The sequence below is a fragment of the Malania oleifera genome, chromosome 1 (assembly GCF_029873635.1).
Source record: "Malania oleifera isolate guangnan ecotype guangnan chromosome 1, ASM2987363v1, whole genome shotgun sequence".
Classification (NCBI taxonomy): domain Eukaryota; kingdom Viridiplantae; phylum Streptophyta; class Magnoliopsida; order Santalales; family Ximeniaceae; genus Malania; species Malania oleifera.
This window is the reverse complement of record NC_080417.1, coordinates 101475624-101547712: the sequence shown is the minus strand read 5'-3', so window position 1 is coordinate 101547712 and position 72089 is coordinate 101475624. Positions and strand designations below refer to the sequence as shown.

Below are 72089 nucleotides of genomic sequence, written 5' to 3'. Positions count from 1 at the left end.
TATTTGATTCTCATCCCTGTTAGATTTTCCACTTCAACCTTCCAAATCTTAAGCTTGGCAAACGTACTAGATTTGTGATGCATGAAGTAAACTCAAACCTTCCATTAGTAATCATCATTGAAACTCACATAGTACACATGTCCATCCTTTGATGCAACTCTAACTGGGCTCCAAACATTTGAATGTATATAGTCAAGAATTCCTTTCGTCTTGTGAGTAGCTGAACTGAATTTTGCCCTGTTCTATTTTCTAAGAACACAAAATCTACAGAGTTCCAACCGACATGATTTTAAACCTTTCAACAATTTTCCCTTGTGTAGTTCTTTTATGCTATGTTCTCCCATATGTCCAAGGCGCATATGCCACAAGACGGTCTCATCTAATTCAACTTCCGTGGTTGCAACTCCACCTATAACTGTAATTCCCAACAACGTGTAAATATTCCCATCCAATTTTTGCCATTTCATCATAGTCAAATTACCTTTCCATACTGTCAATGTAACGACCCAAAAATTACACCATTTTTTTTAAATAGATAAATTACTCTGATACCCCTGCTATAGCATCTCAGGCCCCAGAAGAGCACTGAGGTATTCTTGTACATAATAAACACACCTATGCAATGGAAAACATAAAGTCATACACCAATATATATATATATATATATATATATATATATATACAATACCAGAATCCAGTGTTTCTAAACCATAGGTACATTCTTACATTTCCCACCGATACCACTTACTCACAACATAAACCTCAAAATACACTTACCCTATCAACAGGGCAAATAAAAAGGTCACTCCATCTGTGAGCCTGATCTGCTCGCCTAGTTGGATCACCTGAAAAAGGTTAGAGTAATGGGGTGAGACGACGCTCAGTAAGTAGAAATATGTTATTTCTAGTGTGTGGCAACCGAGTTGCATGAATACCATAATAATGTCCAAAACTATATCAACTGGTAAATTAATATAAAGTATAACTTTCATTCGTCGTAATTTAAAACATAACAGTATCATTTGAATTTTCTACCATTCATACTGCTAATATCATACTATAATCAATAAATGCTATAAATCAGTATACATATACGTAGCTGAGACTTTTCCCTAGAAATCTATATGTCAGGATTTGACCCCTCATGATAACGTTGTGTGTACGGCCCATAAGCTGGACTTAACTCTGGTTGGCCTACTAGGTAAGTCACTAAACTCTACCTTTCCTCAGTCCGACCAAACTGAATCTACTCCTAAGCATGGAATTGGGAAAACTACCTCATCAAACCAGGCCCCCTCAACCTAGAATTCTGGAGATTCTACAAGCTCTCCGAGCGAGGTTGATGGAATCCACATACTATCTGAGATATGTGGTTGCACTCTGATCTGTAAATAGTAATGGTACTGTGCTCTGCTAACTGAATTTGTCTGTAATATTTCATCAGGGATCTGATACTATATATATATATATATATATATATATATATATATAGTACTATAATCTTCTTACTGTTTTCATCATGTTTCCAAAATAACCATAACACTGTAAATCTGAACTATATATACTGTAACATCTGTATAACATATCTGTAGTAATCAACTGTTATAACTGTATATCTGACTGTAATAACTGACTGTATAATCTGTAAATTTGAGTGTTATGGCTTTAGGAAACATGACATGCTATAATTATTGTAACATACTAGTCTAGAAAAACATCTATAATACTTGTCCGATAAATATCTGTCTATATCTGTATAAATCGTAAATTATGATATTTTGGGAAAAACCATATAAATTCTATATCAAGCAAGTATCTACTTAGGCCACACAAATTAAATTCATATTCTGGAAAACTGGATAATAAACTGATATATATAAACATGCATTACATTTCTGATAACATTTTCTAAAATTTCCTAGCATCATATTTCCCTTACCTGATTATTGAAAAGCCCCTATTGTGTCTGGTCCTACACCCGCAAGGTTCCTCGCTCAACACCCTAAAAACAACATCCCCTAAAACGAAACTTCAGTATTTCTTTGTGTACTACATTTCTTATAACTATGGTAAGGCCAAATATTGAATAACAAGTCTTGCCTTGAATTTGGGATGAAATCCAAGGCAGCACCACCAACGATCCACTCTAGCAGACTTAAAGAGAACTTCCCCAGGAGTGTCGTGGTGGCCTTGGATCGTCGAACCGGCAAGAATCTAACCCAAAAACTTAAAGAGAAGATGGGATAGACGAACAGGAGAGAGAGAGAGAGAGAGAGAGAGAGAGAGAGAGAGAGAGAGAGAGAGGAATTTGTGCGTGAACTTTGGCCAAAAATGAAGTTTAGGCTTATTTATATACTAGCCTTCATCGACGAGCCACATCCTTTCATCGAGGAGCCACATCACTTCATCGACGAGGTCAAGAAGGAAATTTGTCGATGAATGCTTACTCCTTGTTGACGAAATTCATAATTGCAATATATTCTCTCGATATCCTCTTGTCGACGAGACATGTCCCTGTCGATGAGCCCCTCATATGTGCTCGTCGACGAATCCCCTGCAATCATCAATGAGACCCTGTTTAATTCCTTCTTTAATTCTTCTTTCCTCTCCTCCTTTTGTTATTAAATTACGATAATTATTCAGGTCTCTACATTCTCTCCTCCTTATAAAATTTCATCCTTGAAATTTACTATTCATATGATTCATCATCCCTTAAAGGCAAAACAGTCTGCTTATTTTATTACTTACCCTCACTTATGGCGAAGGAATACCGTGGTTACATTCCAAGTTCTGAGAGATTACATATATAAAATAAAATTCCCCCAAAACAAAAAGACTACTCAGTAACTAAACTATTACATGTACCTGCAAAAGAAATACTATATAATTACTTACACTTCTATGGTTATGACTGAACTTCTTAAAACAATTGTGGGTATTTCTGCCTTATCTGTTCCTCGAGCTCCTAAGAAGCTTCCTCTATAGCATGATTTCTCCACAAAAATTTCACCAGCTGAATTTCTTTGGGGCGCAATACTTGTGTCTTTCGGTCTAAGATATGTAATAGTGCTTCCTCATAGGCTAATGAATCTTTAAGCTCTATTTCTGCATAATTTATTATATGGGATGGGTCTAAGATGTATTTCCTCAACATGGAAACATGAAATACATCGTGTATCTTGGACAAAGCTGGTGGCAGAGCTAACTTGTAGGCAACTGACGCCACTCTCTCTAGTAACTCAAAAAGGCCAAAAAACCTAAGGCTCAGCTTGCTCTTCTTCCCAAATCTCATAACCCCTCTCAGAGGAGCTACCTTCAAGAATACTCGATCCCCCACATCAAATTCTAACTCCTGGCGGTGAGTGTCTACGTAGCTTTTCTACTGACTCTGCGCAATACTGATTCTTTCTTTAATTAGTCGGACCTTATCATACGCCAGTTGTACTATCTCTGGACCCAAAACTTGCCTCTCGCCTACCTCATCCCAGAAAAAGAGGAGAACAACACCTTCTACCATACAGTGCCTCATAAGGTGTCATGCCGATACTAGCCTGATAACTGTTATTATAAGAAAACTCAACTAGTGACATAAACTGAGTCTAGCTATCCCATAAATCTAACACACATGCCCAAAGCATATCTTCCAATGTCTGAATTGTCCTCTCAGTCTAACCATCCGTATGAGGGTGAAAAGCAGTGCTGAATGCTAATTGTGTACCCATAGCCTCCTGAAAGCTTTTCCAAAATTGTGAAGTAAACCGAGGATCTCAGTGTGAGACTATGGATACCAATACACCATGGACATGAACTATTTCCTGAATGTATATTTCTGCCAATATGTCAATGGAATAACACTTTAATTGGGTTGAAATGAGCAGTTTTCATCAGACGATCAATGATCACCCAAATAGCATTCAACACCTGTTGCACCGGTGGTAACCCAGTAATAGAATCCTTAAAAACGTGATCCCATTTACACTCTCGAATAAAGAGTGGTTGCAACTGCCCTGCTGGTCTCTGGTGCTCAGCTTTGACCTGTTGGCACATCAAACACTGTTGTACAAATTCAACAATTTTCCTTTTCATCCCACTCCACCAAAAATACTCTTGCAGATCCCTATACATTTTAATACTGCCACGATAAATTGTGTATAGTGATCTGTGAACCTCTTCTAAAATCGTTCATCTAATATCATCATTTGCAAGCACACACAACCTGGTACGAAACCTTTGAGCTCCATCATCAGAGATACTGAACTCCTCTCCCTGACTATCTCGTACTCTGGTTATTACCTTTGCTAATTCTGCGTCATCACCCTGAGCAGCCTTAATATTTTCATATAGCGTAGGCTGCACAACCAGGCTAACAATAAATTCTTGAGGATTATCCTCTACAAACTCTATGCCAATTATTTCCAAATCCATCAGGATCGGGTGCTGATCTCCATAGCTGCCAATACTGGTGCCACTAATTTACTGCTCAGAGCATCTACTACCACATTGGCTTTCCCCAGGTGATAACTAAAAGTGCAGTCATAGTCTTTAATAAGTTCAAGCCACCTTCTTTGTCTCATATTCAATTCTTTTTGGGTGAAGAAATATTTTAAGCTTTTGTGATCCGTAAAGATTTCGCACTTCCCACCATAAAGATAATGTCTTCTGATTTTTAAAGCATAAACCACGTCAACTAATTCTAAGTCATACACGGGATAGTTCTTTTTATATTCTTTAAGTTGTCTAGATGCATAGGCAATGACTCTTCCATGCTACATTAACACACATCCAAGACCCTTCAAAGATGCATTACTATATATCACAAACTCGTTCTCTCCTGATGGGATAGCGAACACTGGGGTAGTGACCAATCTCTGTTTCAACTCTTGAAAGCTTTGCTCATAGTTATCAGTCCATTCAAACCTTACATTTTTCCTCGTAAGTCGCATCAATGGACCTGATAAACTAGAGAAATCGTCAACAAAACACCGGTAATAGCCCGCCAAACCCAGAAAACTTCTAACTTCTTGGACGTTCCCTGGCCTTATCCAATTCACCACTGTCTCTATCTTACTCGAGTTAACTGATACATCTACCTCAGAGATCACATGGCCGAGAAAAGAAACCTGTCTTAGCCAGATTTCACACTTCTTGAACTTTGCGTATAGCTTTCTTTCTCTCAATGTTTGTAATACCAGCCTCAAATGATGCTCGTGCTCCTCAAAACTCCTCAAGTAAACCAGTATATCATCTATGAATACCACAACAAACTGGTCCAAGTACTGATGGAACACCCGGTTCATTAAATCCATAAATACTGCTGGTGCATTAGTCAACTCGAATGGCATCCCTAAGAACTCGTAATGCCCATATCTCGTTCGAAACGTTGTCTTTGAAATGTCTTCTGCCCTAACCTTCACTTAACGATAACCTGACCAAAGGTTAATTTTAGAATAGACCTGGGTCCCCTAAAGCTGATCAAGCAAGTCGTCAATCCTAAGAAGAGGATATTTATTTTTAACTGTCAGTTTATTTATCTCTCTGTAATCTATACACATCCTTATGGTCCTATCCTTCTTCTTTACAAATAGAACTGGTGCTCCCCACGGCAACACACTGGACCTAATAAATCCTTTATCCAGCAACTTCTGCAATTGATCCTTTAGTTCTTTTAACTCAGCTGGAGTCATTTGGTAAGGTGCTTTAGATACTAGTGCTGACCCTAGTAGAAGATCCACAGTAAATTCAACTTCACGGTCTGGTGGCAAACTAGGTAATTCTTCTGGAAACACATCTAAAAATTCTTTGACCACATGAATATCGGCTTATTTCAGTTTTTCTCTTCGCAGTTTCTTTATGTAAGCAACAAATACCTGGTAGCCATCTTGAATTAGTTTCTTCACCTAAATAGCTGACACCAGTTGTGGCGAAGAACGTACACGTGAACCAAGAAATTTGTATTCTTGCTCACCTGGAGGTCTTAAAATCACTTCTTTCAAATGGCAATCGATACTTGCATGATTAACTGCCAACCAATTTATACCCAGAACTATATCAAATCCCTATATGTCTAATATCACAAGATCAGCTGGCAGTACTTTTCCCTAAATGGTCACGGGAAAGTCTCTGAGTATTCTCCTACATTTCACCACCAATCCAGTCAGCATAGTTATAGTCAACCCAACATCCAACAACCGTGCCTCATACCCTGTCAACTTAGCATACACCGATGAAATAAAATAATGGGTAGCACCTGTATCAAATAAAATAATAGCTTTATATGAAAAACCAATAAGGGTACCTGTGACGACTTCTCCAATAGTCTCGGCGTCTCCCGACATCAATGCTTACACCTTGGCCAGCACTATGTTCCTCTGCTGACCTTCACGAGGCACCTGATGACCACCTCGATTCGGTCTGGGGGCTGGTGCATTAATCGAAGGCATCTGGCATGTTCGAGCTATATGCCCGGGTCTCCCACAATGGTAGCAAACATTCTCCCCTAGTCGGCACTCACCTAGATGTCTTCGTCCATGTTTGGGGCAAGTGGTATAAGGTTGTCCACTCTGAAATCTACTATACTCTACCATTTGCCTCTAACCCTCATCGGATCTACCTCCTCTCCAAGGGCCTCGGCTGGACCCCACCTGAAAACTCAAGGGTACAGTCCTCTTCTTCTAGTTCTGTATCTCAGTCTTTCTCGGCAAACTCTCCACTGCTATTATGGCCCTGTCAACCAATTATGAGAAGTCCTATATCCTTAGTACTACCACCTACCTATAAATATCTTGCTTCAAGTTCCTCTCGAACATCCTAGTCTTCTTAACTTTTTTTGGAACAATATAAGGGCAGAAACGCTATAAATCAATAAATTTTGCCGCGTACTACTAGATTGTCATCAAACCCTAGGACATGCTCAGAAACTTCTGTACCTTATCCTCTCTGACCGAGGCAGGATAGTATCTATCAAATAATATATCCCTGAATAGAGCCCAAGTCATCGACACAGGGATCGCTCTCTGCTCCTCCAATAGTCTAGTAGCCGTCCACCATCTCCCGGCCTCCCCTATCAGCTTGTACGTAGCATAAAGGACCCTTTACTCATCGGTGCAATGAAGCACCGTCAAAATCTTTTCTATCTCCTGCACCCAATTCTCTGCAATTGAAAGATCAAGTGCTCCTGAGAATGCTGGTGGGTTCATTTTCATAAATTTCTCAATCGTGCACCCCTCGGCTGGAGAGGGACCTCCCTGCTCCCTGGAGCTTCGAGCAATCTCAGCTATAACTTGCTGAGACACACGTAGCATAGCATCCGAATCCCCGCCTCTTGCACCATAAAGCCCAGCTCTATCATCACCACTTACATGAGCGCTACTATCTCCTGGGTCCATCCTGCAATATTACCAAATTATTTTAAGTATCTGAATCCTACAATACTATACTAACTAAAATACCCCTAACCTTTCATTACTAATTAAGGTCGAGTCCTACCGTATGAAAATAGAAATCATCAATAGTTTACTATGGTTTTCCTGGAATCGTCACCCCAAGAAAATCACAGAAACCACCCCAAAATTCTACCCCCAAACCATAGAACGAAACCCTAAATTCTCATCCTAATTTCCCAACATTAATTCCACTCATACCATGTTCCACTCTCATTAAGATTTCATTTCTAAATTCTGGTATTGTTTTTCACTGTACTCTAGAGTTTACAGAACCTAGCAACCTAGGCTCTGATACCAAACTGTAACGACTCAAAAATTACACCATTTTTTTTAATAGATAAATTACTCTGATGTCCCTACTATAGCATCTCAAGCCTCAGAAGAGCACTGAGGTATTCCTGTACATTACATAATAAACACACCTATGCATCGGAAAATATAAAGTCACACACCCATATATATAAATACAATACCAGAATCCAGTCTTTCTAAACCATAGGTACATTCTTACATTTCCCACCGATACCACTTACTCACAACATAAACCTCGAAATACACTTACCCTATCAACAAGACAAATAAAAAGGTCACTTTATCTGCGAGCCCGATCTGCTCATTTAGGTAGATCACTTTGAAAAATGTTAGAGTAATGGGGCGAGACGACGCTTAGTAAGTGGAAATATGCTATTACTAGTGTGTGGCAACCGAGTTGCATGAATACAATAATAATGTCCAAAACTACATCATCTAAGTTTTCTACCATTCATACTACTAACATCATACTATAATCAGTAAATGCTGTAAATCTGTATACATATACATAGCTGAGACTTTTCCCTGGAAGTTTGTATGTCATGATTTGACCCCTCATGATAGGGTTGTGTGGCCTGTAGGCTGGACTTAACTCTGATTGGCCTACCAGGTAAGTCACTAAACTCTACCCTTCCTCGGTCTAGCCAAACTGCATCCACTCCTAAGCACGAAACTGGAAAAACTACCTCGTCAAACCGGGCCCCCTCAACCCAGAGTTCTAGGGAGTCTGCAAGCTCTCTAAGTGCGATTGATGGAATCCACATACTATCTGAGATATGTGGTTGTACTCTGATCTGTAAATAGCAACGGTACTGTGCTCTGCTAACTGAATCTGTCTGCAATATTTCATTAGGGATCTGATACTGTATATATATATATATATATATAGTACTATAATATTCTTACTGTTTTCATCATGTTTCCAAAATAACCATAACATTGTAAATCTAAACTGTATATACTGTAACATCTGTATAACATATCTGTAGTAACTGACTGTTATAACTGTATATCTGACTGTAATAACTGACTATATAATCTGTAAATCTGAGTGTTATGGCTTTAGGAAACATGGCATGTTATAATTATTGTAACATACTAGTCTGGAAAAACATCTATAATATTTGTCCGATAAATATCTGTCTATATTTGTATAAACCGTAAATTATGATATTTTGGGAAAAACCATACAAATTTTATATCAGGAAAATATCTACTCAGGCCACACAAATTAAATTCATATTCTGGAAAACTAGATAATAAACTGATATATATAAACATGCATTACATTTCTAATTACTTTGCTAAAATTTTCTAGCATCATATTTCCCTTACCTGATTATTGAAAAGCTCTTACTGTGTCTAGTCTTACACCCGCAAGGTTCCCCGCTCAACACCCTAAAAAACACATCCCCTAAAACAAAATTTCAGTATTTCTTTATGTACTACATTTCTTATAACTATGGTAATGTAAAATATTGAATAACAAGTCTTCCCTTAAATTTGGGATGAAATCCAAGAAAGCCCTACCAACGATCCACTCCAGCAAACTTGAAGAGAACTTCCCCAGGAGTGTCGTGGTGGCCTCGAATCGTTGAACAGAAAAGAATCCAACTTGAAAACTTAGAGAGAAGATGGGAGAGACGAATAGGAGAGAGAGAGAGAGAGAAAGAGAGAGAGAGAGAGAGAGAGAGAGAGAGAGAGAGAGGAATTTGTGCATGAATTTCGGCCAAAAATGAAGTTTAGGCTTATTTATACACTGGCATTTGTCGACGAGCCACATCACTTCATCGACGAGGTCAAGAAGGAAATTTGTCGACGAATGCTTACTCCTCATCGACGAAATTCAAAAATGCGATAAATCCTCTTCATATCCTCTCGTCGATGAGACATGTACCCGTTGACGAGCCCCTCATGTGTGCTTGTCGACAAATCCCCTGCGTTCGTTGACGAGACCCTGTTTAATTCCTTTTTTAATTGTTCTTTCCTCTCCTTCTTCTGTTATTAAATTACGATAATTATTCAGGTCTCTAAAGTCAAGACTACACCTTTGGATTTGTAATTGTAGCCATTACAATCAAACTCTTTCTCAACTCAAGTATATGTCTTACATTGCACAATGTTCTTACAGCACCTTCAAACATTTTTATCTTTACATTTCCTATGCTAACGATCTTGCAAGAAGTATCATTACCCATAAAAACTGTTCCAAAATTTATTAACCTGTAAGTGCTGAACCACTCCTTGTTTGGAGTCATGTGATAAGAACATGCTGAGTCAAGTATCCAAGAGTCCGTTAGATTATCCGACTCCGCTGAAACTGATAGAACATCACCATCCGCTGAATCCTCTTCTTGAACAACATTTATAGATTTAGAAATCCCCTCATGCTTATTAGCATTTCCCTTCTTCCAATCCGGACACTCAGATTTCACATGCCCTTTTTTACCGCATTTATAACACCAGATAAAACTTTTCGGGATTTTTTATTAGACCCATTTTTAAACTTTCCTTTGCCTTGCTCATAACAACCCTTTACCACAAGTCCTTCTCCTTCATCACATATTTTCAACCTTTGATGAAAATTTAACAAAGCACTTGTTACCTCTTCCAATTCAAGTGTTTCTTTTCCTCACGTAAGAGTGGTCACAAGATTTTCATAGGTATGAGTTGAGGGCAAAGAATTTAATAGCATCAAAGTCTTATCATCCTCATCAAACTTCACATCAACTCTCATAAGATCACTTATGATTTGATTAAATGTATTGATGTGTTGATCTAGATTAGATCCTTCTACCATCTTAAGCAAATATAAACGCTACTTAAGAAAAAGTTTGTTATTGAGGGATTTATATATGTACTGAATTTCTAACTTTCGCCAGATAGCCATTAGAGAATCCTCCTCCATCACCCGATAGAGAACTTCGTCGGCCAAACACAAGCGTATTGTCAACGCTGCCTTTGTTTTCAAATCTAACCATGTTGCCTCATCCATTCCCTTCGGTTGAGTATCAAGCAAAGCCTTAGTCATTCCTTGTTGCACAAGAATATCTTTCACTCTCCTCAAATCTTGCAGAAGACGATCCCGATGCCATAAAAACAATTGCTCTGATACCAGTTTGTTGTGATATGGATCGTATAATGAAGATGCGCAACGAAATAAACAACAACAAGTAAATGTAAATAACATACACAACTAGAATAAGATCAACACAAAGATTTATGTGGTTTAGCAAAGCTTACATCCATGGAAGCAATGACACACAAATTTCACTAAGGAAATCAAAATATACACAATACACTTCAATTATGATCACTTTCACTCTCAAAATATGCCCAGATGACATATATAGAGTTTCCTCGGAGGTTTCCCTTCGTTTGCCCAACCACCCAACGTTCAAAAATTCAAAATATCAAAAAATTGCTGCAGCCTAAGCGCCTCTCGTTGACGAACACGGGGACTTTGTCGACGAGACCAAGAAGACCTTTCGTCGACGAATGCAGGTCTCTCGTCAACAATGGCAACAGTCTAAAAATTTTCTGCTCTTGGCAATAATTCGTCGACGAGCTTCAAAGCCTTCATCAACGAACCTTTGTTGTTCCCTCATCGACGAGCATAGGCTATTCGTCGATGAGTCTAATGTGTTGCCCCCCTTCATGTTTTTCCTGCTTCCTTCTTTGCTTATCAAAATAGAAGTATAAGAGCCACAAATAACATATTTTTACTATACCACATTTTGATTTGTAATGACTATATTTATTACAATTATTGCACCAAACTTGAAATTTGTCCCGCTTTTGTGAAGCATTATTGTTGCACTCTCTTTCGAAATCTAATCTATACTTTTTTTTTCTCCCTCTATTCTCAAATAGTTTATTTCTTTGTTGAATCTCTTATTGTACTTCAATCAATATGAAAAAGTGTGATCAAAATCATATTGATGTCGTATTGTTGTTTAACCTGTCTAAATATAAGTATCAAGATTTCTTCAATTCTTAAATTTTAAAGTTATGACTCTAAATTTTTATTTTTTTTAATAAAAAATTATTCTATATATATTTTTTAAAGTTATCAAGCTTGACAATCTGCCCTAATTATAGGAGTGTTTTTTTTTTTTTTTTTTGTGATGTGTTTGCTCTTGATGTGCTATGAAGTTCTCTGACCTTGTGTCGTAAAATTAACAATTTTTTCTAATATTTTAGGAAATTACATAATTAGCCCTCTTTTACTGCCATTGAGTAGGTGGGATATGTGACTAATGTGGAAATTTACTTTTTTTTTTTTTTTAAAGGACCGTATAGTTGCTTTCTTATTCTTTTTAATATGAGTTTTCATGATATACATTAATGCATATTGTATTATTTCAATGAGTCAATGCATAAGGAGGTCTTTAGATATTACTGTCAAAATATTATGAAATCGAAAGTTATAAATGAAAATTAAAAAATAAAAAATAAAATTAAAAATTAAAAACCGATAATACATTTAAAATTAAAATAAACTAAAAACTTAGTTGAACAATTGCTCATTTTTGTTGTTGAATTAAACAATAACTAAAAAATATGATTCAGATAATAGAAGTATGAACAAATAAAAATCAAAATTATTATAATAAAAATTAGAAATTATTATAATATTTTTAACTAATTATTATATCTTAAAATGCACTTATAAGAACAATTTTATTATACATGACAATTGAAAAATTATAAAATATTTTAAAACAAAATTTATTATTTCTTTCAATTTTTTAAAAATGGTATGGATATTTTTATTTAAATTATATTTTAAATGTGCATGGTCATTTTATTTAATCTTTTAAAAATTAAGTATACAATGAACAATTTAATACGCGAGTTAATTCTGAATATTAAAGTATTCTTGCAACATGTTGCCAAAATAATTGAAAACCAAAAGATCTAGTTTCTGATTTTTTAAAAGTAGCTAAATTGACAATAGAAACAAAGTAAAGAAATACATTTTTATTATCCATTTTCTCATTATGTAGAAATAAAAATAGAAACTAGAATGATTTAAAGTAGAAAATAAAATTGGTTTTTAGTTGCTTTTATGAAAACCAATTTTTTATAATTTTTAGGTAGAATAATTTAATATCCAGTTACAAATTAAATCATTAAATCATTAATTTTGTACATAATATTTAATTAAAACTAAAATAAAATGACCTTGTGAATTTAAAACATATTTAAATAAAATATCCATAAATTTATAAAATTTTTATAAATTAATAAAAGTCAATTTTAAAACTACTTACTATTTACAATTGTTACAAGTAAAGTTCTTGTAGCATTAAAAAGTGAATTTTGAAATATGATAATTAAGTAAAATAACTATAATAATTTCTATTTTATATAACATTTTTCAATTTTTATTTTTGTATATTTTTTATTATTTTAGTCATAATTGTTTAATTATTATTTGATTCAATGATAAAATTAGTGTTTGTTCAATCAAGTTTTTCATTCGTTTTATTTTTTAAAAATATTTACTAAATATGTTGTTGGTGCAGTGATCCTAAAAAAATAATTAATTAATTAATTAATTAATTAATTATTATTAATTAAATAATATAATATATTAATATTATATATATACTAGAATCACGAGGAAGCTCCTGATGATTCCATTAAATTGAAATCAATCCCCCCCCCTTTCTCACAATTTCACTCTCTATAGTCCGCCCCTCTCTCTCTCTCTCTCTCTAAATTTTTTGACTATTTCTTGGCCAAATTGAAAAAAGAATATCATTTTTGGGTCCTAACTCCGGTCCTCAACATTTTAACCGGAGTGATTTAGTTATTTGGACATCGTAGGCACCACTCCAGGGTTAAGGTAAGGGAAATAGATTATGTTCAGTTTATTTTGAAAATATATTCCTTATTTAAATTTATTTTATAAATTCAATTATTCTCATATGTCTGATGTAAATTAAACTACGGGGATTTAATCAAATCGAATTTTTGGAAATATATTTGAATTAAATTAAATTGCGAAGTTTTGATCAACTCGAGCTTTTGGAAATATATTGGAATTAAATTAAATAGGTGAAATTGATCATACCCGCGTCTTTATTTAAATATACTACGTGTATATATATAAGAATTTCCTCGGGAATTTATGAAATTATAATTATTATGCAAATTATGTGGCATGAAAATAATTTATGATATTATATAATTAAACCTAATGGAATTTTAATGGTATTATATGGTAAAAGTGGTGGTATTACACTAGTTCTAGAATTTTTGAGAATATATGGATATTGTGAAATGACTATTGATAATTCTGTGTTGAAAAAAAAATGAGATCATACTAAGAAAGATGGGGAGGGATGCTCAGTATGGAAATTCTATTGTGAAGTTCATACTGAGAACGATGGAAAGGATGCTTAGAAATTCTGTTGTGAAGTTCATAACGATGGGGAGTGATGCTCAGTATGGAAATTTTGTTGTGAAATTTGTACTGAGAACGATGGGGAGGGATGCTCAATATGAAAATTCTATTGTGAAATTATACTGAGAACGATGGGAATGGATGCTCAATATATATTTCATAGTTAAATGTATGGAAACTGTGGAAATTTTGTTGTATTGTGTAAAATACATATATGTAAATTTATATAAACAGGGCTATTTATTAAGATGAAATATGTTTTGAGAAGAAAATATATTTTTTCAATTATATGGGTGTGAGTACAGTTTATAAATGTTATCTCATTCAAAGTTAATTAATGGATGTATTTTCCTTACACTAAAACTCATGTTAGTCACATACTAATAATAATCTATTCCATTTTACTGAAAGGTATCTCACTTCAATAAATATTTTCACATTTCAGGACATACCGAAAATCAAGCCTAGCGAACTTTGGGGCGAGACTTAGATAAGTTTGTTTAAAGTAAGTGTTTTTGTAAAATCAATGATGTATGTTTTAGGTTTATGCGATGTAATATTGATACTGAGAGATACCTATGTATTTTTTGGGAATTTAGTACTCTGGTATGGTATTTGAGGTTTAGATTATTTTACCCTGCTGGTTTTAAATTAAGTTATGGAAAGGTGCACCCTGGACCTTACTGGGTTTTGGGGTCACCACAATTATGGTATCAGAGTTTACATTTACTATTATTTATTTTTAAAGTCGTCAAAATTATGGTATCAGAGCTTAGGTTGTTAGGTTCTGTAAACTTTAGTGAATAATAATACCAAAGTATAGGTATGAATTTTAATAAGGGTAGGAATGGGTAGGCTATGTGTTGTAAGGTGAGTCAGGTACAGGATGCATAGCGGGGAAAAATACATTAAGCAAATTGGAATCTTGGATTTTGTCCTGTAGCCGGAAGCAAAAGTCCATCTAAGGTTTCCTTGGATTTCCTGAAATAGTCGACAGTTTCAGAAAAGTCACAGCGAACCATCGTTGGTTTTTCTCCCAGAAGGATGCATTATGTTCTTCTCTTTATGAAAATTTGTCATTATAAGAATTGAGCCACCATTCATAACACTAGGATATTTGTAGTTTAGTATTTGGGACGTTGTAATTATGTGTGTGATTAGAGGTTCATTGTTGTGACATGAAGAATAATAGTATTTAAATAATAAGAGGGAGAGAAATAGAAACAGAAACAGAAGGAGGCCGTAGACTTCATCGACGACATTGCATTTTGGGGATAATTTTAATTTTAATTTTAGGAAATTGCCAGGACTCATCGACGAATACAGGGGTTCGTTGACGAGTGCAAAAGAAAATTCGTCGATGAATACAGGGGTTCGTCAACGAGTGCATAAGGAAATTCGTCTACGAACACAGGATTTCATCGACGAGAAAATACTGAGCATGGTTTTTGGCTACTCTGAATTTCATCGATGAATACAGGGTCTCATCGACGAATTTAATGAAGGATTCGTCGACGAGGTGACGTGTCTCGTCGACGAATCTGGCCCTATAAATAGCTAAAAACCGAATTTTTATCACATTTTCATGCCTCTCTCTCTCTCTCTCCTCTATCTCCCTACGTCACTCTCTCCCTTCTCTCTTCGTTTCTGGCCTTGTTAGTCGCCAGATCGAAGATCTGAAACTACCACGATGCTCCTGGCGAAATTCTCTGCAAGTTTGCCGAGCAGATCATTGGGAAATCGAAGTTGGATTTCATCCAAAATTCAGGGTAAGGCCTTTTAGCCTATTTTTGGCCTTATGGTAGTTATAAGAAATGATGTAGGAGATGAAATACTGATATTTAGTTCTGACAAACATTATTTTTAGGGTGTTTTGTAGGAGGCCCTGCGGGTGTTAGGCTAGTATTCCATAGGGGCTTTCTAGTAGTTAGGTAAGGGAAACATGCTATGCTAGGTATTTTTAAAATATTATACAGTTTATTAAATGATGAAAATTATGTATTACAGTATCGTGTAGCTTGTGAATATAAACATAGTACGAATATATGTTTTACGATATTTTAGTATTATGATTTTACGATATTTCAGTACCATGATTTTATGAATCTCAGTACCATGATTATATGAATATCAGTATTATGATCATGTAGTTTCAGTACTATGATTATGCATATGTCAGTATTATGATTATACAGTTCTCAGTATTACGTATGAACTACAGTTACAATTTATGCAGCATCATGGTTATTTCAGTATTTCAGAATCATGGTAAATCAGAGAGATATGTATATAGAAATATATTATATAGTATCAGACCCTATTGGACTTGCAGCTACAGAGCACGGTACCGTTGCTACAGATATTATGCTACTTTATGAGTGCAACCACCTATTTAGATAATACGTGGTAAGGTCGATCACCTAGACCCTTGAAGAAGTTAATCCCCATCTAGATATGGGTTAAGGTGGGCAGATTGATTGATGGAGTATAGTGATTTACTCCTAGTTGGCTAGTCAAGGTAAATCCCGCCTACGGGCCACACAACTCTGTCATGTGGGGGTAAGTCATGACACACAGATAGCCACAGGAAACATTTTCAGTTATTATTACGTATGTATAGATTTGCAGAAACAGGGAACATACTTACTTAGATTAGAAGTATTTTGAATAATAAACTCTAATACTGCCATGTTAAGTAATAAGGACAGGGGTGATGGATTTTATTACTTATACTTTATATATATATATATATATATATATATATATATATTCAGTTATACATGTTTATTTGAAAATAGATTTTCATGATACTGTAGCTCATTTGCCACACACTAGTAATAGCATATTTCGTCTTACTGAGCGTTGGCTCATCCCAGTGTTGAATTATTTTTCAGATGATCCAGGTAGGCAAGCAAACCAAGCTCGCAGATAAAGGGGCTTCTGTAGTGCCTTGTGAGAGAGTGAGTATATTTTGGGAGTGTTTATAACCCTAGCTAGTTAAGGGTATTTTTGGGGAACAAATATATGTACATATTTTGGGAAACATGTAGTACTCTGGTAATGTGTGGTATTGTATATATATGTTCAAATGATAATGTCTATGTGATTTATGCTTCTCGCTACTTAGGTTCATGATTGGGTTTATCCCAGTATGGTATCAGAGCATGTAGAATATTATAGTATAAAAAAAATCAAATTATTAAGCAGGTCGTTACATTCGTGAACTAGGTAACATATATAACAAGAAGGATTTAGTGAAGTTTTTAGGGGGCAAACCGTCGACGATTTTCCTAGGCATATACAAACCGTCGACGGTTTTCTAAAAATCATATCCTTGATATCTCCAACCGTTGACAGCTCCAGGGATCTCAGGGAAACCATCGACGGTTCTGTGTCTGAGCAGTGAGACTAAGACCTAAATTGTGCACTTTATAGTTTCCTAGTAAATGATTGTACCGATCATGTTATGATATTGAGATTCTAAAATTACTTTTTGTCCTATTTTAAGGATGGACCCCATAGATGACAACGCAAATGGTGGACAAAGTAGCAACAGGGGGACTTCCAACGAGGACGACAGTGATTCTAATCCAGTGTTACGTGGTTTAGCACAACAGGTCATGGCAGAGCTTATTCAGAACTCTAAGGGACAAAACTGCCCACCTGCAGACTAGGGTTGCACTATTGAGCAATTCACCCGCATGAATCCCTCAACTTTTGCAGAAGGAGCCGATCCAATCGCTGTAGAAAATTGGGTTCAAAAGATAAAGGAGTTACTGGCAGTTCTTCGTTGCACAGGTGAACAGAAGGTCCCGTATGCCACTTTTAAAATGACAAGAAAGGCCAAGCATTGGTGGAGATCAGTGAAGCTACTCGAAGAACAAAGGTCAGTACCTGCAGCTCTGACCTGAAACCTTTTCAAAGAGATCTTCTTCGATCGATACTTCCCCACTTCCACTAGAAATACTAAGGCAGAGGAGTTTTTTAACTTGACCCAGGGGAACTTGACCGTTCAACAGTATGCAGCCAAGTTTGTTGAACTATCAGATTCGCTCCATATATGGTTCCAAATGAATCAAAGAAAGCGTGAAGATTTGAGAAAGGTCTGAATCCAATGATCTACGAGTAGGTGGTGTCATTTCAGGTTCAAAATTTCTCAGAGTTGGTGGATAAGGCAGTGGTATTGGAGACCAACCTACAGAGAAGTGCAGGGGTACAGAAGCAGAGGAAGAGACCCATGCCTCCAAGTTTTCACGCTGGTACTAGTCAGGGTCCATGGAGGAGAAATAGTAACAATGTGGGCCAGAGATAGGAAATGGGGAACAGAGTTCACCAAGATAATCCATCACGCCCTCTTTGTCCTAGGTGCAACGTGAGACATTGGGGGGAATGTTGAGTTAGAGTGGCTATCTGTCACCAGCATTTTCTACATTCCCTAGTGTAAGAGAATAAACTCGCATCTAGGTCGTGTTCCTCTAATGGTTGCCTTGGGATGCTTGATTGTTACCCTAGAATTGACTAGGAGTGGTTGTATGATTCAGCGGTGCACGACAGTCTCATGCAATGTGGCTGTTACAACAAGTGGGATTCGATCAGAAGTCATCTCATCTCTTCCCACTCCCTACTTCTCTATTGTAACTACTTTCTTTAGGAAATGCCGACATCTACTCGAAATGGCTTGACATTCCAGAACAGGAACTCTCTCCTCGTTCCGCCTACTGGCCTATTGGGATAGTAGCCTTCGGGCCTGCCTTTTCTAATAAAAAATTCCGACTCGGCCCGGGAAAGCACTGGCAACAATAGAAAGGAAGGGGTCCATGTAGCTGCTGCGCCCGCCCTAGGACATGGGACTAGCGATATCTTCTTCATCGAGCCTCAAACCTCTTTAACTCCGGCTATCTTTAGCTCCTCTTCTCCGTGACCTTCTATCTCTCCCTCATTACGAACAAAAAAGTGGGGTTGCGCCCCAATTGTACACTCCCTTCGTTTTACGAACCCTTGTTGATTCTGAACTTTGTTCGTGATGGAATCGGACTTTTGACGGGCTAGCCATTTTTTATGCACCTCTTTCCCCTGAAAGGAAAATGCGCTTTGATCCTCTGGGCACTAGGCGCTCCCATGGTTCGTGAGAAGGAAAAAGGACTCATCCTTTGTTGCATCTGGCACGAGATGATAAAGAGAGAGCTTCGTCTATCGATGAACAGCGGATTGATGGAGCTCTTGGCATTGCTTTGTTTTTATCTCCTTTCCTATCAGTGAGTTCCGATCCTTTTGTTTGAAATTTCTTTGTTCATACCGAACCGCTTGCAGAATCAAATCCTGTTCCACAAGATCCTATATCAACGATACATCCTCCTTCTGAGGTTGGGTTGGATGACATACATCTTGGTTGGTCCCACCACCACTAAATATTGGACATATATATAATTTTTCTTTATAAATAGCTGCAAGACCAAAACATGGTGAAAAAATCCGAAAGCCCTTCTTTTAAGTTCCTCCCAGATACATGGCTTACATACCCGGCTCAACATTCTTGGAAAACAAATCGAATCAAGGGTCCGGAGGAGAATTGGCCATTCAATCTTGTGAACTAATCGAGATCCAGCTAAGGAAAAAATCTCGCGGCTGCTCCACTCCGCTGCGGTCTCATGAACTGAACTTCGTTGCCTTCCCACACGCGAAGCGAATGGGCGCTGTGCCGTGGCTCAGTTTCGGGGCGGAGGGCAGCGTCAGACTGACTAAGCCGGCATAAGTTCCCAGACTAGAGCCGCACCACACACATATGATGGCCTACCAGCACCATATGCAGCAGCAGAAGCCAAACATAGGCCTTAAAGCCAATGCTTGACCCAGGGGGACTCGATTGATTGAATGAGGAGAGAGCTTGCAAATATTGATGTAGGCTCCTTCGTTAGGTGGGAAGATGGTTAGGACTCGGGTCACGGAGAAGAGGAGCTAAAGATAGCTGGAGTTAAAGAGGTTTGAGGCTCGATGAAGAAGATATCGCTAGTCCCATGTGGTGGGGAAGGATGGTAGTGAATGAAGACAAATACCAATGGGAGTTAGATCATACCTGCTATGAAGTATCCTAGAAGCAGGAAAGCTGACTTTCACCCTTAGGCGATTTAAGAAGTCTTGTTTGCTGCTGCCAAGGCAGGCTAGGGCAGGAATCTCTAGAAATTCCTTTTGATAGAGAGACCCTACTCAAATAGAAAGCTTCCCCTATCCATATGGTTCTTCCCACATGCTATGTTGTAACATTTACCTGCGTGACTCATGTTATGAGCCTTGCGAGCTAACCAAACTACTCTACTCCGTGTCTCTAGGGATACATACGCACTTTATATCTACAAGGCTCGAATGGTACGATCCCTCCGTCATCCCTTTCATTCTGGGGTGATCTCGTAGTTCTTGGTCTATGAAGATGCGTTGTTAGGTGCTCCATTTGATTATGGCAAGAAGTCAAGTAACCGAGCTAGTTCCAACCAACCCCATATAATTCACCGCTGCCCTTATGGGTAAGATGGGGTGAACTAGCGAAAAAGGCCCTCTAAACTGGCCTTGAAGAAAGGAACCTCACGCCAAATGGGTTTGGCTGATGCGCTGCGTCCTGGTTGGGCGATGGCACAGTACGTGGGACCCTAATATGAAACCCCACCGAGCTTCCTTGCACTATGTGGAACGGACTAGTATAGTCTAGTCTTTTTCCAATGCCTCCTTCATTACCACCAACGTACGCTACTAGGATAGTAAGCAAGCTACCTTGTCAATGTCCGTTGGAATGGGAATGGTTTAGGTATGTACTTTCAGAAAATGAAGAAGCTCGCCCCATAGATGACTTCCACCCCCAATGTGTAGGCGAGCCGCCTCTCTTGCTTCCTGCCTGGCTCACTAGTCAGACCCCCAAAGGGATATGTGCGTCTTGTTCGGATGGGTAAGTTTGAGCTTTTATGAACTTCAAATTTCGGACCTCAACATCCTGCTCCTCATGGTGTTTCACGATCAGTATTGGAAATGAACAGAGAAGTGGTGGAACGTGCAGAACCACATATTGGATCACTTAAATGCGGCACAAAGCCGTTGACGCCGAGTCGGCTCCTATGCCGCTAGCTATGTCCTACTTGGTTCCCTGGCACGGTGGAGATTCCGTAGCGCGTTATGAGCACTGGGCTAAGGGGCGGTTGAGCAACTCAAGCGAACTGCCCTACTTTACTACAATGAATTGGGCCTTTCAATACAATCAAATAGAAAGCCCCAAGGGCGCCATATTCTAGGAGCCCAAACTATGTGATTGAATAAATCCTCCTCTATCTGTTGGGGGTCGAGGGCTCCTTCTTAGGTATGTTAGCTGGTTCGGAAGATTCTCTCTGAGAGTCTTAACCGATGTATAATATTCTCTGGAATTGATTGGATTGATTGAGTTTTTGCCTACACAATTGTAAATCCAGAATTGATTTCACGGCCTAGAATCTTCCTTGGGCTGTCCTTTTTCCAATTGTTTGCTCTAAACTCTGGTATAACCAAAATCAAGCCATTTTCCAGAATGCTCCTTTGGACCTGACCTATACTGTGAAAACGTCTTTTGCCATAGCCCATTAATTTTATGCTTTGGCCCCTTCGAGTGCTAGGCCCAAAAAATCTCTTTCCATGATTGGCTGGGGATCTTTTCCCTGCTCCCCGACCTCTTACTTTGTTTCGTTCTTCTTCTGTATCATCGCTTGAATGAAGGCACCCAATCGGCCCGACTTTCCCAAATGCCCACCACCGGCCCCCGCGGTAACTATTACAAAAGAAAAAGTTAGACAGACTAGGAATATTCTTCGCATCTCGAAAGAAATGGTTTTCAAATCAATCTCTTCTTATCTTACAGAATTAATGGTCAATGTACATTCCCTTATGGGATCAGCATCCGCCTTCACTCCTGGCTCACAATGGGAATCTTCCCAATGTTCGTTTGGCAGCCCAGCTCTTGCACTTCGATCTGCTAATCCACTCTTCCTACCTTCATTGCTACCCGAGAAAGTAAACAGTAATATGAAGTAACTTGTAAAAACCTTCGCTACATCCGAGCCTGTGGAGGCAAAACACCTCAACGCTTTTAATAGCGTGGGGAGCATAGTGAGTGGCCGAGCATCAGTTGAAGAAGTGAGGGGATTTCACTTGGAAAAGAAAATGTTCCATACTAATGGATTCGGGTCCATAACCATGGGTTCCAATGCGCGGGATCTTGTAGCACTTACCAATGAGGCCCTATCGATTAGTATTACACAGAAGAAATCAATTATAGACACTAACTACTTAAGTACTAGTACCAAAGGCTGCTTTCGGTTGGTTTCATAAGGGGGTTGTTCACTACAAGCTATCAGTGTTGTCTTAGATTGAACGGCAATAAGATAAGTCGACATTCAATCTCTAAGGCAGGTTTCCGCTGAGAACGGAATAGTGTTTGTGTCCAAAGGTGAACAAAGCCCTAGAGGCCCCATCGAAGTAGAGTTTCTAGAATAAATCCTCTTCAAACTTCATGATTGAAAGTATTTGCTCAAAAGGAAAATAAGTTTTCACCGGCTCGTACAAAGGAAGATAATTGAGCTCGACTTCTACTGTAAAACGAGTTACATACTTTAGGTAAAAGTTACGCGAAGCAAAACGTAAGAGTGTAGTTCAGAAGAAAGCTACTCTTTCTCTAAAGCGAGTGAAGTGCTTTGCTGTCTAAGCCCCATATGTCCCTCGCACGCAAAAGGAATGTGGTTCTGGTTGAAGCTTTCTTTCCCTTATTAGTAAAGGGGGTGTGGGAAATTCGCGGAGTCCGTGCCTTCCGTACCACCACAAGAAGGTATGGTATAGCAGCCTTTCCGAGCGAGCCTCTAGGATCTCCTGTAAACCCCCATGATGTGGTAAAGGGAGGATATTAGGGGAAGCAGTGAGTGGAGATTCCCCTACAGAGAGCCGTTAGGGGATATATCCCTTCCGCTAACACAAGGCAAGACCGTATTTTTGGCATCAATCATCAAATTGAGCAAAGATTCATGCACACCCCCCAGAAATAGTTTATGAGTATCCTCAAAAGCACGTCTCTTTACATGAGAATGGTATGCCCAACTAACTAAGGGGCATAACAAAGTATTGAGTAGTACTTAAGTAGCTAAGTTTCCAAAGGTGAACAGCCCCTTGTCCTTTATAGTCGTAAAGGGCCTACTCTCGAGGGGGTGGCGAACTACTCATTGCTGTGTTGCCCCAACCCAAGGATTGGTGAGGAGCATTGTTTTGATGGGCATGGTTGAAAAACCACTTCGAGGAGGCAATTGGTCATCAAATGATGCATGCGGGCTAAGCCATTCCCATCCCATAGGAAATAGGCTTTCCTAAAAAGCCTTTCTTATCCCCACCTACCTTGCCCAAACGGGGGAGCTTCGGTCACAATTGATCCCTTTCTTTCGTGAATCGAATACTTCTTTGTTCTTAGACCATTGACCTTCGAATTGGCTTATGAAATGCCTACTTTCAGAACCTCTTTCTATCTATTAAGCAAAAACAGTTGTAATGAGGTCAAATGGGTCACCCCCCTTGAAAAAGAATATCTTCCAACCTTACCCAGCACCCTCTGTGGGAAAGAATTACCTCTTCCCTTCTTCAGGCTGAAAAGCCTTCTTCTTCCTGCTACACGCCCTTTCCTACCTCCCTTGAATTTCATTCTTCGAAATCCCTCTCCTCTTCTTTGCGCGCTAGACTATTCCAAGCCCTCCAACCGTCAACCTTCCTTTCGTGGAAATGAAATTCTTAAGCCTCATTAAAAGCCGTTATCACTTCTTTTAAAGACTTTGGATTTGCAAAATCTCAGTCATTCTCTTTTCTTTCCAGTGAATTGCTCCCTTCCTATCTTTACCCATCCGCCAACAACCTTTCTCTCCCACCACCCTTTTTCATCTTTCTTGGTCAAGATATTTTCCCTTAATTGCACTAAGGAGTTCTTCAACCTCTTTATCCATTTGTTTTTGAATATCATTCGTCATCTGATGAAGAAGCTACAGTGGTCGAGAGCCTTTCTACCAAAGAGAAGTCGGAAGCCCTTCTCAGCCACTTTCTTATTCAGTCTTCAATCTCTTGCTTAAGCTGTGTAAGCTCATTCAGTGGTTCACTTGTGACAGATTCTTCTAAGGCTATGTGCTCTTTTCCATCAGGCTTTACCGAGGTTCAAAGAGCATGGGGAGCTGCTCCGCCAATTGGTGTAGAGAGATAGGTCACTCTTTTGCATCTCGCGTTGTGGTGATTGGTAGAGGAGCCGAGCGTACGCTAGAATCAAGTGCCTAAGGGCTTCCACTAGGCAATCGGACCACTACATTGAATGAAAAAAACTAGTTTCACGCTGCTCTTTGTTAGTTAGTGTTCGGAAAGCAAACTTCTTTCCTCTTTCGTGAAAGAAGGGGGAGAAAGAATTCTAAAAGGAGCGAAGATTTCGTCCACCAAACAGGACAGAGTTTGACCCCTAAGCAATTGGGGGTTCTCGCTCATCTCTTGGGGGTCCATATCATCTTAAAACTTTTTCTCATTAGCATAGCTAAATTTGAATAGGATGACTCATAAGCCCCCTTGCCTTGATTGAATTTAGCTTCGCTACACCTTGAATCAATCAAAAAGCTTATTAATAAGATTCATCCCATTTCATTTGGGCGAGAGGGGTCACCTGGGCTATGGATTTGTCAGTTGGTTGATTCTAAAAATCACCTCTTGAGACCTACACACACCTAGGAGCACCCCTTCCTGCATATCCATACAAGACCCGAGTAGGCGGGTCGAGGTCCTACGAGGTACCCACTACGAAGGCTGCTATCCCAATAGGCCATCGGGTGGGGCCATTCTATTACATAGTCACCTAGAAGGCAAAATTAAATCAGTCCTTGTTCCGAGAGTTCAAATAACTCAAGTCAATTCCCACTTAGCCGCTACAGCAAATGCTGATAGACCTGCAACCCCCAATCTGAGTCGCCCAGATCTTTCTCTTCCTATGAATGTGTTGAGGAAGAAAAAGAAAGACTCGATGTGTCTTGGAGACTGCTCATGTTAACTATTCTGCTCGTGGGATATCTTCTACCAATTCTTACAAACCGTGATTTCGTTTGTGTTCATGTTGGCGATTTTTTATGTGAATTCGATGGGTCGTCCCCCCTTCCTACGGGTTCCCCCACTGAACCAGTGACACACCAACCATGCCCCTTCCCTTTCTCCGATCATAAAGCCCCCTGATCCCTTTATTTGTCTGGACAGCCCCTATATCGAACACTAAATCCTATCTAATGATACTCTTTAGTACAAGTCTCTTTGATTCATTCAGTCACTGCCTCATATGCCCTTTGGGGATCACCCCTCAATCGAATAGTTGCCACCTTCTTGTCTAGGTGAACCTATGATCGCCCCTCCATCAAGACGCGTAGGCACCTCTATTAGAAATAGTCTTCCCTGGACACAAGAATGGCTTGACAATCAAATAGCATTCTCAATCTTTCTTGCACCACTTCTCGAGTGACAGCAGGCTCAAGCCAGACATTCCTTCTTTTCAGAATTCCAGTCCTGCGGGCCTGCCTGAACTGTCAGTGATTCAAAAAAAGAGGCGGGTCCAAGTCTTCCTCAATTGAAGTATCCTTGGTCAATCGGGCGAAAACTTGAACTACGCACATACATACTTTTAAAAAAAGGTAAAGCCAACACGACTTATTTGAATAACCCGGTAACCTACCAATTGTAGAAGTAGGATCTTTGGCAAGCAATAAGCATTTAAATAATACAATTCGAGTGTACCATCTTCTTTTTCACTGAAAGCATACTTTTGGGGGTTCGTCTTCTCCTTTCTTTAGTGAAGGCAGGCATCCGAAAAGGTCTATGGACTTAGGGCCCCAGCAGAGAGAACAGTAAGGATAATGAGTGAGGTCGATAAATTGCTTTCAGCCTAAGATAATAAACTCATGAGCTTGGTCTTAAAATTAGGTTCGTTGGGTTGGAGGTTAGGACTACCATTGGCATCATAAGGTATGCTCTCACATACAACTGTCATCATAGGCTTTTTCTACGTCCCTGATCACATAGGGGGAATAAAATGACCCATTTAGTTATACACGGCCACACCATTTGGGTCTTCACCCAACCAGTATCACCATCGGTGTCCAGGGCTGACACCGGGCCTTTACTATACTATTATTCATCGATCCCTCCGTCATCCCTTTCACTCTGGGGTGATCTCGTAGTTCTTGGTCTGTGAAGATGCGTTGTTAGGTTCTCCATTTGAACAGGGGTATTCCTGCGTATGAGAACATAGTAATGGAGAAGGTAATAGCCGAAATAGGATTCGTTTTGGCTAGAGCGCCCAAATCCACTATATATTTGACACGAGTTTGTCGTAGGTATGATACCTTATAGCTTCACAGTTACAAGTCATTTTCTCATTACTTTGGGTCTCTCTTTTTCTATTTTTATTGGTATTACTATAGTGGGATTTCAAAGAAATGGGCTTCATTTTTTAAGCTTTTCAATGCTCTCTTGTTCAACTGGGGCTAATGGGCGATTCATGCCATACTTGGTTTTAATTGAATTTCTCACCAAGACTGGAGAAGCAAAAGGCAAAGCCGAACCGGGAAGACCGTCAATTCCTTTGCCCCCAACTCTTAGAATAGAAAGAAATTCAACCAATGCCTTAGCCCTGCCCTAAAGCTTAAAGATAGAAGACTGGTAAAGCCTAATCCAAGAATGCTGAATCCTGGACCGGAGAAACAGCTAACAAGAGGTTAGCAGCGGCAAGAGAGCAATTCTCTTCCCTTCTTTTTTCACTCATAGTTCTAGCTAACTCGTCTTTTAATGCCCCAAGAACTAAGCTAAGGGGGAAGCATAGCAATACCAGTGTTGAGAATAGTTATAAGTTTGTTTTCAAGGGTAGCGGCCCGTAGATCTGATCTCGGATCTTGCCGGATTAAGCACGCTAATTAGAAGGCCCTTTGCTATCAATAAGAAGGAATGGCAGGTTCTCAGGGCACGTACTTCATTTCGCATATCGGTTATATCAGATAAGGATTGGAAGGCAGTCTCACTAAAATCTCTGTAACAGGGAAAAATTGTCCTGAGATCTTCTGGTCTGCGTGTGTGGAAGTAGCTCAAACAAAGAAGAGTCTGGTCCGATCTGAATTCAGGCACGACCCGCCCGTCTGCTGCTAGGTCCAGGGCCAGGCAAGGGCACCGCTATGCCCCGCTGCTCTGCTGCGGCCGGCCCCCGAACTATGCAAAAGAATCGAGGAATAAAAACCATAGTGGTTCCCCCTCCCCCCCCCCCCCCCGCCTTTGGTTATTGACCGAACAAATAGGCCTAGATCTATGCCCCTTAATGAATTGAATGGTCCTTCGACCTTTGTTTGATTCCGATGGCCGGCATAGATCTCATGAGACCCGCCCAAAATTACTACGAAAAAAGCCCTGCACTTTTCCTTCGCTACTAGGAGAGTAAGCAACTTCTATTAGCGTCGGACCTTGAGTCGAATTGATCGTGTCATATGCAACATCCATCAATGATGGTTCATTAATGTCCATTGATTTAGACTCCTTCCCCCTTCCCAACTACGAATAAGATCGAGAGGGGCCCGAAAGCCCCCAAACCAAGAACGGGCCTTTCGATTCACTCCCCATTCTCTCTTAAATAAAGCTTACCCTCGCGAGTGGAATAATTGAAACAAGTATAAGAGGAGTTGCCTTGCCTTTCAGATAAGATCTTTCTCTTTTATCTTCTTTTGTTACACTAACTTCCAACACCTTATTATATAATAATAATATCTTCTTTTAAGCAAGTGAATAAGCATAAGGGAAGTTTTTTAGAATTAGATCCGCTGTAATCTTTTTCGGTAGGACCTCTAGACACAGAGGTTCGCAAAGTAGCGTGTGCCAGCATTTTTCCTGTTATTAGGTGAGTTTGATTAGTGGAGTTATCATTAGTCCTATGTTAAGCATCAAACCTTCCGCCAGCTGTTTCTGATCTCAACTGTCCTACAACTTACTGTACTTATCTAAGTAGCAAGACTGGCTGTAGCTCGCTCACGATAGGAGCTTGTGCTACAGTCATGTTGCATCCCCAAAAGCTTCTCCTTCTTTTGCGGGTCATAGAAGACAGCTCCTTATTCTTCTTGCTTATGGGATTAAAAGATCTCTTATTCACCACTCGGGCTTCAGGACTCGACAGACACAGGCCACTGATGTTTGGGTAGTTATTATTTCTTTTTCCAGTGATGAGATTCTCGCAAAGCCGCCTTACTAACCCTTCTATCCTGCATACCAACAACTTTTCACAAAAGCCCGATAAATTTACTTCAAAGATCAAAGAAAACCAGAGATGGCATTTCGAGAGAAAGCTGTGGAATGAGGGTTGCTTTACCCGTTAGACTAGAGCGCCAGCCAGGTTTAAATTCAAATGAAAGATCTTTAAAAGTCTCAAATGAAAGCCAGGTTCATTCAACAGCACGGGCAGATGCTTCGAGCCAAGCAGACTGATGAAGATGAAGTGGTGGTCATTCTAACTAGAGATGCTCTCTCAATCTTTGGAAAGCTTTCTCCTCTCGGAAGTAGCTTTCTCGATACCAATAGGGGGGCAGGTTTGGAACCCTCTTTATTTGAGCCTCAGGAGATAGTGAAGCCGTAAATTTTTGGTCTCATGGGCCAAGCGCCATTTCAAATGAGGCATTGCTTCCGGGACTCTTCTTAGTGGACTATTGTCCACTTTAACTGTGAACAGCTGATCTTGGCCAGTCTTGAATTGTGACTCGGCGGGGCCATTTGGGAGATCTCGATTACCTTTTATTGGTATCTGAATGGAGGCGATCTTCAACTATGATCCTATACTCTTTTGCTCTTGCAAGTGCTACATCCGAACCGAAGGATACAAGGGGCTCTAGAGGATGAGCAATGGGAATTCTCTACTTTCAACTTCCTTTCTCTCGCCGATAGGGCAAGCGCTACACTCTGCACTACGCATACTTGGATACCAGCTCTGTTTGAAGAGTTCCTTGAGTGAGCCTTCTTCACACCGACTTCCTTTGGTGCCTCTTCATGGGAGAATGGGATGGATGGTAGAGGGCTACCTGCGCCCAAAAACGATGATTCACTTGTCCCCTTGTCCATAGGAACCTCGTGGCATACAACTGAAATGACTCCCGCTAGAGCTCTGCGGACCTATTGATTGACCATAGATGCGAACCGATCGACCGCTATCTAACAGAAGATAAGTAGTTCTTCTATCGTTCAAGGGCAAGGGGAGAACATGTAGTGGCTTGCCTAGATCTCGTATTTCCCACATAGTCCACCATTCGAACCAACGATTCTCTTCTCTCTGCCAAGCCACAATGCTAATGGATAGTCATTGTGACCCCGAGGCTTGGTGTACATAGCAAGAACCCACTCAAAGTGACAAGATCCTGTTTGAGATCGATAGCTTGCCTATATTAATAAGGAAACACTAGCATCAGTAGTAGTATATCCAGCAGCATCAGTCGGTTAAGCAGTAGATTAAGCAAGTGATTTAGTTGTTTATGGGTTAGTTGATTCTGGTGATGCACCTGTAGTTATTGAAGCAGTTAACTGAGCAAGGGCATCAGAGTAAGTGGCGGGGGAAGGAGGGGGACACTGGGCGAGATCTATCAGCTGCGAATTCCCCATACAGATAGGGGCGCCTATCAAAAAGATACTCCGAAGGCTTCGGGATCAAGGTATCATTAGCCGAAGAAGACCCTGGCCAATCCACGTGGCCTGCTTGATGAACGTCAGCGATGGAGACATTGTAAATTGGTCCGTGGGCATTGCGATAAGTCCTCTGTCCTACTACAGGTGCCGCGACAACCTTTACCAAGTCTAAACGATTGTCGACCACCAGATCCGCTGGTCTGTAATATTCACCCTAGCCCACAAGCACAAATCCTCGACGCGGAATATAATCCCAAAGCACTCCAAAGACTCAAATATAGTAAATCAAGAAGGTGGTAAGACCCTTGCAGAGTTCCCCAACAGCATAGAGCTTGGGAAGCTCGGGCCCGGTCAAGATCCGAACAACAAGGAGCACTCAACTACTAGTCTAGTCTAGTAGTTGTTTTTTTCTATTAGTTGCGATGCGAACAAGCGTTTACTTATGAGATTAGTTGAGTAGGCTTGCGTTAGTTGTCTGCTATAAGATAGCTAGTTTTGGGGCTTTCGACATAAAAAAGCCTATCCGGCTTGGCCGCTCATGACTTGTATTGTAGTTAGCCCGGAATGCCTCTGTAGTCTTTCTAATGCTAATGCCTTCTTCCTTCATTCATTTTCTTTTAGTTGTGGTAGCTTTTGTGCCAGCAAGATACGGCAAAGCCAAAGCAATACTAAACAGAAAAGCCCTTTCTATGTTATTAGTAAAGCTCCCACGAGCAATCAAAGCAACAAGCAAAGATGATAAAGCTAATCGTAAACTACCGTTGCTTGTTGCTCCAACTTAGGAGTAGGGGCTCTAGATCCTTTTCCGCAAGCTGCTATGCTAGTTGTAGCGCGCTAGCACTTTGCTAATAACATAGAAAGTAAAGGGGACTCTATCATGATCTTACGAATCTACAACTCTCTTTACTGAGAGAGACTCTATCCAGATCTAAAGAATTCGCCAAAGAGCCTTCTTCTAACTAGGAGAGTCAGCAAGCTCTCTGCCACCAACATTCCTATCATAGTGAATTTGTCATAGGAGTGACGTAGGCACCTGTTGACCCCATAGGTCATACCCTGTTTTGATTATGACAAGTACTTTGGTATTTAATGGTTTTCAAGTTTGTGTGCAAGTTCTCATTGACAAGTTTATAAAATGGCATGCGGCAACCTGAAGAGAAGTGAAGATCCCGACACATTTATTATTTGTTGTAATGTTGTTGGGTCTATAATAGTAATTAGGATATCGGTGTGTAATAATCTCTTCATGTCATGCATGTAGGTTTTGTAAGCTCAAAATTACCATAGTTTGACCATAGGGACCGAATGACTTTAGGGCACCCTTTCGATCGATTCGGTCGACCAAAGACAGGTTTTTGGGCGTACTTGAAGAGACCCTAGGTTCCTATACATTGAGCACAAAGTCCCCATAATCACTTACATTATCAGGGGAAAGAATTGAAATAAAATTGAACAAAATAAGGAAAGTATGAGAGAGCTCGGACAATCGAACCCTAGGAGAACAAATCACCTCAGGCACCCAAACTATTGAGAAGTCAACAGTTTGACCATGCTTCGGGCGACCGAACATATTTTGAGCGTATCTCCCTCAGACACCTGAACCTATATCAGGTTCCTTTTCAACTACCCGGGCGCTCGAACGATCACGTTCAAAATAGGGCTCGGGTGACCGAATTGGTTGGTTCAATTAACCGAACCTAGGACCGGGCACCCGAACCTACAAACAAATGTTTCTGACTTTTGTTCGAACTACCAAACCTACACTTAGGCTTACAAACTAATTTAAAGGACATTTAGAACTGTGTATGTTTGGGCGACCGAACCACGGTTCAGCCACCTGAACCTCACCGGGTTAAAAATAATTTAACTGTGGTAAATTGAGTTAATTTGGGTTAATACTCCCTAAGCATTTTAGAACTTTTCTAATAATATCCTATAGGTTCTAAATGGTTATATTTTGGTCTTAGCCTATAAATATGGGTTCGTTTGTGAGGATTAGTTAAGGATTAGCAAAAATCATTATCCAAAAATCCTCTCTATTTCAAAATCCCACTTTGCTCAAATACCTTCAAATACTCATTCCTTTGATAAATCTTGGTATTGTAAGAGCTTAGTAAGTGTGCTTGTAATTGCTAGATAGTACTAAATACTCCCACTTGCTTGTGTGATTGAAATATTGTTTTTGGGGAGTTTAGTTTAGGTTTATCCCACAAATTTTCATATTATAAATCTTGTGTTGGGATAACCTAGTAAGCTTAGGATATTTGTATCTTTGTTGCAAGTGTTCAATAGTTTGGTTCTTATTGTGCAAATATTTTTCAAACAAGCAAAACTTTTTCAAACTAGTATTGTGTATATTTCATTAAGGAAAATCTTCTTGAACTAGTTTGATTATCTGACTCATATCTTTGGAATATTGATTTTCTACTGAACTGTGCATTGCTTAGATTCCAAGATATTGCTTGTTTTAAACACTCATGAGCATATCACTGATTATGTCATATTGAGTGTTGTTAGCACAACTATTTGCATCACTGAGCTTACATGACCTACATTGTTGATGTGTATGTTATTGTGTGTATTGGGTACATATCGGCTTTACATGAAAGCATAATCACTGTACTGATTACTTTGTGAAAAATACTGTTGTATTTCTAAGCGTGGCCTGAGAGGGCGATAATCCAGCCCGGGAAGGATTGTGTGAAGGTTGGGGTCAACCCTGTGAATTTGACCTAGGGTCTTCTCCGCCACGCAAGGAGATTGTGTAAAGGTTGAGGTCAGCCCTGTTCTAATTGACCTGGTTGTAGTAGGTGTCGCTCCACCCGTTAAGTGAGTCATTAGTGGAATCCTCGGGCTTGTGAGCTAGAGGCGGAGACGTAGGCACAGTTGGCTGAACCCTGATAACATATCGTGCGTGTGTTTTATATTTTCGCAATTTATTTTACGCATTTTCATTTTCAGCACATGTATGTTTTACGTTTAATTCATTATATGTTTTACATGTGTTGATTGGGTTTATGATTATATAGAAAGACCCTAGGTTTGTGTAATACTGTTGCTAATTAATTTGACGTAGGAGATAAATTTTTAAATGCCCAATTCCACCCCCCCTTCTCTCGGGAATACACTAAAGCTAACAGCACCAGTCCTGGGGTAAGGTATACTCCCTCTCTTTTCTCAATTTTTCCTTAAATCTTCAGCTAAATTGACGATCAAACACCACCATAGGGTCCTAGTCTCGATTGTCGTCATTTTGGTCAGAGCAAATTTTCAATTTGGGGGTCTTAGGCACCACTCCAAAGCAAGGGTGAGATTTAGGGAATTTAAAAAGTTGGTTATTTTTGGGAGTTTAATTGTTTATTGGGAATTTATGAGCTTCGGAAATGTTAAAATAGTATTTTATTTAGAATTGATTTGATTAAACTAAGATTATTGAATCAGGGTTTGGGTGAGCGCTACAGGCATCGTTTTGGAGTCCCTATGGCCGTAATTCAGGAAAATAGGTAGGGGGAATAGATTAAGCTTGTAGTTATTATGAATTTACCAGTTTAAATGGAAAATATATGTATTTATAAATGTATATAATTATCAGGTGAGTTTTAAAAGAAAATTCAACCGTTTGAACTGTGATTTTTGAGCCTAGGGCTATACTTATTATTTGTGATAATGGAATGATTAAAGTAATGTGTTTTCTAGAAATTGTGGGGATAATTTGATGTGTATCTTCAGTAAAACGGATGATGAACATGGGTTGGCTTTTGTTATTTCAAATGATATAATTATGTGTATTACTTAAATGGTGTGGCATGAGTAAAATAAAAATACTGAGTTGAGTTGTGATATATATATGTATGACATGTTGGGAAATACTGAAATGTATTGGGATTATATTGCATTTGTATTGTTAATCAGAGCAGGATATGAATGTTAAATTGCAATGTATGATTTGAGAACTCCGATAGACCATAGTGAAGCACAGTACTGTTGCGTATGATTTTTGGCAGAGATTAATGCACCCACACGTCTTAGAAAGAGTGTGGAGATGGGATGGTTGATTGTGCTGTGTAGGGTAGAGATTCCCCCTGGAGTCTAGACCAGCGTAGGAAAGCCAATATGACTTACAGACTAAAGAGGTTGTTTTCTGATTTAACTCTAGTGAGCCGACCAGGGTTAAGTCCAACCTTCGGGCTGCACAACCCGTCATGGGGGGATGCATGACATTGATTATCCATCTAGTAGTGAGTTCTAAATGCATAATTTTTTAATTTAACTAGTGAATAATATGAAAACAGAATATGTGAATGTAGATGTGGATACAGAGTAGCATCAAATCAGAGTAATGCAAAATGTGGATGATGTGAAATGTGGAAGTGAGATTCACATGCATGAAATCAAAGTAATGCTAAATGTGAAAGTGAATTATGTGATGTGAAATACTGAGAACATGAAAAGATAAGTAATATAGAGATAACAGATACAAAGTAAAGTAAATATGTATTATATATTGTAGTATTATATATTTATTTTGGGCGAAGTATACACTCCGTCCGAGGGCTTGTTGAGAAAGGCGAGTGCCCTGATTAGTCTCTGATGTAGTCATACTGAGCTGCATAACATATTAGGGCAAAGGGAAGCTACTTGTATGGGCGGGTAATCTTCCTTATTCTCAAGAACTTCTACCAGTAAACCTTTGTGTGAATGTGTGTGTATGTACGAGATATACTATCCACCTGAGGGCTTACCGAGTAAGGTAAATGCCCTGATATGTTTCAGTTGTAGCCATAGGTTACATAAGGTATCAGAGCAAAGGGGTGCTACTTGTATGGGCGGGTAATCCCCCAATCCTTGGGAACTCCTATTGGTAAAATATTTTGCATGTGTGTGAGTAGGGACAGAGAATGGTTTCATAATTGTGATAATTTTTGAAATGATGATTATATATTTGTACACAAACCTCGTGATAGCCACACACTAACGTTAATCTATTCCGACTTACTGAGATGTGTCTCGCTTAATATGGAATTTTATCTTTTTCAAGAGGACCACGTGGTCGAGCTCAGTAAGCTCGGGGCTTGGCATAGCTTTTTTGAGAAAGAGAGGATATAAACTTTAGTTACATTTTTTAGTTGTATATTTTGGGGTTGTATTATATTTAAGTTTTCTGAGAAGTATATATAAATATGTTTGTGAATACTGGTTGCTTGGAGAATACCTTTTGAGATTATATAAGTGTAGATACTCTGGTATATTATGGAGGAATTGTTATTATTTCCGCTACGTAATTAATGTTAGAATATCATATACAGGTAAATGGAACACGAGGCACCCAAGCCCCACTTGGTGGGTTCATGGCGTCACAAGGTGGTATCAGAGATATATTTTAAAAAACACTCCGGACCCTAGTTTTGGGTTCGGGGTGTTACAGTGGTGGTTTGTAGGAAGGTTCTTAAAAACTATCCAATCTGTATAAAGGGAAAGATGCTACCCACCAATTTACTAGTGTTTGACATGCATGGATTTGATGTGATTCTAGGAATGGACTGGTTAGCCTTCAATTGTACTAGTATTGACTGTTACAAAGAGGTAGTGTTCAGACCCCATGTGGAGTAGGAGGTCAAGTTTGTTGGGTCGTGCATGTGCTCCTCACCACAAATAATGTTAGCTATTCAAGCAGAAAGGCTACTCTTGAATGGATGTCAGGGGTACCTGGCATGTGTGAAGGAAGCACCAAAGGGAGAAATAAAGTATGGGGATATCCTAATAGTGAGAGGATTCTCTAATGTATTCCCAGAGGACTTGCCTAGGTTTCTTGCTGACCATGAAATTGAGTTTTCTATTGACCTATTTCCAGGGATGACACCAATCTCTAAGGCTCCATAGAGAATGGCTCCTGCAGAATTGAAAGAAATGAAGGAACAGTTACACGAGTTATTAGATAAAGGATTCATCAGACCCGTGTGGCAACCCTGGGGGAGCCACCAGTGTATTGTTAACAAAATAAGGGGGATAGGATCATGCGGCGACTGGGTATTAATTACAGAGAAATAAATAAGGTGAATTAAGAACAGGTACCACTCCCGTAAGGATACTTGTTGACCAACTCCAGGGAAACACAAGTCTTCTTAAGATCGTCTCAGATTCGGAGATCATCAAGGTAATCAAGTCAGACGGATGTTCCCAAGACTGCATTCCCGAATAGGTATGCCCACGAGAGTTCTTCTTAGTTTTGTCTCGTTTTTTTGCTAAGCTCCTGCGGCATTTATGACCTTTGAAACAAGGATCCATATAATGTCGGGATCAGTTTGTGATGGATATCATTGATAACATTTTAGTTTTAGTGTATTCGAAGAGTCCTAAGGAGCATAAGAATCATTAGAGGTTGGTACTTCATGTGCTAAGAGAAAGGAAGCTTTATGCTAAATTCAAGAAATGTGAGTTCTAGTTGGAAAAAAGTTGCATTCCTAGGACACGTGATATCTAGGGATGGTATTTCTATGGACCTGAGCAAGATAGAGGCAGTAGTGGACTAGGCAAGACCAAAGAATGTTCACGAGGTCAGGACTTTCTTAGGTCTGGCGAGGTATTATCGTCGATTCGTGGAAGAGTTTTCTAAATTATCAGATCCTCTAACAAGGTTGACAAGAAAGAATGTGAGGTATGAGTGAACAAATGAATGTGAGCAAATTTTCCAAGAATTGAAACAACGACTCATCACTATGCTAGTACTGACAATTCTTTACGAAGTAAAGGGGGTTTTGATTGTGATGTATTGTGTTCTCAACATTTAAGGAGGTAGTACGAAAGAAAGAACCTTATCCTACGACCACACGCATTGGAATTGGCGGCGATGGTATTTGTGTTGAAAATTTGGAGACACTGCCGGTATGGTGAAAGGTGCAAGATTTTTACAGATCATAAAAGTCTTAAGTACTTCTTCACGTAAAAAGAACTAAACATAAGACAGAGAAGATGACTATAACTGATAAAGGATTATGATTGTACAATCAACTACCACCCAGGGAAAGTCAATGTGGTAGCAGATGTGTTAAGCCAAAAGTCATTGAATGCATCAGTTTTAGCAGTGGTAACTCAACATCAAATCATAATGGATCTGGAAAGATTTGGCGTGAAAATGGTGGAGGGAAATTGTCAGGCTTTCATTGCTAATCTAGTAATCCAACCGACTTGTGGGAGAAGATTAAGGCCGCACAGATAAAAGATACAACGTTAGTGAAGAATATAGGTAAAGTATAGAATGGACTGAGGGTGGATTTTAACATCTCAGATGATAGGGTTTTGAGGTTTCACACCAAATTATGTGTACCCAATGATGCAAAGATTAAAAGAACAATTCTGGAAGAGGTTGATCGCTCTCTTTATACAACGCAACCAAGAAGCACTAAGATGTATCGGGATTTGCGAGAGTCTTTCTGATGGAACAACATGAAGAGAGAGATTGCCCGATTCATGGAACAGTACCTTATATGTCAACAGGTAAAGGCTGAATATCAGAGACCAGTAGGGCCATTGCAACTATTCCACATTCCTGACTGGACGTGGGAGCACATTTCCATGGGCAGTTTCCATTGTTGATCGTCTGACTAAAACTGCCCATTTTGTTTCAATCAAAGTTAACTACTCCATGAATAGATTGACGGAGTTGTATGTTTAGGAGATAGTTAGATTACATGACGTACCATTGTCCATCATATCAGATCGGGACCCACGGTTTACCTTTCAATTTTGAAAAGGCTTGCAGAAAGCCTTGGGATCACACCTTACCTTTTGCACATCATTTCATCTCCAAACTAATGAACAATTCAGGAGGACGATTCAATTATTTGAGGATATGTTGCGGGCATGTGTGCTGGATTTCAGAGGAAGTTGGATTCAGTATCTGCCGGGGTCATTAATAAATTTGGGACTGGGCCGCTATGTGGGTGGCTGCTGGCTTTTTCTAGAGTCGGATGATCATTTCAGAAATTCTAAAAGTTATGATAAGTGTTGGTTAACAAATTTCGAGAACGAAATTTTTATAAGGAGAGGAGAATGTAGTGATCTTAAAAAGAAATTAAAAAATTAAAAAAAGATTAAATTCAATTCAATTAAATTAAATAATTAATTAATTAATTAATAAGAATTATTAATTAAATAATATAATATATTAATATAATATTATATTATAATATTATTTATATATATATATATATATACTAGCATCATCAGGAAGCTCCTAATGATTCCATTAAATTGAAATGAGTCCCCCCTCTTTCTCTCTCTCACAATTTCAATCTATGCAATCCGCCCCTCTCCATTTCTCTCTCTCTCTCTCTCTCTCTAAATTTCTCAGCTATTTCTCAGTCAAATTGAAAAACGAACATCATTTCCAAGTCTTAACTCCGCTCCTCAACGTTTACCGGAGTGATTTCGTCGTTTGGACATCGTAGGCTCTACTCCATGGTTAAGGTAAGGGGAATAAATTATGTCAATTTATTTTGAAAATATATTCATGATTTCAATTTATTTTGTAAATTCAATTATTCTCATATGTCTGGGGTAAGTTAAACTATGGGGATTTGATCAAATCAGATTTTTGGAAATAGATTTGAATTAAATTAAACTGCGGGATTTTGATCAACTCGGGCATTTGGGAATATATTGGAATTAAATTAAATATGTGAAATTGATCAATTTCTCAGGTAATTTATGAAATTATAATTATTATACAAAGTGTGCGTTTTATGAGGTAATTATGATATATAATTCAACTATGGAAATTTTATGGTCTTGGTATTATATGGTAAAAATGGTGGTATTACACTAATTCTAGGATTTTTTAGAATATGTGGATATTGTGAAATGACTATTAATAATTTTGTATTGAAAAAAAATGAAATCATACTAAGAACGATTGGGAGGGATGTTCAGTATGGAAATTCTGTTGTAAAGTTCATACTGAGAACGATGAGGAGGGATGTTTAGTATGGAAATTCTGTTGTGAAGTTCATACTGAGAACGATAGGGAGGGATGCTCAGTATAGAAATTTTGTTGTGAAGTTTGTACTAAGAACAATGAAGAGAGATACTCAGTATGGAAATTATATTGTGAAGTTTGTACTAAGAACAATGGGGAGGGATGCTCAGTATATATTTCATAACTAAATATATGGAAACTGTGGAAATTATGTTGTATTATGTAAAATACATATATGTAGATTTATGGAAACAAGGCTATTTATTGAGCCGAAGTATGTTTTGAGAAGAAAATATATATTTTCAATTATATGGATGTGAGTAGAGTTATAAATGCTATCTCATTTAAAGTTAATTAATGGATGTATTTTCCTTACACTAAAACTAATGTTAGCCATACACTAATAATAATATATTCCATCTTATTGAGAGGTGTCTCACTCCAATAAATTTTTTCACATTTCAGGACATATCGGAAATCAAGCCAAGCGAGCTTTGGAGCGAGACTTAGAAAAGTTAGTTTAAAATAAGTGTTTGTGTAAAAACTAGTGATGTATGTTTTATGTTTATGCGTTGTAATATTGATAGTGGGAGATACCTATGTATTTTGTTGGGATTTAGTACTCTAGGTATGATATTTAAGGTTTAGATTATTTTCCGCTACTGGTTTTAAATTAAGTTATGGAAAGATGTACCCTGAACCCCACTGGGTTTCCGAGTCACCATAGTTATGGTATCAGAGTTTACATTTATTATTATTTATTTTTAAGGTCGTCACAATTGGGTTTCAACTTTTAGTTTTCATTTGTAATTTTCATTTTCATAGTTTTCATACAACTATGTACCAAATGGCCAATTTTTGTTTTTTGTATTTTTAAAGAATTGAGAAAAATGACAACAAAAATAGAAAACAAATGTACTGTCATAATCTAATTTTTCAATATAAAATTGATGTGAAACTAAGCTTTCATACAACTTCATGAGTTATTTAGATTCAACTCTTGCAACTTAGCTGGGCTTAATTTAAATTTATTCAAATCAAGGTTGAACTACTTTATACATTTATAAGTCAACTTGGATAATTGTAATATTACTCCATAGTCTAATTGTACTCTCTTTCCTTATCTTTACATTATCTAACATATATATTCCGTACTTGCAAACATCCTTTTTATATTTAATATTTATAACTAAATGTAGCTCAGAAACATCCCTTATTGTCAACTTTTCATATTCTAATATATTCTTTAAAGTAATAAAAATAAGTGTTTATTCTAATTTTAATATAAATAGAACTCTAAAATTAATAACTATAAAATTAAATTTTCGTTCATTTGACTGTATTGTAATATTTTTTATTCTCTCCTGATGAGCAACATGAAAAAGTATATCCTTTTATAATTTCCTATCTTCAGTAGGACCTTGACAACCGAAGTAAAAGAAAAAATTTTCATAGATTCCTTTTTTTTTTAATTACCAATAAGCTTCAACGGACCAATGGTTAAAAAATAAAAAAATAAACCATCATCTATAGGATTCAAAACTGGAGCAAGTTTCAACGCAGTCATTCCTTCATTACACGAGAGAAGGGTTGGGTTGGCAATGGAAGCCCAAGCAGACAGCATTCCTTTTGCCTCCTCCCTGAAACTCTCTCTCTCTCTCTCTCTCTCTCTCTCTCGCCTTCTTTTTAGTCCCATACACAAGAGCTTTCCATATACAACAGAAACAGGTTACGGCAAGAGAATCTAATTGAAGAGTTATAATTACCGAGCATAGGAGCAAACATACAGACGATGGATCCTTGTGGTTCTATTAATAAATACAATGGGGAGGTGTGAAGTCGTTTCATAGATTATGGCTTGATTCAGCAGCCACAGCCACAGCCACAGCCACAGCCACATGCTTTGGTTAATAATCGGGAATGGAAGCAAAGCGATAGCCTTGCGCACCTCTCCAAGAGTAATATGCAATGCGAGTCTCATAAAAACCTGCAGCCATGGATCGGATCAATACCCTTCACAGCATAAGTCGCTTTAGAATCAACAGAACTATCTATATTTTTAAATAGGTAGGCAGGGGAACAAAAAGATCAGAGAATATGTAATGCAGGATCCGGAATAGCTTCAGAAATTGTTGCAGGGCAGGGTGTATATTATTCTTGAAATCTGGACGCAGGTTCTAATGATGGCTGGCAGCCAAAAGAACTGCACAAAAATAATGCCCATCTCTACTAAAAGGGCAACATAAATCTAAAATACTTCACTGAGATCAAGAGCTTTTTCCATTGCTCCTGTATTTTAGCAACTGCGTCTGCCACACAAAGCTGGCATCCAGCTCCATAACCTTAATTCTGTAGTCCAGGCATTGATGATTACACTGACCTCATTTCATCAAGTTTCAGACTCTTCAGCAGACAGCTGAGTATTGAGCACGGGCAATAGTCATCGCACGTGTGTCATCATGTTATGATTTATGCATACAATCTAATTGAAAAATATACTCTGCTCTTAAGAACTACCAACAAATGAATTAAAAAAACCCTTTAGAAAGACATCTAACAAACAATATCACCTACAGCTACACTATACATAAACTGATAAAAGTACTAATAACGTAAACATTTGATGGAAAAAATAAAATAAAATAAACTGCTCATCTTCAGTAAGATGAAACATTCCTAAAACAACTTTAAGTTCAACCAAAACTAGATGAAATTCTGACATAATATTAGAAATAATTGTTTCAATTAACAAATCACAATATGCATGAGCATTTAGGGCCTGTCTGGCACTGTTCCTTTTCTTGGTTTTCTACTCTCATTTTTGTACAGTAAAGAAACACATTATGAAAATCCATTTGTTTAGGGGGGCATTTGGTTTCATTGTCAAAGAATACAGAAATGGAAACCAAAAGCAAAAACCAAAAACTATAAACAAAAACTAAAAACTAAAAACCTATTTCATTAATTTTTATAAAACTTAAACAAATTAAAAAATGCTCATTTTCGTCTTTCTAGAAAACAATATTACAAAAAGTTGATTAAAATAATAAAATTACAAATTAATACACATTAATAAAATACTATAATAAAAATAAAAATTATTATAATTATTTTACTTGTTATACTTTCAAATTTTATTGTACAAGCACATGACAATTGAAAAATAGTTAAAATATTTTGTATTTGACTTTATTATTATTTTTTAAAATTTACATATATATCATTTAAATAATATTTAAATTCACATTATCACTTTATTATAATTTTAACTTAAAAGAGTATACAATGAATGATTTAATCTAACAAAAAAGTTTCTAGATATTAAAATTTTCAGCAATAAATTGTCAAAACAACTTAAAACCATAAAATCTAATTTCCAATTTTTTTGCAAACAGTTGAAAACTAACAAAAGAAATAGAAAATTGAGAACATAAACAAATGCATTTTTATAATCTATTTCTTCACCATTCAGAAACAAAAACAGAACAAATAATAGCAACAATACCAAACAAGCCCTTATGTTGCTGATTTTTTATTTCTATTGGAGATTTTCATATGCTTGTAAAAAAATTGAAAATAAGATTTCATGATTCTCACTTATTTTGGCAACATCTTGCTAAAATATTTTAATAGCCAAAATTAACCTTTTAAGATTAAATCATTAATTTTATCCATACCTTTTAAATAAAATTATTAAAATAAAATGAGCATATGAATTTAAAATACAACTAAAATAAAAAAAATTCCCATAAAATTTCAAAAAATTAAAAAAGAATAAGTCATTTACAAAATATTTTTACTATATTTCAATTGTCATGTACAATAAGATTTTTCTAGAAAAGAAAAATTTTGACATATAATAAATAAGTAAAAAAATTATAAAAATTTTCATTTTTATTAGTATTTTTTATTTCTATTAATTTGTAGTTTTATTACCAGCAACCTGTTTGACCAATATTGCTAAGTTTAAAACAAATTAAAATTTTGATATAACAAATGCTCATTTTTGTACTTCAATTAGAAGTACAAAATAATCAAGTTAAAAATGCAATAATAAAAGCAAACATTAGTATAATTATTTTACTTAATTATTATTTTTCAGAATTCACTTTACAAGACATGATAATTAGAAAAACTAGTAAAAATATTTCTTAAATAGATTTTATTATTTTTTTGAAAATTTATGGATATTTTTATTTAATTATATTTTAAAATCATATGATCATTTATTTTAATTTTATTTAAAACATATGTATAAAATGAATGCTTTACTCCACAAAAGTTCATTCTGAATATTAAAGCATTATAGCAACTGGCTACTAAAACGACTGGAAAACATAAAATTTGGTTCTCAATTATTTCTAACTCTATGTTTGGAGAGGCATTAGATTTGGATTTGTATTGGATTTTGATAAAATATAATATAAAATTGAACTAAAATTTATCCAAATCCAAGTCTAGAAATCCCTCTCTCAAACGCAGTGTAAAAACAGTTCCAGCTCGATATTAGAAACATAAAATAACATGAACAAGTTTTTTCTTTTTCATCATCTACTTTTTTACTGCACAAAAATGAAAACGAAAAATAGAAAACAAAAATGATACCAAAAAGATCCTTAATTATCTAACTGAACAAATTTTTTTTATTGAAAAGAAGAGATTTTATTAAAGAGAACAAGAAGTACAAGAAAGAGCATATGAAACCCTCTTCAGAAGATAAAATAACAAAAAATATCAAAACAATAGTGCTTGGCAATTACAATAGATGAGAGAGAACAAAATAGAAACCTCTAAACATATATGACTGACTAAATCCATCATAGAAAGCAACGTTGGAAGGCTGACCTTCTATCAAGGTTGGGCGAGATAAAACATGATAAACCACATTGCTTATTTAGTTGGCCAACATAAATTGCTATCTTTTCTTAGACGGGCAAGATGAAACAAATGGAGCTACCAGGAACTCTTTTCAGAATGGTGCTTATTTAAATGGAAACCAACAATCATGCTAAGAGGGAAGGAGTTTGGGGAAGAGTAGCTGCCATGATATCAACATGGCTCGAATGATCACCTAGCAAGGAAGTTCTATTTAGGGAAAATATCATAACCTCTCCAAAGTTCTGTTAAAAATCAGCAGGCATTCCCTAACATTTCAAAAATTACTGAGATGTCCCTTTTCATCTATTTTTAGTTCCACTTACTACCCCTGTTAGATAGCGATTACTGCTGGACAGCCGTATCTAAGTTGCACAAAGCCATCTTCTAATATTTTTCGAAATACCATTTTTTTACCCTAACAGAAATTTTACTGTAATAACTATTCGTCTCCAACCAAATGTCCCTAATACATCCTTTATCACCTCTGCAATCTCTCCTCGGAAATCACCACATACCAACATCATCCTCAAGCCCCACGCCCAACCACCATGGATGCCCATTCATCCCAAGCACCACTGTTACAACTTTAAACCACAAGCCCAATCACCACCTGAATTATATTGAAGCCCCAATCCTGGCTGTGCACTCACTTGGGAAGATGACGATAACATGAACACTTCAGCTTCTGCTCTTGGAGATGGAATAATGGAAGGCTAAAAAGCAACACAATTTTTCTCGTACAGAAAATAGGTTTTATAATAGAGAGTTGTTTTGATTAGAATCAGGGAAAACAGTATTTCCAGGGAGAAAGTCAATGTTCATTTAAAATTATAAGAGAGAGAGCTCAAATGGCAGGATTTTCTAGTAGCCAGCTGCAATACCATTCTTATGCATCAAATTGTGAAGTTGAATCAAGGGATATCTAATCATATAGAAAACCAGTAAGCAGAAAAGCCACTTTTGCAACCTATGCAAAGCCAAAACCACCAGCCATGGCCATCACTAGTGATCCCTAACCATGAAACATCACCTCCCGAGTCCAAAACCACAAAATCGTTAACCAAGCAGCACAACCATTTTGACCAATGCAGAGAGATTGAGTAGGGTGTGACCTTTCAATGTGAAGGAGACGAATAATTGAAATGAATAATAGCAATGGATGCCTTGGTTCTGTAAGCAGTTTAACTACCCTGGAAATCTAAAAGTAGAGCTGGTTAGGGCATTGAAAGGGGGTAAATAATTTAAAACATTGGAATTAGGGCATCATTTCATAATTAAACTAGATGGCAATTAACCGTTGTCACTCATAAAGGGTGTCAATGGAATTTTAGGAAAGTCAAAGGAGTTCGTCATTTTAGTAAAACTTGAGGGAGGTTCATGTATTTTGCACTTCTATTTAATAAAAAATTTGGGACAAAATTCACACAAGCTAATCGATCAAGGCATCCGGAGGAATCTTAACCAACTCACCATTTGACATCCTCATAGCAAGTTGACATATAACAGCATACAGCCATTCAACTTTTATAGTGTTAATTGTTGAAGGAATCATATCTTCAAAGTTATCCTCGAAAATATTGGCTGCCAAGAGTCAATCTCTTATGGGGTTTTGCAAGTATAAAAGAAAAAACAACTACCATCCAATAAGCTGCAACTTATGCTTTTGCTTCATTTTAAATTATAAAAAGGAAAAAAAAAAAAAACCAAAAAGGAAACACAAGCTTCTCAATTTAACTTTTAGCAGAAAGAGAATTTCAGCTCACATACTCGCACAACAAATGAATACTCTGCAAGCACCACCAGCTTGGAAAATATATCGAAAACCAGAGAAGCCCCTTTTTTTTGGTATAAGAATTGCAGGAATTTATATTTGGATTGAAAGTCAAGATTTTAAGAATCCCCTCACAGAATGTCATGTCTATAAACTGAGAACAAAGACGAATTAAAATAAAATGTGAAAGTTTATTATTCATTATAGTATAATGAATGTGGAGTAAAGAAAAACTACCTCTAATTCTCTATGAGCACATTGCCAGGCTTTGGTGTGCTCATATTCCTTCAAGGAGTTTTTTTTTTTTAAATATAAATATCCTATTTGATCGAAACGCACTGATGCAGCGTCCAAACAAGATATAGTTTACTTTCCTAATTTTTATTATATTTTCATTTGTTTTATTTAGGGTAATTTTATTAGGATAATATGTTCCTTAAAGATTCTAGGATATTGTAATTTAGGAAGCACCGAAGCAAGAATATAGGGTATTATTATTTAGGAACTAGTATATTAATTTCTTTAGGCTTCTTAAATTACTTTTCTTATTCTCCAAGCATGTAATCCAATAAAAGGCCTCCAATATATTAGTTTTAGGGAGATTGAAATTGAGAATGGAAGTCGTTGGATGTTGGTCCTGTATCAAGTAGTATCAGAGCAGACTCTGATCCGACACGGCTATCAATGTAATTTAAAAGGGTTTGCAATTTCAACTCAAATCACCACGGCTGTTGCTGTTTGAACAGGGTTGTACATAAGTTTTCACTTACATATGTAGGGTTCGCAATTTCAACTTAAATTGCCTTGTACTGCTGCCTCTGCCATCTCTGCTCAATCCATCAATCTATTGCTGAGAGTAAAAGAATCTTCTCCAGCCAAAGCAGAGACTGATATATATATTTATATTGCAAACCACTAATCTGACTGGGGTTGGAGCGCCAGTAAGTATTGCCTTTAATCTGAAATCCAGAATCAAAGCCCTTTTGTTTGTCGTAGCAGCCTCTTGTTCTCCAATCAGAACCTGAAGTGAAGTTTGTTCAGCCTCAATCAAACCTATAGTCCAAATCAAGGTTCAATCCCATAGTCCACCAAGGTACCAAATGGAAGTGGCAGGGTTTGCTGTCATCAGAGTCTCCATCATTGACTGAGCCCCTAGCTGTGTAACCAAGCACCTGTCACAAGGGACTTCCCAGCACACAGCTGGTCATTGACTCACTGCAATGTCCTAGAAGTTCTGCCATCGTTGATTACTTCCAATGGTTGTGATGGCGACATGGCGTGCTGCCAGATTTGCTTAATCTTGAAGCGGAGTGAAGTAGCAGGAACCACCTTGCTCTGACTTTGTTTGGAGAAGCAACTTCAAACAAATTCACTTTAACTAGATCCATCCAGTTCAACCAGACCAAACCACACCAGACCAGACCAGACCAGTCAGACCCTAGTTATTGTGAATTAGAATAAAAGCCTTTGTTTCAAGTCATTATGGAAGAGGTAGTCCAGCAAGAAGAGGTAATTGAGGAAGTGAATAATAGAACCACTGTATTGGGAGCCTGAACCCCAACCTCTTGAGGAAAATAAGGAAGCTGCTGTTGAGATTAAAGAACCACTGCGTCAGAAGCCTGATCCCAACCAGCTGATTTCATCATCTCAAATAAAATTTGTCAACTGTGTCTCCAATGGATGTTCACTCATGATCTAATTCTGATCCCAGCCAACATATTACATTGATCCCATTCAAGCATAGTCATGATCTGGGCTGTTCAACAGATTTTTAAAATTTGAGGTTGAATTCAATCTAATTGGGTGAGAATGATGCCACGAGCAGACAAGATCTACTTTGCTTTTTCCTAATTTTTATTGTATTTTCATTTATCAAATTTACGGTAATTTTATTAGGGCCATATTTCCAAGATTCTAGAATATTCTCATTTAGGAAGCAAGATGATAGGGTATTATTATTTGGGAAAATAGTAATTTAATTTATTTAGGTTTCTTAAATCAGTTTCCTTTTCCCCAAGCATTGAAAGCCTATTAAAGACCTCCTATGTATTAGTTTTAGGGAGATTAGAATTGAGAATTGAAGTTGCTCAATCACACACCCTAGAGCTATGCACACATGTGTAAATCAACATAAAATTAGAAGAAAACAAGACAATCAAGGTTTGGCATGCCTATGTCCATAGAGCATTAACAAAATCTCCATATAGTCAATGAGAACTGTGTTAGGACTTTGACCCTCAGCTAAAAGTGTATAATAGCCCACATGAGAAAATCTCAAAATATCCATATAAAACAATATAAAGCCACAGAGGGGGCCAAAATTTACAAATTCATACTTGTGAAAACAAAGCTTGGCTAGTTACAAGGAAAATCAAAATTAACAAAATAGCTCATAAAGGAAACCCAAGAGATCCATAGGTAGATACTTTTGCATCACTCTGCATGTTAACACTCATCATATATTAACTATGAAGCATGGACAGGAATACAAACACAGTAAGACATGGATACAACATAACAAATTCTAAAACTGTGGGACAAAACAAAAGGGCCATGGCAATTAATAAAATCAAATACTATTTTTAATGTATTATGTATGGTGAATATCAAGTTTTTAGCATATATATATAACACCATAACCATATATCAAAACAATAATCTAATATCAAAACACCTGTCATTTTCTCCCCTTTTTATTTAGAGAAGTTTAAGATATGACTTCTTTCATCATAAACGTAAAAAGTTTATTATAGTAAAAAACACCCCACTATCATAAACGTAAAAAGTTTATTATAGTAAATAACACCCCACTATTCTCTTGTAAGTATGACTTCCCACAAAATTATAGTTAATATCCCCCCCCCCCCCACCGCTACTTCACCAGGAAGACTATATGTTAAAGCATATAAAGGAAGCTTTACAATGTCCAAAGAGAGCGTAAGAAGAGTAAGTTCCTACCATTGAAAATATATTTTGAAATTATGATCACATTTATGAATTGTTGGATGTATGTTAGGGGGAGTATGTGAGGAATGTCAATGTTTGACACACACAAGGCTGATACAATACCTCTATAGAACTGTCATTGTTTATCAATTGCTCATTTTGGTTAAAATACCTACTGTGTATATATGAAGAAGTTTTCCAGAGACATACCTGGGAGGAAAGTGAGAATTCCAAGGGCTAAAAGCCCATAGGCTTGGGAGCGCTCTCCTCCCATGTGACCGGTTAAGATGAAGAATGAAAGGAAGAGAAGCAATGATCCAAGAAAGAGAAGGAAAAGTGCAAGTGCAATGGATTTCCATGGGATTTTATCAAAAGACTTGGGTGTATAGTCAAACCGAGGGTCATTCGATCTTCCCCCATAAGCATCATTATCATCATCACCAGGGAGAGGACTATAACCAACGTGTCGCTTAGTTGCCATGTCAATCAAACTCCAATTGTAGATAGTTCACAAAAATATGTCCCAAATACCTGAAAGTCACAAATTCAACCATAAGCAGTTAAAAAACCAGATGAACAAAAAAAATTAAAAACAAAAAAAAGCAAAAGAAAATTACGAACAAAGAAGAAAGCAACATCAATTAAAAAGTTGATCAGAAGACTGCAGAGAACATCACAAATTTGGAGGCAAAGTCTGACAAAATACATGCATTTATAAAAATTAAAAAAAAAAGACCCTAACAGACACCTAACAATAGAGCTTATTTGCTAAATTGGTAGATAAATTGTCAATCCATAAACCTCCATTCTGTACGGATCTCATAATACTCCTGTCATGAGTTTTATTCCAAAAAAATACAGCCATAAGTACCAATGCTGGCCTCATTGTGTCTTAACGTATCAAACCAAACAGAGCATTATACATCCACACACAGATGCATCACTTACAAGATCAGGATCTCACCAAACTCTGAAGCCCATAAGACTAGAAAATTATAACAGAAAGGTAAGATTCGCAGTAATGATGATTGATGACATCAACTCCAAATACCCAAATACAGAAAATGAAGTATTCAGGTGAAATCATCACAGATAAGACTGGATAATTCAATTTTCTTCTGAAAAAACCTCAAAATAATCTAAACCTATGAACAAATTCATTGACAATAACTGTAATACCATGTAGGCAATTACCAGTTAGATCTCATCAATATGAGTAGAAAAGGTCAGACATTTGCTCAACACGAGATATGAGAAAGCATTGGCCAAGAGACCAAAGGATGAGTTAGGCACAGTAGACCTCACCATGAAATGGGTTGCCAAAACTGTCTCCAACACTTGTGACTTCAACAGACATAGACACACAATCACAAACCCAAGGTGGTGGGACAATGTTTTATTTGCGAGACAATGCATGTATTTTCTTAAGAGAACGGGTAGTGATCTGAAAACATAATGGTGGAGTGGAACCACAAGATCTACAAATTACTTACTCAAAAAATGAGCTGAGCTTCCATGTCTCCACACAAAGATCACTACATTTTTAGTGACTCTTGAGCTCAGATCAAGCTCAAGTCAACCCAAATATCATGGCTTGAGCTTGGTTTGTGAAAGAGAACATAGACTAGCGCTAGATCATGCTCGATTCAAGTTATTTTCCCAGGCCAAGCAGTCTTGGCCTTGAGCTCATAACAGGGCTTGCATCCAATATGAATGGAGAAATGAATACCTTTTCTGATGGTTTGAGTGGCAATTACAAACAATTACATGAGCAGAATAGTGAGTCAAATGAAAAAATCAACAAATTTGAAACTCTACCCTTCTAATTTTATAAAAATGTCACAAAAGAGTCAATCTTTGAAAATTATATTGTTTTATTGTTTGCCCTTCTTTATAATTGAAAACTAACTTTGTGGCACTACCATTGTTATTCCAATATCAGGCCTTCTGAATCATCAAATAAGCCAAAGCTCATCCATAGAAAAAGTCACCAAGAAGCAAGTTATGCTCTACAATTTACAAAAGAGAATGTGCTTTTTGAATGAATTGATTGTACTCCTGCAAGTAACCATGTTAAATCAAGATCACTTCTCTCATTGAATTATCTTATAATGAAACAGGTAGGTAAATCATCTTAGAATAAAGAGGTAAAATAAGAATGAGAAATGAACAGAGTAGAAGTAAAAATTCACAATCCCATCGCCACTGGGGGCCTTATCACTGCCAAAAAAAGAATTATATAAAGCCACCCCACATCATATTTGATGGAAAGATTTAAGCATTGCCTTCAGCTGAAACATGGTTTAGCAGAAAATGCATTATGTGTTTCTGCAATAGCCATATAAATCCAATCTAGATCCCTATTTCCACAACTAGAATCCAATCTCTAATGAAATACAACTAATGAAGGACTTGTACTTTCTTTTGTGTGTTATGACCATACTTTTTGCTATTGTCAGCATAAACAAGAAGAATGAGTATTGCCCAAAATGATGTGAAAAGCAGTGGCCAGATCAACATGTTTGTTAATATTCACTGAATCAATAAGCTTTTATTAAATTCAGAATTCAAGCTCAATCTTTTTTGTTAAAAATATATGAGGAAATGGATAAATAATAACCCTGCGACTTTCTCTACAGTTTTTTTTCCTATTTATATATTGATATTAATTTTTAATTTTAGTTGGAAAATCAAAGAAGACCGTGAATAGTTAATAAGTAAGGATATACAAGAGAACCACCTGACAAGAACAAATATCATTTGGTTGAATAAATGAAAACAAATTGCATAGACCAACGCAATTTTCATCTTGAGGGAAAAAAATGCAGAAGCCAAAAAAATACCCTGATATTAGATTGATCAATGTCCCAAAAAAAGAAAAGCGCACGATTCGTACTAGATTGGACAATGTTTTGTAAGAATAAAAATGTATATGCATTCTGTTACTGTGTTTGATACTTTTCTATATTTTCTTCTACATTTTCAGCCTGTGGGAAAAATTTCCATCCACATCCTCTTCTTTCTTCTTTCTTCTTCTTCTTCTTTTTTTTTTTTTTTGAATATTGCCGGGTGTCCACGCCCGTTTTATGGTCCGCACCGGTCGTGACTAATCCCACGCCCTGTGGAGATGGCCCCACATCACCACGAGGGGGGCTGGGGTAATTCAGGGAGGCCCGACGAGGAAGTCGAAACCCAGGGAGCGACATTTCTGCTAACCGTCAGGCGGCACTCCACAAGATCCACCCTGCCAACTGAGCTATCTTGATCTCGCATTAAGAGGTAAAGTGAGAATCCCATAAAGCTGAATTCATTCTCGGTTCTTTCCTTAAGCATGACTGCTGCTTGATGGGTCAACGTCGGCACGAGTTTCAGATTTGATTTTCGCTATGCTCGTGAGAGATAAATGCGGCAAAAAAAAAAATCAAAACAAAAATTCCAAATCGATAGCTAGAGAAAAGAAAAAATTAAAGCATTTTCCATTTTTCGTCAAGTTTGAACAACCCATATACACAAGAAAATTGGCACCTGAGATCGTACAAACACACAAGTAATTATGCACAAAGAGTCACAGACCCACAAGCAGCAACAAGACACGGATAATTACTTGCAAACATGAAAATGAAGACGGAGCCACCGAAAATAAACAAAGGAGCTTACCGTGTATGGCCGTAACACCGCCAGCCGGAGGTGGTCTTCCGTGTTTGAACGAAGATGAAGCCTCTCGCAGTCGCTCACTGTCTGATCAGCATCGTTCTCACTTATTTTACTGATTTAGGGATTAGGGTTCGTTCTGGTTGAAAAGCAAAATGGAAGCTTGTTAGATTGGGATTTTCCAGGAACCGAAACCGAAATCAGGCGATAAATTCACGAATTTACACTTCTAACCCCAGCCTCACTCTATTGGACCCTCTAATGAAAACTCAAGAATGGGCCAAGCTCTAGCCCACCGGTAAACAAGCCCAGACAGCGTAGAAGCACTCATGAGCGTTGTGTGGGCATCTTTATCGAGGGATTGTTTGGTATCTGTGGAAAATTATGAAAATAAGAATTAAAAATTATGCCATCAAGAGACGCATATTGTCCAAAAGAATTTAATGTCTGATTGAAGCATAAAGTTACAATTCCACTTACATGTCAGGTACCTAAAAAAGTGTAATATCCCATCTAAATTTACCCTTTAGTACAGTCAGATTATTCTTCCCAGACAATCAAGACTCCACCTTTGGACGGTAATTGAAAACCATTACAACAAAAGTGTCAACGAGATTATGCAAACTCATTTTCAAACAATCCGGTATAGATTTTACATACACAAGTCTAAAAGTACCATCAAATATTTTTATCGTTACATTGCCTATTGCCTCACGATATTACAAGAAGAATATATGACCTCAGAAGACATGAATCCAGACCTTCACTATTATTCTTGAAGTGCTGAAACAATCTTGTTGGGAGTCATGTGATAAGTGATGGCCGGGCTCAAGTATCCAAGAGTCGTCGCTATCCGACTCGTGAAACTGAGAGACATCACATAGTGAATCTTCGTTTTGAAAAATAGTCACGATTTTAAATCGCACCTCATCCATTAGCAATTCCCTTTTTTCCAATCAGGGACACTCCGAGTTGTAATGCTCTTTTTACCACATTTAGAACACGGATTTCTTGTCTTTATATGATTTCGAGATTTGATAGGGAGAGCGGAGGGAAGATCGGGGAAACACATACTCAGTTCGATGATGTACTCTGCTTTCATCCAGAGGGCCAAAAACACATGGGCAAGGGTGTGGGGTGACTGTACCAGTTACATACAAATGGTTGTTTAATACAGCGAGGTTGTTTTTAATAAAAAGTTACTTTCAGGAGCAACCCACTCCTTTATATCTACAAATTTTGTGAAACTGTGTGGGGCTGAAACCCAAGTGATGGATGAGGGGTTGTCTGTGGCTACACCATCCGGAAGTGTGGTGATATGCAGGAAAATGTTAGAGAACTGCCTAGTGGTAATTCAGGGAAGGTCGCTATCGGTGAATTTGGTAGTATACGACATGTATAGGTTTGATGTTATATTGAGGATGGATTGGTTAACCTCCAGTTTTTCAGTGATTGACTGTCATAGGAAAGTGGTAGTGTTCATACCTCATGGGGAGCAGGAATATGAGTTTGTAGGATCGTGTGTGCGTTCGATGCCATAGATTCTGTCGGCTATGCAGGCGCGAAGGTTACTCTTGGATGATTGTCAGGGGTACCAAGCTTGTGTGAAGGAACCACCTTGGGATGATCTTAAACTTGAAGATATCCGAGTGGTCAACGAATTTCCAGATGTATTCTCGGAAGACTTACCTGGTTTACCTCCTGATTGGGAGGTGGAGTTCGCTATTGAGTTTCTACCAGGCAAGGCGCTAATTTCTAAAGTGGCATACCAGATGGCTCTAGTTGAACTTAGAGAGTTGAAGGAGCAGTTGTAGGAACTACTGGATAAGGGTTTTATCTGACCTAGTGTTTCACCTTGGGGAGCTCCAGTATTGTTCGTGAAGAAGAAGGACGGGTCGTGCGAGTCACGCCCCGAACCCGCGGATGGGCCCCAAGTGTGAATTTAGTAGCTTAACCTGTCTCTGTATCAATTAAAACATACATGATACTACATTGAATGAGGGTCCGACCCCGTGGGGTACACATATACCCTATACACATTCACATACACATACATACACATCACATGTGCAGCGAAAATGTTCTTTCTAATACATACAACATACCATATTAGAGTATATACATAACTAGAGTCTACGCTCCAAAAAATATAGTACATGCCTTGGGTGTAAACAAGCCTCAACAGTGACAACTCGGTTACAAAATCCGTACTTACACAAGTACTATACGCAGCTAACCAACAACCATGATCTTGAACGCTAGGAAGCTAGTTTTGGCTACTCGAAGGACTTGAAACACATTTGTATATTTGGAGTAAAACACCTCTCAGTAAGGAAGAAAACAGGTTATATGAGTGTATGACATACAAGTGTTATTTCTACATAAAACATAACATGATACAGTTCCAGTATTTTTACAATCTAATTCTTATACATACGATACAAAACTTACGGTTAGTGTCGTCACACTCTTTGGCCGAAACCAACTGCATTACATGGAGCACCCGATACCCTACAATAACCGAAGCCCCACAGCAATATCATTGCTAATACGGTGTCCACTCACACCCATCGGTGACCAACCGAAACAAATAGGTGATATTTCACACCCTCAGATATGGAGCCGGACACTCTCACCTATGGTATTTAGCCAAGAAATAGTGTTTGCCCATGGTAATCAGCCGAGACGTGGAAAATTTCACAAAACCTGGAACAATTTTGGAACTCATGTTCCTATACCTCTCAGCTTACTGTAATTAGTCGTCACAACGGCTTTACGAAACCTAAAACATTTTACATACAACAGTTCATTCCACACTTATTTGAGTATACTACAAATCATATCGTTTTCAGTGTGAGACATAGTTTAATACAAATATAGGTATGGTCATCTCAATGTCACGATTTTACACAACAATCAATTTTTCAACAGAAATAGAGATGATACCTGAAACCCCCAAATTTTCCTAAAATAGTAACCCAAAAATTCTGTATTTTCATCCAATAGATTTTCCCAAATAAGTGACCAAATCATACATACAATCGTAAACTACATGTTTACAGATTCCAATTTAAAAAATAACTAATATAAATAGAATCTTTTTACCTTAACCAGAAAACCAAAACACGAACTCTACGGCTCCAAAACTACAAACCGAGGTACCAAAACCTACGCAACGAAAAACAATACTTCCTTACAATACTATTCTCTACAGGTCTACCGAAACGAAAATGAAATCAGACCCTTACCTCTATTTTGGGTGAAAACCCAAAAATTCTCAAAACAAAATTCTAATTCGCTATCCTTGAAGAGATTCTCCTACTGATTCACATAGCAATGTTGGATCATTGATTTCGGCAATAGACGACCCAAAATCCTAGAAAGAGAGAGAGAGAAAGAGAGTATTCAAGTTCTAAAGAGAGAAAGAGGTTTTTTGGTTTCTTCTTCATTAAGCAAGTGATTTAGATATTTATAACTTGGTTGACCCAGCTAGACTCGTTGACGAGACGACATCCTCGTCGACGAGCCGCAGAAGGAAGTTCATCGACATCAAGGTGGACTCGTCGATGAGCCTGAGATTTCAGGATTTCCCAAAATCCCTCGGTATCTCCTCATCAACGAACCATTAAATCTCATCGTTGAGCTACACAAGAGACTTTGTCGACGAGAAAAGAAGCCTCGTCGATGAGCCCTACTGATTTTTACCTTTTTAAAATTTTCCTTCTCTTTTCTTATTTATTTAATACACCTATCTTCGGGTCAAGTTCTTACGACCTCCCCTTCTTAAAAAAATTTCATCCTCAAAATTTATAATCTCTCATTTATCAACTCAACAGCATACCCAAACACATATCCAACTCTAGAAAGAGCCAGTAGCTACCTATATAGCAGCCCCATCCTAAATGCATACATACCCTCACTTATGGCGGAGGAATACTGTGGTTACATACATACCATCTCGGGAGCTCACAATATTACATACTCTCGTAGAGACTAACCATACATCATTACTACGATAACAGAATATTACACACATACACATTCCGATCCTGCTATCAAGCTACTACTTAGAACAACTGTGGATATTTTCGACGTATTTTGGTCTCTAACTCCCAAGAAGCATCCTCAACCACGTGATTCCGTGACAGTACCTTCACTAATGGTATCTCCTTGGTACGCAGCTTCTGAACTTTACGTTTCAGAATCTGAACGGGTATCTCCTCATACACCAAAGCATCCCCAATCTCTAAATATTTGTAACTAATCACATGCAATGGATCCGACACGTACCTCTTCAACATGGATACGTGAAACATCATGGATCTTTAAGAGCGCTGGGGGTAGTGCAATCTTATAGGCCACCGAACCCACTCGTTCCAGTTCCTCGAATGGTCCGATATACCTTGGATTCAACTTGCCCTTTTTCCTGAACCTCATCACCCCTTTCATCAAAGCGATCCTCAAGAATATCTTACCCCCCACCTCGAATTCCAACTCACGATGGCTAACATCCGCGTAACTCTTTTGCCGATTTTAAGCTGATTTAATCCTATCCTTGATCAATCTGACCTTTTTAGAAGCCTGATGTACGAGTTTGGGACCTAATATCTGCCATTCACCAACCTCATCCCAGTATAAAGGGGACCGACATCTCCGACCATACAATGCCTCAAACGGTGTCATACCAATACTAGCTTGGAAGCTTTTTTTATAGGCAAATTCCACCAATGGTAGAAACTAGATCCAACTACGGCCGAAATGTAACATGCAAGCCTGTAACATATCCTCCAAGATATGTATCATCCTCTCTGACTGTCCATCAGTCTAGGAGTGGAACGTTGTACTGAAAGTAAACTTCATCCCCAGTGCTTCCTGCAAGCTCTTCCAGAATCAAGAAGTGAACCTCAAGTCTCGATATGAAACAATGGACACGGGTACCCCGTGCATTCTGATTATATCCTGCATATATAGGTCTACTAGCTTACTCAAAGAGTAGCTAACCTTCATCGATACAAAGTGAGCAAATTTGGTTAACCTGTCCACGATTACCCAAATGGCATTCTACCCGTGTAGTGCTGGTGGTAACCCGGTGACAAAGTACATGGAGATGTGCTCCCATTTCCACTCCAGAATACACAATGGCTGGAACAACCCTACCGGCCTCTGATGTTTAGCCTTTACCTTCTAACACGTCAAACATTGCTACACAAACCTAGCAATCTCCCTTTTTCATGTCATTCCACCAGAAAGATTTGCGCAAATCCCGATACATCTTTGTACTACCCAGATATACCACATATAAAGAACGATGCACCTCCTCTAGAATCATCCTCCTTATCCCCTCATCTTTTGGAATGCACAACCTGGTCCCAAACCTCAGCACACCTCCCTTGGAGATGTTAAAATATGCAAACAACCCTTGCTGCTCTTTCTCCACAACCTCGACTAACTCAGCATCATTAGCCTGCGAGGCTTCAATCTTCTCTAATAATGTCAGTTGGATCACCAAGCTAGCAATGAAAGCCTGATGATTACCATCCACCAAATCCACGTCAAGACTTTCCAAATCTCATCTGATATGATGCTGACCTACTACTGTAGATACTAATGCCTCTGACTTCCGACTCAACGCATCAGCTACCACATTAACTTTCCCCGGATGATAGCTAATGGTGCAACCGTAGTCCTTGATCAGTTCTAGCCACCTCCTCTGCCTCATGTTCAACTTCTTCTGTGTGAAAAAGTATTTGAGCCTCTTTTGGTCCTTGAAGATCTCACACTGTTCACCGTATAAGTAGTGTCTCCACTATCGCCAACTCCAGATCATGCATGGGGTAATTCTTCTCATACTCCTTAAGTTACCGAGAAGCATAAACAATTAATTTCCCTTGTTGCATCAGCATACATCCCAACCTATTCAGTAATGCGGCGCTATAAATCACAAAACCATCGTCCCCAGATGGGAAGGTTAAAATCAGAGCAGTGACCAGTCGGTGTTTCAACTCCTAGAAACTTTGCTAGCACTCATCGTTCCAATCAAATCTCACACCCTTCCTTGTCAACTGTGTCAGAGGGCTAGATAACTTAGAGAATCCCTCCACAAACCGCCGGTAAAACCTAGCCAGTCCTAGGAAACTCCGAACATCCTACACACTCTTCGGTTTCACCCAGTCACCACTGCTCTATCTTACCAGGATCAACTGAGATACCATCCTTCAACACAACATGGCCTGATTCAGCCAGAACTTGCATTTCTTTAGCTTAGCATACAACTTCTTTTTCCGTAGTACCTAAAGTACCAACCTCAGATGGTTTTTGTGTTCTTCCGAACTTTTAGAATATACTAGAATATCATCGATAAACACCACTACAAACTGATCTAGGTATTCATGGAAAACCTTATTCATCAGGTCTATAAATACCGCTGGGGCGTTAGTAAACCCAAAAGGCATGACCATAAACTTGTGGTGACCATATCTGGTTCGGAAAATGGTCTTTGCAACATCCTTAGTCCTAACTTTCACCTGATGATAACCTGATCGTAAATCAATCTTCGAAAAGACCTTTGTTCCCTACAGCTGGTCAAATAGATCATCAATATAGGGAAACGGGTATCTGTTCTTCACTGTTACCTTGTTGATCTCATGGTAGTCAATGCACATTCTCATCGACGACCCGTCCTTCTTCTTCATGAACAACACTTGAGCTGCCTAGGGCAAAACACTGGGTATGATAAAGCCCTTGTCCAGTAGTTCCTACAACTGCTTCTTCAACTCTCTAAGTTCAGCTGGAGCCATCCGATATGGAGCTTTAGAAATTGGTGTCTTGCCTAGCAACAACTCAATAGCAAACTCCACCTCTCGATCAGGAGGTAAATCGGGTAAGTCTTCCTGGAATACAACCAAAAATTCATTAACCACTCGAATATCTTCAAGCTTCAAATCATCCCATGGTGGTTCCTTCGCACAAGCTAGGTGTAGGGATCCAGTGAATTATATTAATTTAATAATAAGGGAAGAGAGAGAGAAAGTAAATTGAATTTGGGAATTCAATAGGGGTCTCGTGACGAACACAACACGTTTTTTCGACAAACACACTCAATGGGATCGTCTACGAGAACATGAGTCTCGTCGATGAGAAGTTATCGAGAGACTATTTTAAGCTCTGAATTTCGTTGACAAGGAATGAGTGTTCGTCGACGAACTCCCTTCATGGCCTCGTCGACGAAGTGACGTGGCTCGTTGACGAGTGTAGGTCTATAAATAGCCTAAACTCGATTTTTTCTGTTAGAAATCACGCAAAGAACCCTTTTTCCCTCTCTCTCTCTCTCTCTTCTCTCTCTATCTCCTGTTCGTCCCCTCTCCCTTCTCTCTAAGATTTTGGGCCGATCTTTTGTCGGTTCGACAATCTGAGGCCACCACGACACTCTTAGGAAGTTTCTCTTCAAGTCTGCTGGAGTGGATCGTTGGTGGGGCTAATTTAGACTCCATCCCAAATTCAAGATAAGACTTTTTATTTAATATTTGGCTTTCTTACAATTGTAGAAAATGTAGTACTAGAAGAAATACTGAAGTTTTGTTCAGGGAGATATTGCTTTCAGGGTGTTAAACGGGGAACCCTGTAGGTGTAGGACCAGTCACTGTAGCGGCTTTTCAGTTGTCATGTAAGGGAGTAAACTAAAGTAGTAAATTTCCATGAAAATTGTTGTTGTTGTTATTATTATTATTATTATTATTATTATTATTATTATTATTATTATTATTATTATTATTATTATTATTATTATTATTGTTATTATTTAATAGCAGATTAATTTTCAGAAAGCATGTATTATATATAAGCATACTTGTGAAAATATATATTTGGGAAAATACTGCTGTTACACAAGAATATATATTTTTATGTATGAAATGTCAGGAAATGTGATTTCAGAAAGAATTCATGATCTTATTCAGTATTGTGTGGCATGAATATTATTTTATGCATATTGTATTATGTTAATCCAATTTTACAAAAAAAATATGTTTCAGTTATTTTCAGGAATAACATGATAATACAGTAAACTATGATTTCAGAATATATGATAAACAGTATATTTATTTAGATCATTATGTATGATATATTCGGCACAAGGCCGTGATTGATAGCCGGCGCAAGGCTGTGACTATTTATGATATTACAGAATTCAGCAAATACTATCAATCTATTTATGCTAAAACAGTATATTATCATGTACTATATGTTATCAGAACTCGGATGGTAGTTCAGATCAGTTATCACGAGCATGGTACCATAGCTATATAGTTCAGTTCAGACTTATGCTAACTGCCCCTACTAGTAGAGGGGGTGAGAGATGGATAGTCGATGTGGCTTTCAGTGTAGAATTGTAGACGTCCACCTAGCAGTCTAGACCAGGGTATGGCGGGCCCATCGTATTTACAAACATTTTTGACTCGGCAATGGTCGGTTAGCCATTGTCGAGTCCCTCCTTCAGGCTGCACAACTGACCGGTGCAAACTGCAAGTGCACAGTATCGTCCTCAGGGATTGATGTCTTAATTTTACCAAGTACCGAAATTTTACTAACCTTGATTTTATTTAGAAAAATTAACAATTTTAGACTGCAAAATTTAAACAAAGCTACTTTAAATAAACTATTGAGGAGAATTTAAAACTGGATATTGCGTGTCAAATTGATGATGGTGAAAACTTCTAGGAAACCGATTTCACCTAGTTTCTCACTATGCTTTATTCATTTAGCTCATTAAACTTCGTTTTCTCTGTTTGTTAGCAAATCGCCAATTTTTCCAAAAGCTTCTTTCGATAGTCAATCAGAACCTATTCTTGATTATTATTTAACATAAGAGCATGCAAATTAATAATGTAAGAATACAGTAAGACCCTCGATTTTTAATGCTACGTAGGTTCATACAAGTCTTTCGACCTCTATATTTACCTACGCTGAATTATCCAAGATCTATCCTATAATCCCCCCTTTCGGTAGCAAATTACAAGACTAAAATCATTTAATTAATGGCTAGTTAATTAAAAGCATTAGGCATAGAATAACTCAAACAAACATTAATGAAAACTACTTCAGATTAGCATCAAAGAGCAAGCATAGTTCGAAACTGGCTACATCGTTTTCCTAGAATTCAAAAATTTAGTTCATTCCGAAAATTAAATCCAACATAACAGATTTCACCATATTTTCTTCAATTTGGAGCGTACGGAAAAGATCAACACTCGCCGCACTGCCATCGCGCGTCACGAACACCCCGAACGCAGCCGTTGTTCGCCGCCTTCCGATTCTGAAAAGATAGTATTTTCACGTGCTTCCAACTCTCCTTTGCTGGCTGTGTGTGTCTCTTCGCAGCGCCCCCCAAAAGAAAACCACAAGAAAGCTCCCAAAAAGATAATTTTTCCAAGAAAATTTTCGTGGTTTGGCCTCCCTTGTGTGTCTCCCAAGAAAAATCTTTTTTTTTTTTTTTTCTATGGTGCGGCCTCTCTTGTGCCAGCCCAGCGCACGTTGCCCCCCTTCATCTCTTCTTGCACACAGCTCCCTCCACAAGGAAACCCTCCTTTGACTTTTCCTTTTTGAATCCTTTCCTTTTGCTTTTCTTTCCTTTCTTTTTTTTTTCTTTCCATTCTTTTGTCTTTCCATTCTATGTACCCCGCACACACTGCCCTTATGAGATGACCCGGCTGCATGGCTGGGTCACATCTCATTTTTTGATTTTTTTTTTCTTTTTTTTTTCAAAGGTACATGAACTACCCTCCTCTTTCAAGCCCACTTTCGACCCTCTTACAGCTCATAACTCTCAAAGCTTAAAACACAAAAGATGTAGAGCTCTTTTTCAGATTTTCCCAAAATTTTGAATCATCTCGATTGGAGCTCGTATGAGAAAGTTACGACAAGATTACAAAGAATTGTCGAAAAAATCCATAAAACAGCGTATGCTAACTTCACATCTGATTTCAATCTTGATGCTGCTAGTATTGTGCAAAACACAAAACACAAAAATTGTAGATTGTTTTCTTATCTTTCTACAGCATCTTGAATCATCTGAATCAAAGGTTGGATGTGAGAGTTACGTACAGATTACAAAGTACCGTCAATTTTTTTAGCTTCCAACAGTTGCTCTACAATAAAAAACACCAAAATTTCATACATTACTCAATAAAACCCAAATTTTATAAATAGAACACAATGTTAGAATATTGTGAGTAGTTAGGCATTTAAATACAAAATATCATTTGCAATGCATGAATTAAAGTACCTTATTACTCATTTTAAGCGCGTAATCAACAACTCATCATTGGGGGTAATACATGACATCAGCTAGCTATTCATTTTGGGTAAATTTCAGAATTACTAGTTATATCAGATGATTTTATAAACAGTGAAATACAGTATGTTTTAGTAACACTATGAAATGGTATGTTTATTCATTTATGATATTATCAGTGTTTTCAGGCATGTAACATGTACTGTATATTTATTATAGCATGTAAATATTCATGTTGTCACACAACTGTATTTAGTTTATTTCCCTTACTGAGAGGTGTCTCACCCTAGCTTAAACCATTTCAAGGAACCCAGAAAGACAGGCGGACTGAGCTCCCCACCGTTGAGGCAGTTGTTCTACCCTGCTAGAAGGGTGAGTTTTGAACTAGGGTTAGTAGGTTTATGATGTAAGATCCTAGTTTTATCTTTTTTGTATTTTTGAAAAAAAAAATTGTGGGGGAATGTAAGTAACTCTGGTATTGTATTTTATGGTTAGGTGAATGAAATTTATATTTACTGCTGCTTAGGTGTTCGCTGTGTATGACAGGTGTGTTCCCATTACCTACGGGTTCGGGTTGACTTTGCTATATCATTAGTTAGTGGTATCAAGGCATTTAATGTGGTTGATTATGTAGTAAATTAAGCAGGTCGTTACACTAGGTACCCCTGACTTCCATCCAAAAGTAGTCTTCTCGCCTGTATAGCCAATAGAATCTATGGCGTCGAACGCACACACGATCCTATGAACTCACATTCCTGCTCCCTAGGAGGTTTAAACACCACTACCTTCCTACAACAATCAATCACCGCATAACTAGAGAATAACCAATCCATCCCCCGGTATGACATCAAATCCACACATCTCATGCACTACTAGGTTCACCGGTAGCAGCCTTCTCTGAATAACCACTAGGCAATTTCCTAACATCTTACTACAAATCGTTACACTCCCAGTCGGTGTAGCCATAGACAACCACTCTTCCTTCACTTGGGTTTCAACCCCACACAGTTTCACAAAACTTGCAGATATAAAAAAGTGGGTTGCTCTTGAATCAAATAAGACAACAACTCTATTCGAAAACAATAACATGGTACCTATCACCACATTTCCAGCATGCTCAGCATCGGCTGGAGTAAGCTAGTACACCCTTTTTGGGGCAATGTTTTCCCGATAGTTTCGCCGAGACATCTAATTACTTCCACGGTTCTAACTCGGTGCAGGCATATCGCCCCTTTGTGCCTGACAATTTCGGGATATATGGCTCAGTTTGCCATAGTTATAAAAGTTACCCCAGAATGGATGGCATTCACGATCATGCCATTTACGACACCTAGCGCATTGCACGGAAGATGGATCCCTTGAGGACCTTGCCATTCGATATTCTGACGATAACTCGAACCATAACTCTTCTTCTTCTTCCACTATCCCTGTCAAGGACCAATCTGAGAACCAGAAGATACTGGCCTATTCTTTTGTTGTTGTACTACCTTATCCCCCTAGAGGTCAGCCTCAACTATGGTGGCTTTATCCACCAGAACATAAAACTCTCAAATCTGCAGCATACCCACAAGCTTGCGTATGTCCTTCCTTAGACCCTTCTTGAACCTCCGAGTCTTCTCATACTTGTTCGAGACCAAACACAGCGTAAAAAGAGATAAGTCAATATATTTGGTAGCACATCTCTGCACCGTCAGGGTTCCTTGAGTCAGACTCGAGAACTCATCAGCCTTCGCATCACGAGTGGAAGCCGAAAAGTATCTCTCAAAAAATACCTCCTTGAAGCGGCTCCAAGTCATACTAGATGGACCAGCTCTCTGCTTCTCAAGCAGACTCACGACCGTCCACCATCTTTCAACTTCTCCTGCCTGCTGAAAAGTAGAATAGAGAACTTTTGCTGGTCAGTGTAGTGCAGAACTTCTAATATCTTCTCGGTCTTTTACATCCAGTTCTCTACTCTATCGGATCGGGTCCTCTCGTAATCGTCGGAGGGTGCATGCAGGTGAACCTCTCTATGGTACAACTCATAGCAATAGGAGAGTGCTCACGTCTCCTAACTCTTTGCCCGATCTCTCGTATGATTTGCATTGTCAAACCCTAAGGCACAGAAGGAGACTCATCACTCACAGTCCCCTCAGAACCACTATCCAAGTTGTTATTCTTGGGCTCCATTCTGAAAGTAAGATAGGAATCGGTTAGAATTCCTATATCATACACAATTAACACAATCATTGAAAGCTAATCATGTTAACTACATCTCTCACGGGTCCAGGTCTGTCCTACCACACCAACATGAAACCATCAATAGTTCACCGTGATTTTTTTGAAATCATCATTCCAAGAAAACATAGAACACCCCCAATGAGTCTCTATCTAGCTACAAGACAACCCTCGACCTACTTTACCCATTTCCTACATCCTATACTCTGATGTGTTCACAATATCACACCAAACTAAGACTACAAGACCTAACAACTTGGTTAGCTTGAATACAAAGCTGTCACTCCTCGAACCCGAGAATGGGCCCTAGGTGTGAATTTAGTAGCCTAACATGTCTTTATATCAATTAAAACATACATGATACTACACTAAAAGAGGGTCCGACCCCGTGGGGTACACGTATACCCTATACATATTCATATTCACATAAGCAGCGGAAATGTTCTTTCTAATACGTACAACGTACCATACCAGAGTCTATACATAACTAGATACGCTCCAAAAATATAGTACATACCTCGGGTGTCAACAAAACCCAACAATGACAACCCGGTTACAAAATCCATACTTACACAAGTACTATACGCAGCTAACTGACAACCACACTCTTGAACACTAGGATGCTAGTTTCGGCTACTCGAAGGACCTGAAACACATTTGTATATTCGAGGTGAGACACCTCTTAGTAAGGAAGAAAACAGATTATATCAGTGTATGGCATACAAGTGTTATTTCTACATAAAAAATAACACGATACAGTTCCAATATTTTCACAATCTAGTTCCAATACATACGATACAAAACATACGATCAGTGTCATCACACTCTTCGGCCGAAACCAGCCACATTACACGGAGCACCCGATACCCTGTAATAATCGAAGCCCCAAAGCGATATTGTTACTAATACGGTGTCCACTCACACCCATCGGTGACCAACTAGAACAAATAGGTGATATTTCACACCCTTGGATATGGAGTCGGACACTTTCGCCCATGGTATTTAGCCAAGACATGACATTTGCCCCCGGTAATTAGCCAAGACGTGGCAAATTTCACAAAACCTAGAACATTTTTGGAACTCATGTTCCTATGCCTCTTAACTTACGGTAATTAGTCGTCACAACGGTTTTACAAAACCTAAAACATTTGACATACAATAGTTCATTCCAAACTTATTTGAGTATACTACAAATCATATCGTTTTCAGTTCAAGATATAGTTTAATACAAATACAAGTACAATCATCTCAATATCACGGTTTTATACAACATACGATTTTCCAACAAAAATAGAGATGATACCTAAAACCCCCAAATTTTCCTAAAACAGTAACTCGAAAATCCCGTATTTTCACCCGATAGATTTTTCCAAATAAGTAGCCAAATCATCCATACAATTGTAAACTACATGTTTACCGATTCTGATTTTAAAAATAATTAATATAAATAGAATCCCTTACCTTAACCCGAAAACCAAAACACAAACTCTACGGCTCCAAAACTATGAACCAAGGTACCAAAACCTACACAATGAAGAACAATAATTCTTTACAATACTATTCTCTATAGGTCTACCTAAATGAAAATGAAATCGGACCCTTACCTTGATTTTGGGTCAAAACCCGAAAATCCTCAAAACGAAATTCTGATCTACTATCCTTAAAGAGATTCTCCTTCTAATTCACGTAGCAACATCGGATCGTTGATTTTGGCAATAGACGGCCCGAAATCCTAGAGAGAGAGAGAGTGTGTGTTCGAGAGAGAGAGAGAGAGGTTTTTTGGTTTCTTCTTCGTTAAGCAAGTGATTTAGATATTTATAACTTGGTTGACCAAGCCAGACTCATTGACGAGATGGCGTCCTCGTCAACAGGCCGTAGAAGGAAGTTCGTCGACGTCAAGGTGGACTCATCGAGGAGCCTGAGATTTTAGGCTTTCCCAAAATCCCTCGATATCTCCTCATTGACGAACCACTGAATCTCGTTGTCGAGCTGCATAAGAGACTTCATCGACTAGAAAAGAAGCCTCGTCAACAAGCCCTACTAATTTTTACCCTTTTAAAATTTTTCTTCACTTTTCTTATTTATTTAATGCACCTATCTTCGGGTCAGGTTCTTATAGAATGTGCATTGATTACCGCGAGATCAACAAGGTAATAGTGAAGAACCGATACCCGTTGCCTTGTATAGATGATCTGTTTGATTAGCTGCAGGGAACGTAGGTCTTTTCGAAGATCAACCTATGGTCAGGGTATCATCAGGTGAAGGTTAGGACTAAGGATGTTGCAAATACTGCTTTCCAAACCAGATACGGTCACTACAAGTTTCTAGTCATGTCATTTGGGTTGATTAACGCTTCGGCGGTATTTATGGATCTAATGAATAGGATTTTCCATGAGTACCCGGATCAGTTTGTAGTGGTATTTATTGACGATATTCTAGTATATTCTAAGAGTTCATAAGAGCATGAAAATCATCTGAGGTTGGTACTTCAGGTTCTATAAGAGAAGAAGTTGTATGCCAAGTTGAAGAAATGTGTGTTCTGGTTGAAGCAGATCGCATTTCTTGGCCATGTTGTGTTGGGAGGTGGTATCTCAGTTGATCTAGGTCAGATAGAAGTAGTGGTTGACTGGGTGAAATCGAAGAGCATGCAGGATGTTTAGAGTTTCTTAGGACTGACTGGGTATTACCGGCGGTTCGTGGAAGGATTCTTTAAGTTATTTGGCCCTTTGACATGGTTAATGGGGAAGGGTGTGAGATTTGATTGGATCGACGAGTGCGAGCAGAGTTTACTGGAGTTGAAACACCGATTGGTCACTACTCCGATTTTAACCATCCTATTAACTTTGGTGTATTCCCAAGAGGGGGGGGGGGATGAATTGGAATTTAAAACTTTTTCTCCTAGGTTAAACTAGTTTAGCAATAGTACTTTCACAACCTAGGTCTATCTACCCAAATGCGCAAATAAGTATAATATGCAAAATTTAAATCATGCACATCATTCACACAATAACATACATGTGCAACAAATATAAAATGCGAAAATATAAACAGACACACGATATGTTATTAGGGTTCGACCAACTGTGCCTACGTCCCCGCCTTTAGTTCGCAAGCCCAAGGATTCCATTAATGGCTCACTTAATGGATGGAGCGGTACCTAATACAACCAGGTCAATTAGCACAAGGCTGAATTCAACCTTTACAAACTCTCCTTGCGGGGCGGAGAAGGCCCTAGGTCAAATTCACAGGGCTGACCCCAACTTGATCCTTTCGGACTAGATCAAACCCCCTTAAGCCACGCCTAGAAATACAAAAGTATTTTTCACAATAAACTGGTATAGTGATTATGATTTCATGTAAAATAGATATGTACCCCAATACGCGCACTTAATCAATCACAAACACATCAACAATGTATATAGATGTAAGCTCAGTGATGTGTATTTTTGTGCAAGCCACACTCAGCAAGATATGATCGCTAATATGCTTAAAAGTATTCTAAACAGGCAATACCTGGGAATTTAAGTAAAACACAAATCAATAGTAAATCAGTATTCCAAAGATATCAATCAAATATTCAAACTAATTTAAGAAGATTTTCCTCAATGAAATACACACAATACTAGTTTGAAAATGTTTTATTTTTTTGGAAAATATTTGCACAACAAAAATCCAAGCTATTGGACACTTACAATACCAATGCAAATATCCTAAGCTTACTAGGTTATCCCAACACAAGATTTATAGTATGAAAATTTGTGGGATAAACCTAAGCTAAAACTCCCCAAGAAAGGTATAACAATCAATCAATCAAATGGGAGTTTCTAGTAAAGTGTAGCAATCTCAAGCACTCTAAATATGCTCTCACAAACTCAGAATATATCAATGAAGTAAAGATTTGAGAGTATTTGAACAATAAGAGTGTTTTCAAAAGAGAGGATTTTTGGCTAATGATTTTTAGCTAATCTCTCTTTAATTTTGCAAATGAGCCCCTATATATAGAGACTGGAAAAAATATAACCGTTGGGGACATGTAGGGCATTCTTAAAACTATTTTAAGACGGTTTAGGAAAATTAACCCAACTTAATTAAATTTAACCCTAGTAAAAAATAATTTAATCCGTGTGATTCGGGTGGCTGAACCGAGGTTTGGTCGCCCGAACAGACTCAGTCAAAAAGGTATTTTTAAATAGTTCGGTCCCACGAGTCTAGGGTCGGTTTGCTGAACATAAGTCAAAAACATTTGCCGCGCGGTTTGGGTGTCTGGTGCTAAGTTTGGTTAACCGAATTAACAAATTCGGTCGCCCGATGCCTCAATTGAACTAAGAAGTTCAGCAGCCCGAGTTGGTTAAAAGCACCCTGACAGAGGTTCGATCGCCCGAGGGCGATACGTTCATTCTTGGTTCGGTAGCCCGAACCCAAGTCAAACTACTAACTTTCCAGCTGTTCAGGCGCCCGAGGAGTTTTGAACTGCTGGGGTTCAGTCGCTTGACCTCTCATATATTTTTTCAATTTTGCCAAATTTTATTTCAATTAATTCCCCAAATAAAATATGTGATTGTGGGGACAATGTGCACTAAGTGTAGGGACCTATGATCTTTTCAAGTACGCCCAAAAACCTGGCGTCGGTCGACCTTCGGGTGCCCTAAGGTCATTCGGTCTCTATGGTCAGTTTATGACATTTTTGAGAGCTTACAAATACCTACATGCATGACATGCAAATATTATTATAGACCGATATCCTAATTACTATTACAGACCCAAATAATATAAATTACAACAACAAGATAGTCTTCAGGGTATTCAGTCTTCAAGTCTTCACGTGCCATCAAATGATCTTGTTATTATGAACCTGCACACAAACTTGACAGACATTAAATATCAAGAGTATTTGTCATTATCAAAACTGAGTGTGACCTATAAGGTCAACACATCCCATCTGGGGATGGTGGTTTTGTGATTTACAGCGACGCATCGCTGAAGGGTTTGAGATGTGTGCTGATGCAACAGGAGAAATTAATTGCTTATGCTTCTCGAAAACTCAAGGAGTACGAGAAAAATTACCCCACGCATGATCTGGAGTTGGCGGTAGTAGTATATGTGTTGAGGACCTGAAGACACTACTTATACGATGAACATTGTGAGATCTTCATGGACCACAAGAGCCTTAAATACTTTTTCACGTAGAATGAGTTGAATATGAGGCAAAAAAGGTGGCTGGAACTGATCAAAGACTACGACTATAACAACCCCCACCCGCCATGTGGGCCCGGGGTGCTACTTTACTAACGTCTGTGTACCTGATACCTTATTCATCAAATATAAAACATATATACATAGCAAAAATAAAATACAAAATCCTCAAATTACATTACCAGAGTTCTAACTATCTTTATACACAAATATATCCATTTTCACATAACTACAACCTATAAAATTTCACAAAAATAAACTCTCTATCCATCACACTAACTACATAAATTTACACCATTAGCTCGGCTCCTTTAACCTGCTAGACCTGATCTTTGGGATTTACTAAAAAGTTAGTTTGTAAAGTAGAGATGAGACACAACTTAGTAAGGGAAATACTAAGTTAATGTTAGTGTGTGGCCAGTATGCTTTTAGTGTACAGAAAAATATCAGCTCACTAAATAAATAAACACATTTATGAAATCATTCTTATTTTACACTCATGCACACAATTAGTTGAGGATAGAGAAGATTACCAGCCCATACAAGTAGCTTCCCTCTGCTCTAATACCATTACTACAATTAGGACACTCACCTTTCTCAACAAGCCCTCAAAATTATCATATTAATTATTCGTATTCACATAAATTAACATATATGCATATAAAACACTCCCTGTGACAAATACACCATTTACTTCCCCTATGGCACAGGTTGTGCGGCCTGAAGGCTGGACTAAGCCTCGATGATTAGCCCAAACAAAGTCAAAAAAACAACATCCTCTGCAAACACATCTGCAGGCATTTACAGCAAAGCTGCAAATCCAGCGCCTTTACTTCAACCTCACGCATGCAGTCGGTTTGACCCCCTACACTTCTATCTAGAACAGTGTGGGTGCACTTGGTCTAACTAGAAACGATATCGTGCTCACAATACACTGGTCCCCATGGTTCCTAAAGCATATCGTGCAATTTAGATAATATAAATCATCATTTAAATTATTAATTCACATATATTTATTGTTATTCCAAAAACCTGGCCCCGACCACAAATACAATCCGACTCACAGTCGTTTAAATAAAACCCTAGCCCTCGGACGTCAAATAATAATCCTAGCCCTTGGCCAATCAAACAATACCTGGCCACGAACCTTTATATCGAAATCCTGCATTTTTCATAAGCAATTCCAGTATTTTTCACAACAATTCTAGTATTTCAGAAATAGTTCCACTATTTTGCAAACATTTTCAAATCCAGTTAAACAATAAATCGTACCGAATAATCATCGGCCACACAATTTCAATATTTAAACATAACCATATAAACAATTAAACTTTCAACCGTTTGTTTTTATTCAAAATATCATACCATATATCTTAAGTTTGTAAAATCCATTTCAAACAGTTGGTTTTCGAAATAACCTTTAAATTCTTAAATACATAAATAAATAAATAAATAAAAATTTAATCAGTTCATATTTAATAAAATTCCCACTTAACTTAATTCCCTTACCTGATTCTTGAAAAACCCGATAAAACCCCGGCCTACGCCCCACAGCGTTCAAAACCCCTGAACCCTGAAATTCAAACTTTACCATATTATTCATCACAATCCCCAAAGTAACTTTCCATAAAATCCTCCTAGGTTTTGAACACCCTAAATAGCCTATAAAAGCCTAAATTATTAAACTTACCCCGATTTAGGATTGGTGCCCCGGAGCTCCAATTCGAAAACTCGCTCCAGCTAAATTGTTGAGAATCTCCCCCACGAATCTCCTGACAATTTCCATTCATCAATTGGGCTTAAGATTTAAGAAAAATTGAGGTAAGAGTGAAAATTGGCCTTACCCCAGGAGATATGCTTATGCTGCTCCTACGACAAATTTGCTCCAGTAGGATTGTCGGTGGCAGTGATAGAAACCCAATGATATATTCGAATTTTCGATCGGCTGAATATTGGAGACGAGATTGAGAAGAGTGGGAGAGAGGAGACGAAGGATGCTAGAGGCTGTGCAACAACAAGGACTCTCTGCAATTGGATTGCTTTCCTTATACCTATCTTATATAATAATATAATATTTTATTATTATTATTATATTATATTATATTATTTAATAATAATTATTATTTAATTAATTTATTTTTTAAAATATTTTTTAAAAGTTTAATTTTAATTTTTCAAAATTTTAATTAATTAATTAATTTATTTATTTATTTATGTTAGGATCACTATAACGAATGCACCATTAGCTATCATTCGGGGAAAACTAATGTGGTAGCTAATGCGTTGAGTCGGAAGTCAGA

General features: G+C 38.0%; 2 protein-coding genes and 1 pseudogene across 2 annotated transcripts; 1 reads left to right on the top strand and 2 right to left on the bottom strand.

Moving 5' to 3' along the window:
- Window positions 1–19312: 19312 nt before the first annotated feature.
- On the bottom strand, window positions 19313–19549 carry LOC131147854 (uncharacterized). Its single transcript, XM_058097476.1, is given in 1 exon segment — window positions 19313–19549. A coding segment is annotated over 1 exon segment (237 nt).
- A 9081-nt stretch (window positions 19550–28630) lies between these two features.
- Window positions 28631–30268, top strand: LOC131147847 (uncharacterized; annotated as a pseudogene).
- A 10120-nt stretch (window positions 30269–40388) lies between these two features.
- Window positions 40389–52450, bottom strand: LOC131165442 (uncharacterized). The gene is made up of 3 exons (XM_058123274.1): window positions 52098–52450; window positions 48651–48971; window positions 40389–40832 (listed from the first exon to the last, which is right to left on the bottom strand). Exons 2-3 carry the CDS (start codon window positions 48919–48921, stop codon window positions 40753–40755), a joined length of 351 nt encoding a protein of 116 aa, XP_057979257.1. The 5' UTR covers window positions 48922–48971; window positions 52098–52450; the 3' UTR covers window positions 40389–40752.
- Between the last annotated feature and the right edge of the window lie 19639 nt (window positions 52451–72089).

What these genes read in the sequence shown, in the direction of transcription:
- LOC131165442 (XM_058123274.1), bottom strand. Translation starts at nt 48,921, where the DNA reads ATGGCAACTAAGCGACACGTTGGTTATAGTCCTCTCCCTGGTGATGAT. An exon ending in AATTCTCACTTTCCTCCCAG is followed by an intron (nt 40,833 to 48,650) that starts GTATGTCTCTGG and finishes CCATGGCTGCAG; the next exon opens with GTTTTTATGAGACTCGCATT.